Source organism: Xenopus laevis, chromosome 1S (assembly GCF_017654675.1).
Source record: "Xenopus laevis strain J_2021 chromosome 1S, Xenopus_laevis_v10.1, whole genome shotgun sequence".
NCBI lineage: Eukaryota > Metazoa > Chordata > Amphibia > Anura > Pipidae > Xenopus > Xenopus laevis.
The window spans coordinates 201201015-201261962 of record NC_054372.1 but is presented as its reverse complement, the minus strand read 5'-3'; the positions used below and the strand labels follow the sequence as shown (position 1 = coordinate 201261962).

Below are 60948 nucleotides of genomic sequence, written 5' to 3'. Positions count from 1 at the left end.
CTGTTCTTCTTCAAATCACTCCCTGCCCCTCAGGAGGTAAATGCCTGTATGGCCCCGCCTCCTTCTTCTTTTTATTCTTTGAATGGCCTCCACCCCTAAGGAGGTAAATGCCTGTATGGCTCCTCTTCCTTCTTCTTTTAATTCTTTGAATAGCCTCCGCCCCTAAGGAGGTACATGCCTGTATGGCTCCGCCCCTGGCACTGGCTGCTCCCACCTGTTCTTCTTCAAATCACTCCCTAAGGAGGTACATATCTGTATGGCCCGCCTTCTTTTCATTCTTTGAATAGCCCCACCCTTATGGAGGTACATGCCTGTATGGCTCCGCCTCTTCCTCTATCTCTTTCTTGGAATTGCCCCTGTGCCCCAAATAGCACTGACTTTTAATGCCCCTCCTGCCCCTGCACTGGCTGCTCCACCTGTTCTTCTTCAAATCACTCCCTGCCCCCAAAGAGGTAAATGTCTGTATGGCTCCTCCTCCTTCCTTTTATTCTTTGAATAGCCCCGCCCCTAAGGAGGTACATGCCTGTATGGCCCCGCCTTCTTTTCATTCTTTGAATAGCCCCACCCCTCAGGAGGTACATGCCTGTACGGCTCCGCCTCTTCCTCTATCTCTTTCTTGGAATTGCCCCTGTGCCCCAAATAGCACTGACTTCTGCTCCCACCTGTTCTTCCAATGGCCCCCACCCCAGAGGTACATGCCTGTATGGCTCCACCTCCTTCTTCCTTTTATTCTTTAAATAGCCTCCACCCCTAAGGAGGTAAATGCCTGTATGGCCCCGCCTCTTCTTCCTTTCATTCTTTGAATAGCCCCACCCCTAAGGAGGTAAATGCCTGTAAGGCTCCGCCTCCTTCTTCCTTTTAGTCTTTCAATAACCCCACCTCTAAGGAGGTACATGCCTGTATGGCTCCACCTTCTTTTCCATTCTTTGAATAGCCCCGCCCCTCATTAGGTCCATGTCTGTCTGGCTCTGCCTGTTCTTCTATGAATTGCCCCTGTACCACCCCCTGGTGCTGCTTTGTTTCCCATGGAAGGGAATGGGAGAGGATTGTCATTAATATTGTAACTGTGTATCTGTGTAATGTACAAATAAAATGTTATATTGCAAATGAATTCATGAGTTTTTATGTGTTTCTGTTATTACGTGATGTCGTCTCTCTCTCCTCTGGGATTCCAGCCCCGAATTCCCTCGCAGGGAACACTCTCTCAATCTCTTCATAAAGATCAGAATGTTATATAATGTAGTCCAGTCCCCGGCCAATGGCCAGACCCAGTGTACTTTTGTCCTCCAATATGTGTCTGTATGTTATCCACCCAATTGTAAGCTCTTGGGGCAGGGACCTCCTTCTTACTGTGTCTCTTACTACATGGCACTTAATATCTCTATATTATAAGGCTTATCCTCCCTGTGGGCACTTTTCTACACTGACAGATGGTACAGCACTGAGTATGGGAACTATGGTGTAAATAGTGTGACAATGGCAGAGTTTTACATTTAAACCATTGATATTCAAAGGGTGAAACCTGATTGGCTGTTGGTAGCTCCACCCACTTTGTATAACATTGAACTGCAGCCCCCCAGTAACTAACTCTGCACAGTGTGGGGACCCTGCAATTAATGCCGTGAGAAAGGAGCAGTTTAATATAAACCAATGACATTTACCAGGTGTAACCTGATTGGCTGTTTGTGGCTCCACCCACTTTCCCCAACCTTTACCCTTAGTCCCTCAGTGACCAACTGTGACAAATTTGGGGACACTGGCGTTAAACGTGTGAGAATGACAGCAGTTTAAATGTCCCCATTAAAATCAATGGGACAATCTGATTGGTTGTTGGTGGCTCCACCTACTTTTTAAAACAATATCTTTGAACGATTCTACAGGTATGGGACCTGTTATCCAGAATATTTGGGACCTGGGGTTTTCCAGATAACAGATCTTTCCATAATTTGGATCTTCATACCTTAAGTCGACTAGAAAATCATATAAACATTAAATAAACCCAATAGGCTAGAGCCTATGGGAGGCGGCCATTGTGTAGTTGGGAACTTCCAGGATAATGGGTTTCCAGATAAGAGATCCCATAGCTGTACTTATATAGTGTATGGATGTTGCTCCTACCTTGGCTCTGATGGGTGAATTAGACCCGTTCTGCTTCTCTGGAAATTCACTGAAACACATTGAAGTCAATGGGCGACAATATTTAGTTTGACGGGCGACAAATTGTGTAAGAGATTTTTTACCCATTACAGTCTATGGGCGACATTTTCATGGAGAAACTTGGAGAAAATTCCTCTCATCACTATTAATAAAAGAGCAGTTGTGCCAATGTCTCTGCCAATCCACAATATTATTCTACTTCCTCAGTCCTGTTGTCTCACACTCATAATCCCCTCTGTATAGAGTGCAAGCCTCTGGGACATTTATCAAGTGACAAAAACAAAATGTGCATTTTAGTGAATCCCCCAGGGGCCTTGTAATAGGAGCAACATTTGCTGCAGTTCTTTTCACTAACAGCGACTTGTGAGCAGCCAATTTATTCACCGGATTCTCTGCCAAATTCTGCACTTCGGCATCTGCAAATTTCTGTCGCAAAACTCGGGCAAAAAAAAACCCACTGCAAAAAAAATTTGCAGAGACAAAAAAGTGAACAAGAGAAAATTGCTGGTAACACTCCCTGGTTAATGGGGTCAGTGTCCATAACAAGCCCAGTAACTAATTCCCCTGTGTGGCCCCTGTTCCACCTTTAAATCTAAAATTCAGAAAAACCCTCAAAAGGCTGGATCCTAATCCCCCCAGAATTGCAACGTCTCGATTGGAGTTTTGAGCTTTAACATGAAGTTGGGGTTTGGCTTGTGATGTTATTTCCCCTCTTTCCTCGTGGTCAGAGACAGCAGAACATTTGCACCACAGAAAGGCCCAGAGCCCAAATCCCTTTTATTATCACTTTCTATTTTCTATATTTCTATTTAGAGCAAGTTGCTCATTAGTTTCCCAGTGTTCAGCTCACGTCTCTCCATTGACACCAGTCTCTGGGCTCCCTCTCTGCTGCCTCTGAACCCACAACCCAGAATCATTGTCATGAAGCAGCTTCTTCTCTGGGCTCCTCTCTGTGTGGTGGGTAAGTGATGAACTAGGGGGTCTGTAAGTATCACTTGCTGTTAGTATGAGGGGGGGCTGCTGTCTCCTCTGTATTTCCTCACGATCATTTGTGTTTGTAGCAGTCCCTCCCTCTAACCAGTTTAGTTGCACTTAGTCTCTGCACTCTCTCCAGCTCATTTATATCCCTCTTAAGGACTGGAGTCCAAAACTGCCCCCATACTCCAGATGAGGCCTCACCAGGGACCTATAAAGAGACACAATTATGTTTCATCCCTTGAGTTAATGCCCTTTTTTATACAAGAACTTTATTTGCTTTAGTAGCCACAGAATGACACTGCCCAGAATTAGACAACGTGTTATCTACAAAGACCCCAAGATCCTTCTCATTTAAGGAAACTCCCAACACACTGCCATTTAGTGTATAACTAGCATTTATATTATTTTTGCCAAAGTGCATAACCTGCATTTATCAACATTGAACCTCATTTTCCAGTTTGCTGCCCAGTTTTCCAGTTTAGACAAATCACTGTGCAAAGTGGCAGCATCCTGCATGGAACCTATAGTTCTGCACAATTTAGTCTCATCTGCACAAATAGAAACAGTACTTTCAATGGCCACCTCCAGGTCATTAATAAACAAGTTGAAAAGCAAGGGACCTAGTACAGAGCCCTGCGGTACTCCACTAACAACACTGGTCCAATTAGAAAATGTTCCATTTACCACCACTCTTTGTAGTCTATCTTTTAGCCAGTTCTCTATCCAGGTACAAATACTATGTTCCAGGCCAACATTCCTTCATTTAACCAGTAACCTTCTGTGTGGCACTGTATCAAATGCTTTAGCAAAGTCTAAGTAAATCACATCCACTGCCATCCCAGAATCCAGGTCCCAGCTCACCTTCTCATAAAAAGAAATTAAGTTAGTCTGGCAAGATCTATTACACATAAAACCATGCTGGCACACACTCATAGTATTGTTATTTGCTATGAAGTCCAGTATCTTATCCTTTATTAACCCTTCGAGAAGCTTTCCTACCACTGACGTCAGACTAACTGGCCTATAGTTTTGAGGCTGAGAACGGGATCCTTTTTTGAATAGAGGCACCACATTAGCAATTCGCCAGTCTCTCGGCACAATACCAGATCTCAATGAATCCTGAAGTAAAGAGGTTTGGCAATCACAAAACTAAGCTCGTTTAGGGATGAATATAATCCAGTCCGAGACTATTGTTTCCCTGTTCAAGTTCAAGTCTTTTCAAGTCTCTTATGAATTTCCTCATCTATCAATACTTATATTATTAGTATTGGGACTATTAAGAAGGAAACCTTCATTCATTGGTTTCTGATTAGTGTAGAGAGATGAAAAATAAGAGTTCAGAATCTCTGCTTTTTCTGTGCTAATTTGGGGGGCCAGTGCCTTGTGTATTGTCCCTTCCCTGAGGGGTCACATCTCCAGGGCTCAGAGTGGGGTTTTATTACTTCTAAGCATTAAATGTGACCCAGTAAATGCAATTTAATTGCCAAAATACCTTAAAAACAGGAATATCCTCATTGCCTTTGGAGAATAATTCAGCAGGAAATTGTAGATAACATTGGGCCTTTAGAGAGAAATTCACTTTTAACTCATTGTAACAATCAATATATCTCATATCTCTGATTTACATCCACTCTGGGGCTACATTTCTCTCTTCATTCTCCCCCTATAATTCTCTTCCTTCTGTCCAGTCCTCGTCCTCTTCTGCCTCCCACCCTGAATATGGCTGAGCAATCAGCTCACACTCTACCTTGCGGAGATGCTGAACACAAAAGTTCAATATAAAATGAATCTGAATAAAAAAAAAATCGACATTTTAAGGTCAACCACCCCTTTAACATGTGACTCTTCCCCTTATACTCAGAGCCATATTTGGGGAAGATCATAGGGCCAATGTGTAGGGCCAATGTGTAGGGCCAATGTGTAGGGCCAATGTGTAGGGCCAATGTGTAGGGCCAATGTGTAGGGCCAATGTGTAGGGCCAATGTGTAGGGTGTAAGGCCACTCACCGTCTCCAGAGGGATGTCTGTTCCTGAAAACGTTCTTGCAGGCAAGTTGTCAGTCGCCAGCGGTGACGCGCCCGTACGTTCGTGCGCGAGCGTTCGCTTTGTCGCGCGTGCGCCTAGTCGCGCGCGCGTCTTGGCGTGCGCGCGTACGTTCGTGCGCGCTGTGCGTTCTTGCGCATGCGAATTGACGCTGGGCCTATAAATTCACTGCTAACATGTGAACAAGTTGCTAGGTTATCTTAGTACATTTCCAAGAGACCCCAGCACTGTTTATTGACTTCCTGATATTGACCCGGCTATCCTTGACTCTGCTTGAACGCTACCTGCATCTGACCTCGGCCTGTTGACTCTGAACCTAAGCTGCCCGCATCTGACCTCGGCCTGCCTGACTTCGAACCTGAGCTGCCTGCATCTGACCTCGGCCCGCCTGACTTCGTCCATCTTGATCCCTACTGCTACTTATCCGGACTCTCCGGCCTCTTTTCACGGCGCATTCTACCTGTTCCACCTTCAGGTTAGTCTGCTGTCGGTGGAAGCTGCTCGTGAGTCCTCCTCTACAAAAGATCCACTTAACGTCTAAACGTAAGTCTAACAGTATAACCTAGCCATGGATCATGAAGAGGAGGAGGCTGCACTGAGCCAAGTATCTCAGCAATTGGCTGCCCTTACACAAGCTGTTCAAGAACTCCAAGGGGGCTATAATCAAATCCAGGATCAGCTACAGAATGTTTTACCCGGTGCTGGATCCCCTCCTATCATTAATATCCAACAGCCAAGCATTGCTGCCTCTTCTGCTTCCGCTGAACCCAAGTTACCCCTTCCGGAGAAATTTTCTGGGGATCGAAAGAAATTCAGACTTTTTGTTAATAACTGCAAGTTATTCTTCACGCTAAAGCCCTTGTCTTATCCAAATGAACAGGTGAAAGTGGGATTCATTATTTCTTTGCTGCAAGGCCAGCCACAGTCTTGGGCATTTCGTCTCATGGATCAGCAAAATCCAGTACTTGCTTCTGTGGAATCATTCTTTTCTGCCATGGCTTCACTTTATGATGATCCGCATCGCGAAATTGCTGCGGAGGCCGCCCTACGAGCTCTCAGCCAAGGTCGGAGGCCTGTAGAAGATTATGCTATGGAATTCCGGGAGCTTGCTGTGGAGACCGAATGGAATGATGCAGCACTCAAACATCAATTCCGCTTGGGTTTATCTATTGGCCTAAAAGACGAAGTTGCTCGTGTAGCAATACCTGGCTCTTTAGAGGAAATGATTTCTTTAGCAGTTCAGTTGGACATTAGATTGCGAGAAAGGAAGTCTGAAAGAGCTTCTGAGATTTCTCCTTTCTGGACCACTCCCAAGGCTCCTCCTCCAGTAAGGGGTACTCCTACTAACCCTGATTCCGAACCGATGCAAATTGGAGCAATTAGACCCTCTCTCTCTGTGGAGGAAAGATTAAGACGACGGAGGCTGAATCTATGTTTATATTGTGGACAAGCTGGACATCTCCTTCGAACATGCCCTATTCGACCAACATTCTCAAGTAAAGAGCCCTTCTCTCCTGTTATTAACCATTCAACAAGTTTTTCCCCCCTACTGATTGTGTCCCTTTCTTTGCAGTGGGGAGAGGAGCAGGTGGTTCTTCCAGCTCTAGTTGATTCCGGTGCAAGCGGATGCTTTATTGACTCTCAAGTGGTGGACAATCTTCATATTCCTCTTCTGCTTAAAGAGAGTCCTGTCTTCATCAGAGTGGCAGATGGTTCTGCAATTAGTTCTGGACCGGTGACTAAAGAGACTATTGCACTTCTCACATGTTTGAATAAAATTCACTTCGAGCAAATGAGTTTTGATGTAGTTGCTTCCCCATTATTTTCAGTTATTTTAGGCCTTCCGTGGCTTCGTAAACATAATCCTATTATTGATTGGGTTTCTGGAAAATTGACTTTTTATTCTGAGCTCTGTCAGTCCTCTTGTTTACAGCCTCTTGGGGAACAAGTGTGTACAGTCTCTCCAAGTAACGAACCTAATATTCTTCCTACAGTGTACCAGGAGTTTGCTGATATCTTCGACAAGAAAGGTGCGGATATATTACCTCCTCATAGAATATATGACTGTCCGATTGAACTTTTGCCTGGCAGTCAAATACCCTTTGGACGCATCTATCCATTATCTGAGCCAGAACTGAAGACTCTTAAGGATTATTTGGATGACAATTTAGCCAAAGGATTCATTAGATATTCTACTTCCCCAGCAGGAGCTGGTATTTTCTTTGTAGGAAAAAAAGATGGTTCTCTAAGACCATGTATTGACTACAGGGAATTAAACAAAATAACCGTTAAAAATCGATATCCACTCCCTCTAGTTCCGGAACTTGTCCAACAACTTCGTGGTGCAAAGGTGTTTTCCAAACTCGACCTTCGGGGAGCCTATAATCTTGTGAGGATACGTAAGGGAGACGAGTGGAAGACGGCCTTTCGTACCCGGTACGGGCATTTCGAATATCTAGTAATGCCATTCGGGCTTTGTAACGCGCCCGCAACATTTCAACACTTTGCAAATGACGTTTTACGAGATTTTCTTGATATCTTCGCAATTGTTTACTTGGACGATATTCTTGTTTTTTCACAGTCACTCCAAGAACATCGAATTCATATGAAAAAGGTCTTTAATCGCCTTAGAACCCACCGTTTATATGTAAAATTGGAGAAATGCGAGTTTGAAAAAGAATCCGTGGAATTTTTGGGTTTTATTATTTCTTCTAAAGGAATTCAGATGGATCACAAGAAGGTTTCAGCCATCCTGGACTGGCCAGTCCCTACCAGTCGTCGAGCTGTTCAAAGTTTCATCGGATTCTCTAACTTCTACAGGAAATTCATTAAAAATTTTTCCCAAATTATTCTCCCTATCACTGAACTCACACGTTCCAGTAAAAAATTTTTTTGGACTGATGAAGCACAAGTAGCCTTTACCTCTTTGAAGAAAACTTTTACTTCAGCCCCAATCTTAAGTCATCCTGATCCAGATTTACCCTTCCTACTGGAGGTTGATGCCTCTGAATCTGCAGTAGGTGCAATTTTATCTCAAAGGACTACAGTTAAAGATGAGTTACATCCTATCGCTTTTTTCTCTAGAAAATTGAATAGGGCAGAACAAAACTACGACGTCTCTGACAGAGAATTGTTGGCGATTAAACTCGCTTTTGAGGAATGGAGATATTTGCTTGAAGGTGCGAAACATCCAGTTATGGTATATACTGACCATCGAAACCTTGAGTACCTGCGTTCTGCCAAACGTCTCAGACCAAGACAAGCTCGTTGGGCAATGTTTTTTATGAGATTTTCCTTCCACATCACCTATCGTCCAGGCAAGAGGAATATTAAAGCTGATGCCCTTTCTCGCATATTTTCATCTGACTCCTCTCCAGACCTCTCTTCTGAGACAATCTTGAAGCCAACCAATTTCTTCCTTCTGCAGGAATCTCTGATTGACCGTCTAAAGAAGGCATCACTATTAGTTCCTGCCAACGTCGTGGATCGATATGTCCTGTCTCGCAGGGCTGGTCTCTTGTTTTTTGGGTCAAAAATTTTTGTGCCAAGTGATCTTCGACTTGATGTCCTTAAAACCGTCCATGACTCTAAACTTGCTGGTCATCCGGGCATAAAGAAGACTATTATTTTAGCCAAAAGGTCTTTCTGGTGGACAACTCTAGCCAAAGACTGTGCAGCATTTGTGTCCTCGTGTGAGACATGTGCTAGATTCAAGAATCCACGCTCTAAGCCAGCAGGTTTGCTCCAACCTCTCCCTATTCCATCGCGTCCATGGGGATCTGTCTCAGTGGACTTCATTTCAGAGTTACCGCCTTCTCATGGACAAACTACGATCTTTGTTTGTGTCGACAGGCTAACCAAGATGGCACACTTCTCGTCTTTATCTAAATTACCTTCAGCTGCAGTCACCGCTGAAACCTTCATCAAAGAGGTGGTTCGTTTACACGGAGTTCCAGATGAAATTGTGTCCGATCGTGGTGTCCAATTTACTTCCCAATTTTGGAAAGCGTTGTGTAAGGCTTTACAGATTAAAGTATCATTGTCCTCTGCCTTCAATCCACAGTCCAATGGACAGACGGAGAGGACTAATCAGACCCTGGAGCAGTATTTAAGATGCTTTTCTTCTTTTGCACAGGATGATTGGGTAACTTTATTACCTCTAGCGGAGTTCGCATATAATAACGCCCACCATTCTACTATACGACAATCACCATTTTTTGCCAATTTCGGCCTTGATCCTGCTATTTTTCCAGTTTTTTTACCCGAGATACCTGTTCCCGCAGTACAGGAGCGTCTTGCCTTTTTGTCCTCAAATTTCAAGACTCTACAAGAGACAATGGGCAAAGCACAACAGGATTTTAAGGATTATGCAGACCGCAGACGCTCTCATGGTCCTCAATTCAAAGTCGGGGATAAGGTCTGGTTATCTTCTGCCAATCTGAGACTAGCCTGCCCAAGTAAGAAGTTGGGTCAGAAGTACCTGGGACCTTTTTCTATTATCAAACAGATTAATTCTGTTACATTTCAACTTGAACTTCCGAACTCTTGGAAGATTCATCCCGTGTTTCATATGTCTCTTCTTAAACCTGTTATTCCTAACATCTTTCATGGTCGTGTGACGTCCCCTCCTCCAACGGTTATAGTTGATGGCCTGGAGGAGTTCGTAGTGGAGAAGATTCTGGATTCAAGATTTCGAGGCAAGCAAGTTCAGTACTTGGTCAAGTGGAAAGGGTATGGGATGGAAGAGAACTCTTGGGAACCTGCATCCAATCTTCATACTCCCAGTCTTCTTCAAAGATTTCATCGAGCCCATCCCGAAAAGCCAGGTTCGTGTCGCGTCCTGAGGCCGCGTCTTGGGGGGAGGCACTGTAAGGCCACTCACCGTCTCCAGAGGGATGTCTGTTCCTGAAAACGTTCTTGCAGGCAAGTTGTCAGTCGCCAGCGGTGACGCGCCCGTACGTTCGTGTGCGAGCGTTCGCTTTGTCGCGCGTGCGCCTAGTCGCGCGCGCGTCTTGGCGTGCGCGCGTACGTTCGTGCGCGCTGTGCGTTCTTGCGCATGCGAATTGACGCTGGGCCTATAAATTCACTGCTAACATGTGAACAAGTTGCTAGGTTATCTTAGTACATTTCCAAGAGACCCCAGCACTGTTTATTGACTTCCTGATATTGACCCGGCTATCCTTGACTCTGCTTGAACGCTACCTGCATCTGACCTCGGCCTGTTGACTCTGAACCTAAGCTGCCCGCATCTGACCTCGGCCTGCCTGACTTCGAACCTGAGCTGCCTGCATCTGACCTCGGCCCGCCTGACTTCGTCCATCTTGATCCCTACTGCTACTTATCCGGACTCTCCGGCCTCTTTTCACGGCGCATTCTACCTGTTCCACCTTCAGGTTAGTCTGCTGTCGGTGGAAGCTGCTCGTGAGTCCTCCTCTACAAAAGATCCACTTAACGTCTAAACGTAAGTCTAACAGTAGGGCCAATGTGTAGGGCCAATGTACTGCTCAGGAGACACTTTTCCAAGACCAATTTTTGGCTGGAGGTGCCAGTCTATAGTTTGAGCCGGATGGATTTATCTTGGCATTTCACTCATTTGGCCAGTAGCCCTATAGGCATTCACCCTGATTGGCTCCCCAAGACCACCCACATCTGTAGTTTCCTAAAACCCTAAACAATGGTTGTTGATGTAAGTCTCCATCGCTGCTGATATGGCAGAGGTTCCTCATCATGTTGGGGAACATATAGTGGGGCTGAAGCTTCATTCCTCTGTAGCTAAATGTTGTGGCCCCAGGGTGGAACCCAGAGACTTTCTAAAGCTTTTACTTTTTTTGGTCTTTTCTGCTCTTCTTCTTCTTTAGTGTCTATAATGGGCTTGTGTTTTATGGGTTATCCAGCTGTAATTTGGATTTAATTCTCTTTAACGCAGGAGTTTGGAGTCTAAGTGGCCCAAGCCAAGTGGATGTGCTTTATGGTGAAGCCTTAACAGTGACGTGTGGCTACTACAGGGGCTACAGCAGCTATAAGAAGTACCTGTGTAAAGGGGCAGGGAGGAAATCTTGCCACATACTCATCTCATCAGATGGGACAATGAAGGTGATTGATGGGAGATTCTCTATAGAAGACAATATGACCAGCTTCTCCATTACAATGGCCGGGATGAAGCCCCAGGATTCTGATATATATCAGTGTGGCATCGAGTTTACTGGCAATGATGCCATGCACCCTATCACTGTCACTGTTCTACCAGGTACTGGCACTCTTACCGGCAAGGATATGGTATGTTATAGCAAACTGTGTTGAGGGAAGAGAGTCATTTTGATTCATAGGCTATGATTAAGTGTCCAAGTGCATGAAATGCGTAAGGTTTTTCTGAACATCTATTGTTTTCCTAATTAAAATCTGCATTTTCTGTACTTCTCTTTGGGATCTGTGAGTGCTTGTCATTTGGTTTGATACCTCCACCTGGAGCTGTAGATCTGGGGCAAGTGCACCCAGACCCCACATATATACTGGTGAGATTTTATACCCATATGGCCATGCACCTAGAGTCTCTGTATTATATTTAATAAAGAAGGGATTGCATAAAACTCACCTTTAATAACAATAATCAGCAACTTTCCAGCAGACATAGAAGTAAATGTTTACACATTACTGTCCGGGTGGGATTGTCTTCCAGGTGTCTGTAGGGAGACTGCTCCTTGGGTGGAAATGTTGGACTTTCCAGAAAACTTTATATTTGTTAAAGAGAAGGATCTGGTGACTGTCTCGTGCCGGAAGCAGTTTGTGGAGAAGACATTCAGGCTGGAGTGCAGACAGGTATCCCATGAATTCCAGCTTTTCTCACGGTCTGAGGAGACAACTTGTGTAGGTGAGGAACATCTGGGTGACATCTACTTGTCATGTGATATGATTGGCCATTGGCATCTTCCTTATTCTTCTTTCTTCTCATTCTTACTCTTTCAAATTCCTATTCCTTCATAAGAATGAGCTATGAGGGTTGTAGGGGATTCAAGGGGTCCATCAGGTTGAGCGCATGTTGTCTTACTAAAAAGGCAGAGCACAAAATAATACAAAGCTGAGGTGGAGGAAGGTCTCAGTACCTGGAGAAGAGATGACCTTAAGGCAACCAAAGAGTTCAGCCTGAAAACCCTGCGCGAGGGAACGTTTGTATGTGATTTAATGACCAATGGATGGATAAGGCAGATGATTAACAGAAGCACCAAAACCCAAGAAGAGGTCACTGATCTGCAGCCACAGCCCCCCTAAACTTCCTCCCACCTTGTACCCCTTCTGTCACTGTCTCCATAACAAAACTACAAGGGAAAGACCCCAACTTGTTGCCTATGAGTTGCCTCCATCTACTGTTTTTTTTACTTACAGAGAAATGCAAAAAAGTTGATCAGTGGGATCCGGATCTGACGTTTAATCCAGATGAAGAATATTATGGGCCAGATGAGTTGGTGGAGCTGTCGTGTCCTGCGGGATATAAACCCAACGACTCCATCATTCAGTGTATAAGGGACAAGAACACGAGCAGCTGGAATGTCACCCAGGTGTCCTGTGAGCCCCTCGGCCCTTCCCAAAGTAAGGCTCAAACTGCTGGAGGAACGGCGGTTTATTATCAGCATGGGAAGGGGTGAACTGCGCAATGGGAAGGGGTGGGATTCCCTACTGAAGTAGGTTTTTAGCAGGGAACATCTGTGCCCCAATAGGTACATTTCTGCTGATTCACTGACGCCTAACAAGATCCATGATGGGGAGTCCTGGGTCATTACTGGGGCACTAAGTACAATATATAAAATACTCACTTAATACTCAGACTCTTTTTGAGGCTGTAGGTTTTTTAAATGAAATATATTTTTAGGTTTTTGCATTTCCTGTAAGTGGTGAGTGAATTTCAGCTGATACGGGAGTCAGTGTTGTGTCTCATGAGAGAGAAGTGGGGAAAGCTCAGCCCCCCGTCACCCACAAACCCACAGCCTCTCCTTTTAGCCCTTTGGGTTTCACACACTCCCCAGAACTGCCCAGAATCAGCCCCCCCCCCCGGGGCAGTTAGAGCTTCAGCTGAGCAAGAACCATAGACTGAGGGGCCGACACCAGTGGGCTTATAGCTGTATGGCATCTCCCGCTTTTGGGACAGTCTCTATGCTGCTCTGCTTTGGGCCAATATCACTGCTGGTACCGACTGTGTGATAGCGAGTGGGGAAACCTCCCATTTAGTGTCACGGCTCATTGGGGAAACGAGTGCAACAAACCCCCCGACATTTCTCTTGTGTTGGTGTCAGTGAATCTCTGCTGATAAAACTTATGAATCAAACACTGACCCCCCCCCCTTTCTTCTGCATTTTCTGCTGGTGACACAAATCATTTGTTTTAGGCCAAAGCCACACGGGGGCCACTTGTTGCCCCACGACTTGCTGCGGCCACAAAACTCCAGGGAATTCCCTGCCGTGGGCAACACTGAGAATTGTCTCTGCTAAAGGATTTTACACAATTGTAAAGGGGAGAAATAAAATGAACTTTGGTGTCAGGGAAGAGCCACAGACGTCACTCAGTCCAAACGTCTCCCCCGGGGGCTTCTGTTTGTGCAGCTGAATACGGGGCAATAAGAGGAGACTTGGGGGCTACTTGTCTCTATGAAGCCCCATTGTCTCCCTTATTCTATTGTAAAGGGCAAATATGAAAGAGGAAAATGAGGAGTGTCCCCAAAAAAGTCTTTACATATTGCGGGGCATTACTTTGCCTTTAGTTGTGGGTGGTATTGTGTTTGTTTTGTTAGTAGCTCCCCCCATAGCAACACAGTAACCCAACTGCATCTCCCCTCATAGCAACACAGTAATCCAACTGCATCTCTCCCCATAGCAACACAGTAATCCAACTGCATCTCTCCCCATAGCAACACAGTAACCCAACTGCATCTCCCCCCATAGCAACACAGTAACCAACTGCATCTCTCCCCATAGCAACACAGTAACCCAACTGCATCTCCCCCATAGCAACACAGTAATCCAACTGCATCTCTCCCCATAGCAACATAGTAATACAACTGCATCTCCCCCCATAGCAACACAGTAGCCCAACTGCATCTCTCCCCATAGCAACACAGTAACCCAACTGCATCTCCCCCCATAGCAACACAGTAACCAACTGCATCTCTCCCCATAGCAACACAGTAACCCAACTGCATCTCCCCCCATAGCAACACAGTAATCCAACTGCATCTCTCCCCATAGCAACATAGTAATACAACTGCATCTCCCCCCATAGCAACACAGTAGCCCAACTACATCTCCCCCCATAGCAACACAGTAACCCAACTACATCTCTCTCCACAGCCGAATTTAACCTCACGTCCATTAACTCAATTGGATGTTCTCTATGGAGGTAAGTACTAATGATTACTAGGCACTTACCTATTCAGCCTTACTGAGGGGCACAGCACCTACTAATGTTACTCTCTGGCCCCTATTTATACAGTTCAGCTCCACTTCTGCTCTCAGATCCAGTAAATGGGAGGAAGATAACTCTGCGCTTGTTGGTGTGGGGGGGACCTGTTATTTTGAGGGAACCCCTCTTCTCCCTCTAGTCTTAGGGTAAAATAAACCAATTCTCTTAATATAATCAGACAATAAATAGAACAAGTTCCAAGCTGAGGCCTAGAAGTTGGGCTAATGCTGAGCAGAGACCTATAGACCTGTGAGAAGAAGACAATCTGGATCTGTATGGGCTACTGATACACAAGGGCAGTGGTACCTTATCAGTATGAGGGGTTTTGGGCCCATGAGCTGACACTCAGTTACAATGTGCAGGAAATGATGAAGATCCCTTTCTTTGGCAGCTTCAGTTTGGCTTCTTTGACCATCGGCCTCGTGCCCGGAATATTCCTGAAGTTCCTGATATTCATTCCCATGGGTGGGAAACTCCTGTGTGACATGGGGAGATGCAGTTCCACTGAGGAGCAAGGTACCTACCTGCAGTCTGTATATCTCATGTACTGAAACATTCATGGCTGCACTAAACCCTCCCAATAGATCACTACAACTCCCAGGATCCATAGGGACTCCCTGGCACTGCCCTGCAATGTGGCCTTATCAGCAACTCTACTGAGTGCCACCAGCACATTTACTATTGGCATCTGTTTCCCCCCATGGGGCATTTAGTAGCCGGGCCCTGGGGCATTCCTTGCATGTGGGGTACAGGGGTTCCTTCCTGGCTGAGATGGGAAAGGTTTTTACCTGAGGGGATCGACCCAGTGATAAGTCTGATTATTTAAACAGAAGCGGCAGTTGTGGGTAATGATTCCTCCCTGTATATAAGATGCCTGGGACCTTCTGATCTCCAATATTCACTATAAACAGGTGTATATAAGAGATGTGACTGGGGTATATACAGTATATACAGTGTTTCTGATAATATTCACTATAAACAGGTGTATATAAGAGACGTGACTGGGGTATATACAGTATATACAGTGTTTCTGATAATATTCACTATAAACAGGTGTATATAAGAGACGTGACTGGGGTATATACAGTATATACAGTGTTTCTGATAATATTCACTATAAACAGGTGTATATAAGAGATGTGACTGGGGTATATACAGTATATACAGTGTTTCTGATAATATTCACTATAAACAGGTGTATATAAGAGACGTGACTGGGGTATATACAGTATATACAGTGTTTCTGATAATATTCACTATAAACAGGTGTATATAAGAGACGTGACTGGGGTATATACAGTATATACAGTGTTTCTGATGTACAATATTCACTATAAACAGGTGTATATAAGAGACGTGACTGGGGTATATACAGTATATACAGTGTTTCTGATAATATTCACTATAAACAGGTGTATATAAGAGATGTGACTGGGGTATATACAGTATATACAGTGTTTCTGATAATATTCACTATAAACAGGTGTATATAAGAGACGTGACTGGGGTATATACAGTATATACAGTGTTTCTGATAATATTCACTATAAACAGGTGTATATAAGAGATGTGACTGGGGTATATACAGTATATACAGTGTTTCTGATGTACAATATTCACTATAAACAGGTGTATATAAGAGACGTGACTGGGGTATATACAGTATATACAGTGTTTCTGATAATATTCACTATAAACAGGTGTATATAAGAGATGTGACTGGGGTATATACAGTATATACAGTGTTTCTGATAATATTCACTATAAACAGGTGTATATAAGAGACATGACTGGGGTATATACAGTATATACAGTGTTTCTGATAATATTCACTATAAACAGGTGTATATAAGAGACATGACTGGGGTATATACAGTATATACAGTGTTTCTGATGTACAATATTCACTATAAACAGGTGTATATAAGAGACGTGACTGGGGTATATACAGTATATACAGTGTTTCTGATAATATTCACTATAAACAGGTGTATATAAGAGACATGACTGGGGTATATACAGTATATACAGTGTTTCTGATGTTCAATATTCACTATATACAGGTGTGTGGGGAAAGGGTGAGAGAGAAGGCGCAGTCTCTAATGTGTATCGACAGGTAAGTCCTTTCCCATTTATTATTCTTATATGGCACTTACTGCCCCTCCTCACATGTTTATCACAAATGCATCTGTTAATGAAGCTTCTCCCACAGATTCCAGCACTGAAATCAGTTTCAAAAAAACAAACAGATTTTTTTATATTTAATTGAAACTTGTATTTTCTTACTTTCCCAAGTGCCCTCATTCATGTGACTTGTGCTCCAATAAGCTTCAGTCTTTCTTTACTGCTCTCTACCCCCACATGAGGTGTAGTTGAACTGTACAGTCAGAAACTGCCCTTAACTTTATAGTTCAACAAAAAATAAGGGCCTCTTAACATTTACACCGTCAAGAAAAAGGAGAGAACAATTCCCAATTCTTACAAATTTTTACCTAAATTCATCAGCAAATAAAGACAGTTGGTGCCTCAATCTAAACTGCTAGTTCTTTTTTTCACATTTAGGCAAAAATCGAATTCATTACCCGATTCACAATTTCCTTTATGAGATTAAGGTGATTAAATCATTCAGCAACAAAAATAAAGCGCTAATAAATTGATTAAAAAATATTAGTGAATAAAAAATATACTGCTCTAGAGTTGATGTTTTGTAGTTTCACCTCGATTCAAATGTGAGATTGGAAATATCAAAGCCGGGGGGAGTTACATATAGTGATAGGAGGCCCGAGGGGAGGGGCTCTACCTCACCTGAGTCACATGGTCTCATCAGCTCCTCCCCTGAGTTGCCTTCTCTCCACCCCTGCTTAGCTGTGCCAGCCAATCACCTCTCCACTCTCCTATATAAGCTCCTCCCAGCACTGCCCCCTATAATGAGAGTGTATAATGTCAGGGCAAATGTATTTCTGTTGTATTTCAGGGATGGGAAGAGAAGTCAGAGGCAGAGGCTGATGCCCCAGAGGAGTGTATCTATGAGGTTGGAGACCCAGTGTAATGGAGAAAATCTCAAGTCCAGGAGCTTTAGGATCAGCTGTAAATGTCTCAGCCACACACAGAGAACCAGTTAAAGGGCCAGTAACCCCTTTAATAAGCACCATTCCCATACGATTAGCTCAGTAAGACCAATAAATGAAGATACACAGGTACAGTATTTAACAGCATTTGCAGAATGGAAGGAGACTTTGCTGCATTTTAATGGCTCCCTTATGTTTCTCTGCCGTGTTTCCACTCCATGATAATCTCTTACACAAATGAATGGTGGGAAAATGACCAGCAGGTGGCGCTGTTGTAACAAAATTCATTCATATTAACAGTACATGTATCCCTTAATATCTTGGAATAAAAACAAAATAAATAATGAATGTAAAAGACAAAACTGCTTTATATTCACTTATTTTAAAGGTTTGCTTCCCCTTTAATCTTGCTTCTCTACAGGGGGTATTGCAAGTGCAGTCTAAGACTCAATATAACATATTCTCTAACTTAATGTCCCAATTTACTGCTGCCACTAATGTCTGTAAAAGACTCTGTATCCCTGTGAAATCTCCGTTGGAAAGAGCAATTAGGGTTAAACAGTAGGACCCCGTTGAAAACACGTTTCTTGGTCTTTCCCTGAGCCGAGTCCAAGTGCAAATCTCAAGTGTTTGGTTTGTTCCACATATAAATTCATCTGTAATGGTTGAACCGAATCAGTTTGATAAAGATAATCAGCAATATTTTTATTATCCACCCAGAGATGTAACGTGTCTTGTTATTGCTTCATGATTCCTTCTCACTGTGTATTTGTACTGAGCTGAGCCGACAATAAAACTAAACCTTCCACTTATTGTTCCTTTATCTGACTTTCCTCTATCACTTGTAATGAAACAGAGGGGGATAGGATCACTATATATAAATATATAAGGGGATATGATCACTATATATAAATATATAAGAGGGATATGATCACTATATATAAATATATAAGGGGATATGATCACTATATATAAATATATAAGGGGATATGATCACTATATATAAATATATAAGGGAATATGATCACTATATATAAATATATAAGGGGATATGATCACTATATATAAATATATAAGGGGGATATGATCACTATATATAAATATATAAGGGGATATGATCACTATATATAAATATATAAGGGGATATGATCACTATATATAAATATATAAGGGGGGATATGATCACTATATATAAATATATAAGGGGGATATGATCACTATATATAAATATATAAGGGGTATATGATCACTATATATAAATATATAAGGGGATATGATCACTATATATAAATATATAAGGGGATATGATCACTATATATAAATATATAAGGGGGATATGATCACTATATATAAATATATAAGGGGATATGATCACTATATATAAATATATTAGGGGGATATGATAACTATGTATAAATATATAAGGGGATATGATCACTATATATTAATGTATAAGGGGATATGATCACTATATATAAATATATAAGGGGGATATGATCACTATATATAAATATATAAGGGAATATGATCACTATATATAAATATATAAGGGGGATATGATCACTATATATAAATATATAAGGGGATATGATCACTATATATAAATATATAAGGGGATATGATCACTATATATAAATATATAAGGGGGATATGATCACTATATATAAATATATAAGGGGGATATGATCACTATATATAAATATATAAGGGGATATGATCACTATATATAAATATATAAGGGGGATATGATCACTATATATAAATATATAAGGGGATATGATCACTATATATAAATATATAAGGGGATATGATCACTATATATAAATATATAAGGGAATATGATCACTATATATTAATGTATAAGGGGATATGATCACTATATATAAATATATAAGGGGGATATGATCACTATATATAAATATATAAGGGGATATGATAACTATGTATAAATATATAAGGGGATATGATCACTATCTATAAATATATAAGGGGATATGATAACTATGTATAAATATATAAGGGGATATGATCACTATATATAAATATATAAGGGGGATATGATCACTATATATAAATATATAAGGGGATATGATCACTATATATAAATATATAAGGGGATATGATCACTATATATAAATATATAAGGGGGATATGATCACTATATATAAATATATAAGGGGGATATGATCACTATATATAAATATATAAGGGGGATATGATCACTATATATAAATATATAAGGGGATATGATCACTATATATAAATATAGGAGGATATGATCACTATATATAAATATATAAGGGGGATATGATCACTATATATAAATATATAAGGGGGATATGATCACTATATATAAATATATAAGGGGATATGATCACTATATATAAATATATAAGGGGATATGATCACTATATATAAATATATAAGGGGATATGATCACTATATATAAATATATAAGGGGGATATGATCACTATATATAAATATATAAGGGGGATATGATCACTATATATAAATATATAAGGGGATATGATCACTATATATAAATATATAAGGGGATATGATCACTATATATAAATATATAAGGGGGATATGATCACTATATATAAATATATAAGGGGGATATGATCACTATATATAAATATATAAGGGGGATATGATCACTATATATAAATATAGGAGGATATGATCACTATATATAAATATATAAGGGGGATATGATCACTATATATAAATATATAAGGGGATATGATCACTATATATAAATATATAAAGGGGATATGATCACTATATATAAATATATAAGGGGATATGATCACTATATATAAATATATAAGGGGATATGATCACTATATATAAATATATAAGGGGATATGATCACTATATATAAATATATAAGGGGATATGATCACTATATGTAAATATAGGAGGATATGATCACTATATATAAATATAGGAGGATATGATCACTATATATAAATATATAAGGGGATATGATCACTATATATAAATATATAAGGGGGATATGATCACTATATATAAATATATAAGGGGATATGATCACTATATATAAATATATAAGGGGATATGATCACTATATATAAATATATAAGGGGGATATGATCACTATATATAAATATATAAGGGGATATGATCACTATATATAAATATATAAGGGGATATGATCACTATATATAAATATATAAGGGGATATGATCACTATATATAAATATATAAGGGGATATGATCACTATATATAAATATATAAGGGGGATATGATCACTATATATAAATATAGGAGGATATGATCACTATATATAAATATATAAGGGGGATATGATCACTATATATAAATATATAAGGGGATATGATCACTATATATAAATATATAAGGGGATATGATCACTATATATAAATATATAAGGGGGATATGATCACTATATATAAATATAGGAGGATATGATCACTATATATAAATATATAAGGGGATATGATCACTATATATAAATATATAAGGGGGATATGATCACTATATATAAATATATAAGGGGGATATGATCACTATATATAAATATATAAGGGGATATGATCACTATATATAAATATATAAGGGGATATGATCACTATATATAAATATATAAGGGGATATGATCACTATATATAAATATATAAGGGGATATGATCACTATATGTAAATATAGGAGGATATGATCACTATATATAAATATAGGAGGATATGATCACTATATATAAATATATAAGGGGATATGATCACTATATATAAATATATAAGGGGGATATGATCACTATATATAAATATATAAGGGGATATGATCACTATATATAAATATATAAGGGGATATGATCACTATATATAAATATATAAGGGGATATGATCACTATATATAAATATATAAGGGGATATGATCACTATATATAAATATATAAGGGGATATGATCACTATATATAAATATATAAGGGGGATATGATCACTATATATAAATATATAAGGGGGATATGATCACTATATATAAATATATAAGGGGGATATGATCACTATAGATAAATATATAAGGGGATATGATCACTATATATAAATATATAATGGGATATGATCACTATATATAAATATATAAGGGGGATTCATAGAATTCATATGGAAGAACTGCAGCCATTGGATCTGGTTCTGTTCATTTAATCAAAGGTTCATGTAACAGAATTAATGAGACAATTACACTGATTAGTTAAAGGCTTTAACAACATCTTATAATTAAATCCATAAAATAACTTTATTATAATTTAATGTCTTTATTTTCTACAATATTATTTGTTATTGGTTAGAAATATATAGAACATTTTAGATATACAGAACTAAATGTCAGCAGTGCGGCTCAGGTCAGACTGACCGGCAGTTCCTGGTCCTCTCCCATGTCCAACAGCTCCGGAATTCTACTGGAAATTCCCATAGGTCTCAAAGGAGTCCAAATAAGTCTTAGCCAGTGAGTAACAGAACGAGTACTGATCCTGCAGAACATTATACATTCACTGTGTGTACTGACCTGCACTTATATACACTGTTCTATTTATAAATTATACTATCACTCATGTATTATAAGGGATCATGTACCCCCTACTGTAAATGATAAGGATATTAGAAGTCACTGAGGGGTTGTTCTGTGACCATATAAAGGCACAAGGCTGCAGGCTGAGTTATACAGGGAACTCTGAGTATCACTCATGTATTATAAGGGACAATACATACCCCCTACTGTAAATGATAAGGATATTAGAAGTCACTGAGGGGTTGTTCTGTGACCATATAAAGGCACAAGGCTGCAGGCTGAGTTATACAGGGAACTCTGAGTATCACTCATGTATTATAAGGGATAATGTACCCCCTACTGTAAATGATAAGGATATTAGAAGTCACTGAGGGGTTGTTCTGTGACCATATAAGGGCACAAGGCTGCAGGCTGAGTTATACAGGGAACTCTGAGTATCACTCATGTATTATAAGGGATAATGTACCCCCTACTGTAAATGATAAGGATATTAGAAGTCACTGAGGGGTTGTTCTGTGACCATATAAAGGCACAAGGCTGCAGGCTGAGTTATACAGGGAACTCTGAGTATCACTCATGTATTATAAGGGATAATGTACCCCCTACTGTAAATGATAAGGATATTAGAAGTCACTGAGGGGTTGTTCTGTGACCATATAAAGGCACAAGGCTGCAGGCTGAGTGATACAGGGAACTCTGAGTATCACTCATGTATTATAAGGGATAATGTACCCCCTACTGTAAATGATAAGGATATTAGAAGTCACTGAGGGGTTGTTCTGTGACCATATAAAGGCACAAGGCTGCAGGCTGAGTTATACAGGGAACTCTGAGTATCACTCATGTATTATAAGGGATAATGTACCCCCTACTGTAAATGATAAGGATATTAGAAGTCACTGAGGGGTTGTTCTGTGACCATATAAAGGCACAAGGCTGCAGGCTGAGTTATACAGGGAACTCTGAGTATCACTCATGTATTATAAGGGATAATGTACCCCCTACTGTAAATGATAAGGATATTAGAAGTCACTGAGGGGTTGTTCTGTGACCATATAAAGGCACAAGGCTGCAGGCTGAGTTATACAGGGAACTCTGAGTATCACTCATGTATTATAAGGGATAATGTACCCCCTACTGTAAATGATAAGGATATAGGGGTTGTTCTGTGACCATATAAAGGCACAAGGCTGCAGGGTGGGTTATACAGGGGACACATATATACAGTATGTACTTACTACATTAGGAATAAGTTGTCTTCTCCGTTTCTTGAGGGATCTCACTGATTGGGAAACATCCAGGAATCCATCGCTGCGGATCTGGTCACATATTAAACTTCCAGCACAGAAAATGCCCGACCGGGTTGCCCCATCACTGGGAATATATAGAGATGGGATGTTATTCGCCTCCATGACAATCCTCATTAGTTACTAAATACTTTCACATAATGACCAGAATATATGGGGCATTTAGAATATATAGTGAGTATTGCAGGTCATTTTCTATTGGCTGCAGTAGGAGGGGCCATCAGTGGCTCTGGCTTATGGTTGCCATCCAAAAATGTGATTCAGCTCTCTATTCCCTGTGGTACTTGCAGATCACTAGAATAAACCTCTCTTGCCCCCTGCTGGGGTACTTACCTACAGATCACAAGTACATGACTCTCTTTGTCCTGCTGCTGCAGCCGCTCCACTTTGCCAATGAGGCTAATGATGGCCCCCGGGTTCTGTGGAACAGGTTTGTCTTTAGGCCAAGAGTCCAGATGCCACAGCTGCACCTCAAGGATGGGCTGACAGAGAGCAGGAGTGACAGTTTTAGGTGGCACAGGTTATCCCTCTCCCTCAATGTTGCCTACTGTTCACTAGAATAGGAAACCCCACCATGATATGGTACCGGGTCCCCAGCATAATAAACTTATTCCCAGCATAATAAACTTATTCCCAGCATGCAACGCTCTTACACAAAGACTGTACTTACAGTATGGGAGCTGCAGTTCTGCAGTTCAGTTGAACAAACTACCCTACACTACATGGCACCGCCGCACTTACATTGTGAGACACACTAACTTTACATTTTCCTGCTGAAATAAACTAAAGTGCGCAAAACCTACAGCAACTCCCTGTAATGTCTCTGCTGAGTGGCTTGTAATGTATTTTTATTGTTAGCCCATATAGGTGCAGGGATGTGACAATTTAGACACCCTCACATAATATTGGCAGGCACATCCTTAAGGTTTTAGACACCTAAATGGGTCCTGATGGGGACTTGTGCCCTTGCTCTGCTTATGTAAGCCCCTGTAGTTCTCACAGTGTACTGTAGATGGCACTGTGCTACAGTATAAAGGTCTAGGAAACCATGTGCTCTGGGTCCATTGCTTTAGCCCTTACCCAGCAGGCAGGTAGGGAATGGGCAGTGGAACCTAGGAGCTTAGGCCCTAGTAAAGTGGATAGCTATACTCCGACAAGGGATTCAGATCCCGCATACTGATAACCCAGAAGTAGGAACGAAGTGCATAGACTTAGGGATGATAGAATTTCTCCTGGGTTCCACTTAGGGTACAGGCTGAAAGCTGGGAGTAGCTTCTCAATTGCTGCTTTACTACTGCTGTAACTTTCCCCTTGCCTGCAGGGATCTAGCTGTTCTTTCGTGCTGTGAGTATATGTGCTATCCTTTGTACTATATGTACTATATGTCCTATGAACTCCATTGTGGATTGTGTTGTAAATAAACTGAGTTCTGTGGTTAAGCATAAAAGAACCACTGGCGCCCATTTCTTGTGCATTAGCACATTGTTACAGTTGCACTACACCCTGCCTCCACACTGTTGCGAGGGCTTGCACCTGAGAAAATCCGTCTCAACCGTGGCACAAATATATTTGAAAGTAAGCTGATTACAGAGACGGTTCCACTCAATGTATTACAGCGCTACATAGGTATCATTTTTGTATTTATTTGTTATTTGTGCTATTGGCTAACAAGGTCCCACAGTTTTTGTTTTGTACTCGGCACAGAGACATTGATGGCAATTTGACTTCCTCACCCTGGTGCTGTGTATATAAGTACTGCTGTATACTGTATATATACCCGTTACCCCATATACCCCCATCCCCATTCTTTGTTTGCACCGCTCACCTCTTTCTTATGCTGCAAGTGAAGTGTCGCCCCAGAGAAGCCGCTGTCTCTTAGGCTGGAAATCTTCTTGACCTGGAAGTTGCTGTAAGTTGATTCCCCAGACACCGGCCAGAAGTGCGGACAAAGCTGTGGGGAAAGAGATGTCAGAGATACATGTGTGTGACCAATAATAACTGGGGACAGAAGAGTTGAATTGATGCATCTGGCGCTCACAGACACACCTGTATCCCAGTGTAATGAGGCATCTGTTGTTTTCTGTCTCCTTCCTCTGGATCCACTACAGTTACACACATCTCACTTGTGTCTTTCTTCAACCTAAACTACTGTGTAACTATGTGTTGTATAATAGAAACTCTGTATTAACTGTATAATAGAAACTCTGTATTAACTGTATAATAGAAACTCTGTATTAACTGTATAATAGAAACTCTGTATTAACTGTATAATATAAACTCTGTATTAACTGTATAGAAACTCTGTATAAACTGTATATAAACTCTGTATAAACTGTATAGAAACTCTGTATAAACTGTATAATATAAACTCTGTATAAACTGTATAGAAACTCTGTATAAACTGTATAGAAACTCTGTATAAACTGTATAGAAACTCTGTATAAACTGTATAGAAACTCTGTATAAACTGTATAGAAACTCTGTATAAACTGTATAGAAACTCTGTATAAACTGTATAGAAACTCTGTATAAACTGTATAGAAACTCTGTATAAACTGTATAGAAACTCTGTATAAACTGTATATAAACTCTGTATAAACTGTATAGAAACTCTGTATAAACTGTATAGAAACTCTGTATAAACGGTATAGAAACTCTGTATAAACTGTATATAAACTCTGTATAAACTGTATAGAAACTCTGTATAAACTGTATAGAAACTCTGTATAAACTGTATAATAAACTCTGTATAAACTGTATAGAAACTCTGTATAAACTGTATAGAAACTCTGTATAAACTGTATAGAAACTCTGTATAAACGGTATAGAAACTCTGTATAAACTGTATATAAACTCTGTATAAACTGTATAGAAACTCTGTATAAACTGTATAGAAACTCTGTATAAACTCTATAATATAAACTCTGTATAAACTGTATAGAAACTCTGTATAAACTGTATAGAAACTCTGTATAAACTGTATATAAACTCTGTATAAACTGTACATAAACTCTGTATAAACTGTATATAAACTCTGTATAAACTGTATATAAACTCTGTATAAACTGTATAATATAAACTCTGTATAAACTGTATATAAACTCTTCTGTATAAACTGTATATAAACTCTGTATAAACTGTATAGAAACTCTGTATAAACTGTATATAAACTCTTCTGTATAAACTGAAGGTGCCACTGACCCGCCGTATGTCCTGCGCCGGGTGCATCACAATGATGGAGGTGCATCTGTAATCCCACACCAGGGACCAGAGATCCGGCAGTGTCTCCAATTTGGGGAGCTGAGTGACAATGAACTGATCCTCTTGGCTGTTGGACTGGGGGAAAATGGGGAGCATGAAAGGAACACGCAAGGAACACGGGGTTTCAAGGGAAAGACAGAACATTGGTAGAGATGCCCCCAGGGTCCATCCAGAGATGGTTGTGCATTAGGTTCTGGGGTGCCCACCTAAAACACATATATGGGCACCAGGGGTTCTTAAACATGTGACTTAAAGACTGTAAGCTCTATGGGGTAGGGACCTCCTTGCTACTGTGTCCCTTACCCCATAGCACTTAAGCTCTGTGTCCTTATATGAGTTCTGTGTACTGTGTATATTTATTGTATTTATTGTGTACTTTTATATATTCTACTGTTATAGTATATTGTACTGTCATTTGCAGTATATTGTACTTTTATGCATTTTATGTGACTCCTTAACAGCACTTTATACATCCGTGTGATCAGTATTATGTACCAGACAAACAATATAATATATAACTTATAAATACAGCACAGTGTCACATGACTGGTCACCAGAACCAATGGACAGGCCCATGAGAAGTGAAGGCCGCAGTATAGAAGGTTATAGGGACATAAATATATATATTATAGCAGAGTCGCCCTATTATCTACCCACAATACAGAATATTTCCATTCTTCCAGATGGTCGTTAGTGACCCTAAACTTATTTCTGGGAATACTCGTTATTACTGTTAAATGGGGCGAGTAACTATAAGGCTGAGCAAGGGGTGTGATCAGTGAGTAATGGAGCGGAGTCTTGGCCAATGGGGCATGAGTTGGTCATAACAGGACATGATGTGGGAGCCTGGAGGTCAGTGGCCAGTGTTGGACTAGGCTACCTGGGCCCCTGTGGGCCACTATAAGCCCAGACATACCAGTAAGATGACTGCAGTACATGGATTGTGAGCACATTAGCCACAGACATACCAGTAAGATTACTACTATAATGGGGTCCAGTAGAACTGGAGGCCACTGGGAATATTTCCCTGAAGAAAATAACTCCTATTGTGTCTGGTTTAACTTTCTCTTTCACTAGATAACAAGTTATTTGGTTTATTGGAGGCTGTGTCTGGTTTATCCCACCCCAGGGGCACTTCTTGTCTGTCCCAGAGGCTATTGGCAGGGGGACAAATGAATACGTGGGTATTTAGGGTCCCTCTGGGGCGGGACATTATATAGAATATAATAACTGTACAATATACTTACATTTATAAACACAGCATTGATGTAACCAGGGGCGCCATGTTGGTCCATCACAGACATTAGGATTGGACGACAGTGATCACCTGAGGGTGCAGAAGTTATTGTTATATACGTGACAGCCAATCAGGAACTGATACAAACAGGCCACACCCAGAATGGTACAGGGAGAGGGAGGAGATTATCCTGTACATGGAACATTCCTTCCTTCAGTATCTATAGACATAGATTTGGGTTGGAGCTGCCATATGGTTTCCCTTATGCAGCACAGTATAATGGGATTTTTTATTTAGGTGAAATACAGTCACACCCCAATTTTATAGGGCTGTTTATAAATTTTGAACTACCCATTAACCTACCTATTGACCTACCCATTTACCTACCCATTAAAGGGAAGATAAACACTGCTGTTCCCCCATACTTTACCCATTATTCTTGCACTGCCAAAACCACAATATATTTAACATTTTACCAAGGTTAAGGAATGTTGGGAGCTGTAGTTCAGCACCATTCATGTTGTAAATATTGATTAAAGGGGTGGTTCACCTTCAAGTTAACTTTTAGTATGTTATAGAATGGCCAATTCTAATCAACTTTTTAATTTGTCTTCATTATTTATTTTTAATAGTTGTTTTAATTATTTGGCTTCTTATTCTGACTCTGTCCAGCTTTCAAATGGGGTTCACTGACCCCATCTATAAACAAATGCTCTGTAAGGCTACAAATATATTGTTATTGCTAAATTGTATTGCTCATCTTTCTATTCAGGCATCTCCTATTCATATTCCGGTCTCTTAATAAATCAGTGTATGGTTGCTAGGGGAATTTGCACCCTAGCAACCAGATTGATGGAATTGATGGAACTGGAGAGCTGCTGAATAAAAATCTAAACAACTCAAAATGCACAAATAATAAAAAATGAAAACCAATTACAAATTGTCTCAGAATATCCCTCTCTACATCATACTAACAGTTAACTCAAAGGTGAACAACCCCTTTAATAAAACGTTTCCCCGTCTCTCCAGGGTCAGTGTCGCTATTAATATGGAAAGGAACCCTCCAATTAGAATTCCAGCTGATCTGTGTGAATCTGTTCTTTGTTCCTGCAACTGGAAGGGTTAAACGTGGCTTCTTTATCCCAGAACAAGTAAACAGCAGAGTGTCGTCCCTTCTGATGCCTCATTCCAATGTCATATCTTGGGGCCACATCTCCCCATGTAGCATAAGAGCAAGATGGCCGCTGGGAAGCAGCATTCTCATTGGTCAGTTGCATCAGTAATGATTTGTTTGGGGCATTTACATTAGAGAACTAGGGGCGCAGTGGGGCAGCTGTACTGAGGGTTTCTACATAAAGTGCTGCATTTCAGTGCCTACAAGAGAAAGACAAAGTTGGGGTACCACTGTAAGGATTATAGGGATCAAGACTAATGGAATGACCTGGAATGATGTCGGGATGAAGATTCTTGCAGTGATTCTCATGGGCTTCTCTGTACGAGCAGATTCTATACAGTTCTGTTAGTTTCTCCACAGCCTGAAAGGGTTAACATGTGATGAACAAAACAGTGGGGAGCCAGGAAGTAGGTACAACCCCCCCAAATTACAGATGTTGTCCAGGTGCCCCTCACATGGAAAGTCACAATGATGGGAAATGGGCACAAGGCCACTGATGCACCCGGCACAAAATGTGTGAGGCTTCTGAAATGTTGTTATAATATAAATATATATATTATTAAATTAGTGCCCATTTCTGACTCTAATACCCCCCCTGTATATCTCATGCCCCTGCCTACATGTAATACACAGCAATGATACTAATACCCCCTGTATATACCATACACCAGACTATGTCCCCCGCTATGTAATGCAACCCCACCTTTACATTCCACCCCCAAAACGGCCCAAATGCACCTGCCCCCTTTCTGTTAAATCCCTCCCATTTTGTGTCCCAAAATCTGAGCTTGTCCCTCTAAATAAAAAAGTTGTCAGTTTCCATCTTCTAGAAACCACTCCTGCTTTATTATAAATCTACTTACTAGAGAGTGTTGGGTGGGTATCTAGAGGTACCTCCCAGGTATGTGTCTGTGGATGGGTATCTAGAGGTGCTTATGTAGTAGATGCACAGGCATATAGAAACACCACCGTAGTCGTTGTGTGGGTATTAGAGGTCCCATAGAATATGTGGGGTGGGTATCAAGAGGATCTTTCATAGTATGTGTTGGGTGGGTATCTAGAGGTATCTCCCAGGTATGTGTGGGTATCTAGAGGTACTTCAATAGTCTATATTGGGTGGGTATCTAGGGGTACTTCAATAGTATATGTTGGGTGGGTATCTAGGGGTACTTCAATAGTATATGTTGGGTGGGTATCTAGAGGTACTTCCATAGTATATGTTGGGTGGGTATCTAGAGTTACTTCCATAGTATATGTTGGGTGGGTATCTAGAGGTACTTCCATAGTATATGTTGGGTGGGTATCTAGAGGTACTTCCATAGTATATGTTGGGTGGGTATCTAGAGGTACTTCCATAGTATATGTTGGGTGGGTATCTAGAGGTACTTCCATAGTATATGTTGGGTGGGTATCTAGAGGTACTTCCATAGTATATGTTGGGTGGGTATCTAGAGGTACTTCCATAGTATATGTTGAGTGGGTGTCTAGAGGTACTTCCATAGTATATGTTGGGTGAGTATAAGGGATGCACCGAATGCACTATTTTGTATTTGCCCGAACCCCCGAATCCTTCGTGAAATATTCGGCTGAATACCGAACCAGAATCCCAATTCCTTGTTTTGTGACAAATATGTGACAATTTCCCTCCCCACCCCTAATTTGTTTATGCAAATTTGGATTCGGATTCGGTTTGGCCTGGCAGAAGGATTTCGGCCGAATCCAAATCCTGCTGAAAAACGCAGAATCCTGGCCGAATCCTGAACCGAATCCTGGATTCGGTGCATTCCTAGTGAGTATCTAGAAGTACTTCCATATTATGTGTTCGGTGGGTATCTAGAGGTACTTCCATACTATATGTTGGGTGGGTATCAGAGGTACTTCCATAGTATATGTTGGGTGGGTATCTAGAGGTACTTCCATAGTATATGTTGGGTGGGGGTCTTGAGGTACCGCCCAGGTATGTGTGTGTATCTCGAGGTACCTCTCAAGCATGTATTAGGTTTCTAGCTACAGTTGGAACAAGTGAAAAAGAAAAACAGAGGTATCTCTGCACAGCGCCCCCATCTGACACAGTAAGTATAGGGGGTGGGGCACAGGGGCCAATGAGAAATAGCAAATGAAGGATCTACCAACCTGGAATTCCCTGGTGAAGCCGGATGTGTTGGTTCCAGGATCCAGGGTCTGCATGTGGCGCATGTGAGTCAGGACTCCCTCTACTGGCAGACTGGTGGAACTGCACACAAGTGTCTCCAGCAACACGTCATACAGGAACATGTACTGACCCTGCAATGTGTAACCAAAGAGACTCTCAACTCATTGGCCTTTGCCTAAATACACAACTCAACCTGAAACCTAATTTGCATTTTCAAATGTGGGAAAAAGAAAATAAACGATGATACAGCTGAATGCGACTCCTGCAAGAAGTACAAGAGTTGTTCCCATGCACTTGGCTGGCCAGTCCTACAGGCTCAACTAAAAGGTTTATTTTTGGAACCACAATGATTTAATTTACTGAATGAAACGTCTCAGTCACTGCACAGAGTAATGGGGAAGAGGTTTGGGGACATCATGTGACAAGGAGATTCATTTAAACTGGGAAGAAAAGAAGAGGAATAAGTGACACTGGCAGATAAAAGGGGCAGAGGAGCTTCCAGTTTGGTTACATGGGGTTAATTGTTATAGTTTCTCTCTTCTCACAAGGTACAAAGCTGTCAGTTTACCTGGTTCTGTATCATATTGGGTCGTCTCCTGCGCATCTGGAGGGCACAGTCATAGACATTCACCTTGCCCTCGGCCCGTGCCCTCTTCAGCAATATGTCCAGCGCCAGCAGCGTCCCCGTCCGACCAATCCCTGCACTGCAAATTTAACCCAAAACACTTTCACTATGCACAGAACATACAGAATGCTCAGTGTGTAGAGACAGCAGAAGGAGCACATTCTTGCCCCGGAGAGCTTACAATCCATATAATGTCCAATAACATCACTAGGTAACATTTAAAGGGTATTTATAAAGGGGTTTCCTATTTGTCAGCTTCACATCATCCAGAGTAGAACCCTGTCTATAGCCCCAATGAACATGTGATCTTACCTGCAATGCACTATAACTGGGCCTGACCCGGGAAGCTTGCACTTATTCATCTGGTCCATCAGCTGCAGAAGCCCAGATGGCTTACTGGGAACTCCATGGTCCGGCCATTGCAGGTAATGCAGATGCTCTACTGTCCTTTGGGCTGAGTCTCCCACCTGCCGAATGTGGGAGATTTAAGTTAAAGAGACAGTGTACCTCATTCTACCTGTGCCAGTCAGTGATTAGAGGTGGGACCAGAGTTGCATCTTTTCCTAATGTTGGTAATGTCAGAGAGCAGGGCTGGGACATATTACTCACTATCACTTGCTAATGTTTCATTGGTTTTTAACACTTTAAAACCAAGCAGGAGGTTTTGAACCCCTTAAAAATGTCCATTTGGCAACCCTACGTGGGACAGATAAGCATGGGCATCGACAAATGAAATGATTAATTATTTTTTCTAGTAATTATACTGGCATGTCTGGGGTTAATGGACTTGTTACTCATTTTCTGTAGTAAATATACTGGCACATCTGAGGTTAATGGGCTTGTTATACATTTCCTATAGTAATGATACTGGCACATCTGAGGTTAATGGGCTTGTTATACATTTTCTGTAGTAAATATACTGGCACGTCTGGGAATATTTTGGGATAAATATATGGTGTGGTATAAAGGGTTATTTCCACAAAGTGGATGTGGCCAATAAATCTTTGCTGTACTTCCCGCCACAGAAAATGTTCAAATTTTGGGAGGTAAAATCCTGTCGTCAAACAGGTGACCCCACTCACTGGCTCCTATACTGGACTGTTGATGCTCCCTCATCTCTCTTGGTTCTGTTGGGCCCTGCTGGCTGCTCACTGCCCAAAAACTCTCTCCTTAGGATGAAATAGTTTAAAGATGGCCGTGTGTTCCACTGTGGAACTCACGTCCATCTTGAATCATTTAGGGAGTTTGAGCTCTGCAGGAGGCAGGAGCCAGCAAGCAGTATGGCAGCACTAAGAAAGAAGGCTCTTATATTCTGCCAGCAAATGCTTTCTCTCCTTTTTCTGCAATCATCTAACTGACATATTTGGGGTTGATTTGTTTTTTGTCCATTATTGCAGTGATCTTACTGCCATGTCTGGATTTAGTTAAAGGGGTGGTTCACCTTTAGGGTTAAGGAAACACGAGCAGATTTGGTGAGATTAGTCGCCCCGAAGAAGAGGTGATTTGTCGGCGGGGGCGGCTAATCTCCCCGAATCTGCCCGTCTGTCCTTATTTAAGGACTGCCTTCCCCTACCTTCCCCCGGCTATAATGAATAATCGCCAGCGGGATGGCACTCGCGGTGCTTCGTTTTGTGAGGTCGCCCGAAGTGTGAGGCAACATTGGGCCGCGAGTGCCATCCTAGTGGTGATGTTTCATTATAGCCGGCGGGAAGGTAGGGGAAGGTATTTCTGGGAAATTGTTCCCCCGAAGAAGAGGCGATTTATTGCTGGGGCGACTAATCTCCCCGAATCTGCCCATGTGTTCTTACCCTTTTCGTTTGTTATAGAATGGCTAAATCTGAACAACTTTTTAATCGACGTACATTTTTTTTCTTTTTAATAGTATTGTATTTGTTTTTTTGTTTGCTTTTTCTTCTGACTCTTTCCTGCTTTCAATTGGGGGTCACTGACCCCATCTAAAAAAACAAATGTATTGTTATTGCTACTTTTTATTACTCCTCTTTCTATTCAAGCCTCTCCTATTCATATTCCAGTCTCTTATTTACATTGCTAGGGGAATTTAGACCCTAGCAACCAGACTTCCGAACTTGCAACCTGGAGAGCTGCTGAATAAAGAGCAAAATAAGTCAAAAACCAAAAATAATTAAAAATGGTCCAATTGCAAATTGTCTCAGAATATCCCTCTCTACATCATACTAACAGTTAATTTAAAGGTGAAGAACTACTTTAATGCTCATAATGCATTTCTGCAGTGATCTTACTGGCATTTAGGGTAATTATTGCTAAAGGCAGTGGTAAAGCTCAGTGTCTGTCCATGTCTGTCCATATGTACTAACCCAGAATACTGTACCTTCTGTAGGGTGAAGCTGCGGCTAATGAAAGCTCCTGTCTGGCTCGTACTTTCTACTGAAACTCTGATGTCTCCATATGTCTGGATCTCTTCTGGCCAATAACGCTCACATTTTACCTGGAACCCCCAAAAAAGTAACAGTTACACAGAGTGATATTGGGGTGCACAAGTGGCCCCTGGCTGGAGCTGACTCTTGTCTTTATCTAGGAAGCCCCCCAGAAAGTAACAGTTATACAGACACATACTGGGGGAGCACCAGTGGCCCCTGGCTAGGGCTGACTCTTGGCTTTATCTATTGGCCTGAATTCCCAGCCAGCACCATGACTCTCCTTGTATTTCCTATGGGAAGGAACTTTACACTGACTGGTCACAATATGGAAAAATACCTTTTAGGAAACATTTGAAGAAGTCAAAAATGTATGGATTCTCCTCCCCACTTTTCCCATCTAGTGAGAAGATTATTCAATATACATGTTCCCAGAATTCCTATTGAGATTATGATGTGACCCAAGCAAGTCACTGGACTCCTGGATCAGGCTACGGGCCACTAAATCCCTTTCAGGGCCACATCCTTCCGACACTTCCACTCTGGGTGATCCAATAGGAAGAAACAGATTTTCTGATGATGAGACATATTTGCCCTTGTGTCTATTGTTGAGCCAAACATCCACAATTGGCCAAAGGAAAATCCCATAAAACTGGTACCAACCACACAGAAAGTCCAGGATCTCCTCACCTTGTTCTGCTCCTCTAAAGCCGTCAGCATCACAATGACTGAGCTCTTCTCCTGCCAAACCATGTGCCAGAAATCTGCCAACGTCTCTGGGAGGGGACCTGGGACCAACACATGCACCCCTCATGTTACTGAACCCCACATTATTTGCAGATAAACCTGTGCCAGGATTAATAAACCCCTCTCCTTCACCCCAACTCCTACTGGTCAGATGAACCTCATCACTAAGCTCAGGAGGAAGTTTATTGTACTCATGGTGTCCCTACACAATAACTAATGGGCTCATTAATAACCCATTGTCATGTTTTTTACCCACAATAACTGTTCCCATAATGTGTGACCATAATGTGTGACCACAACTAAAACGTGTGGTTTATAAAGATATAATGTATCAGAGACTCAGGCTGTAGCGTTGGCCAAATCATTATAAAAGTCTAAGTTCAAGGCTCAGGTTGGGAAGAGACTTACCTTGGGTAGCTATGAAGAATTTGGGCTCTTTGTATCCCTGAAATGAATAGAATGTGGCATGAGGGAAATGTATTTGCTGTGGATATACAACAATGGAAACAATACAAATAATAAAGACTATATAGAGGAATTAGATGTTTAGTTGCACCAATTGGAGATCCAATTCCTTGTCTGACAATGAGTTTGGCACTAAAGGTGGAGAGAGAAAAAACAAGTTCAGTTCCCAGGGGTGTTTGTCAATGAGTTTGGACAGTCTGTGGCCTACACTCCAAGATCAACAACAGTTCAGCGGCAGAGCTGAGTCCCGACTCACTAGTGGAAGCAACTCCCAGCAGCAACTCCCAGCAAAAACATCTAGTGGGATCTTCCCAGAAGAGTAGGGTCAATTGTAGCAGTAAACAGAGGAGCAACTTTATATCCACCCCCTTGGGTTAGGAACATTGGGCAGGCAGGGTGATCTATACTCATAACTTTATATTGGGAATAAGACACGGGCAGGTGTGTGGGACAAGACTCTGTTGCTGAAGTAACATTCTTAATAGAACAAATACTGTACAAAACAACATTGGGCTGAGCAGAGTGTTGTTACTATGAGTAGAGCGAGGGGACAGTCTGGTACTGAGGTTGTGTATCAAGGGATCACTGTACTCACATCTATGTACGAGGCATTGATATAATCCGACCCTGAGGGGTTTGAGCGCAGAATCACACGGCAGTTATCATCTGAGGAGCAAACACAGAGCGTGAGAGCTGCTGAGCATTCTGGGTACCACAGAGTTACAGATCTATGATAATTACCCTACTATTTCACATTACACATAGTTGTACTTACAAGGGATAACATTTTTGTATCGGTCCTTAGTTTTGTTCTGCTCAGATGAGGCAGCGGCACAGGGGTACAAGGGGCCCGAGGGCAGTTCCTGGAAATGTAGGCAAATATCCAATAAAGCTGAGAGTACAAATCCCAGACAACACTTAAGGAGACCATATACAGGCTGAGAGAAGCTGCCTATAGACAAAGTCAGCCCAGTGTATGGGGCCCCAGATGGGCTTCCACGATCAATATCTGGCCAGAAATCGGGCAGATGTTGATTGGGTAGGATTAGAATTCCCGTTGGATGGAGGACCGTATCAGCGTTGAGATGTGATCTCTGGGCCCTAGGGAAGAGATCTGCTCATTTGACCCCTTTATACCAAGTCACTATTCCCTTTTTATATAAGGTCAGTATGAAGAGTAACTTTAGGGAAACACCTAGGAAAAGCTTGTCCTACACACCTTGTATTCCTTGGGACGCCCCACAGGTAACATGTTGGAATTCTCCTCATCACCCTCTTTATTGACCAACAGCTCCTCATTCCGAAACCTTTTTACAACCTCAAGTAGATCATCGACTGGAATGTCTCTCTTCTTCTTACCTGTACAGATCAGAGACACAGGCAAGAACTCCACAAATAAGTTTCCATGGAGGAGAAGAAATGGATCACAGCTGTAAGATGTGACAGTTTTACTCACCCTTTATTTAATTAGTCTCTGGAAGGGTTTATACAGCAACAAAGATATGATGGGAGTACTGCTACTAGCAGGTTACAGTATAGCTAAAAACACATAACAGTATACATACTAGCAGATGAGATTATGGGTACAAACAGATGGGAGTATGGGTACTAGCAGGTTAGGGTTAGTTAAGAGAGTATGGCTATTAGCAGGTTATAGTATGGGTACAACTAGATGAGAGTATGGATACAACTAGATGAGAGTATGGATACAACTAGATGAGAGTATGGATACAACTAGATGAGAGTATGGCCACAACTAGATGAGAGTATGGGTATAACTAGATGAGAGTATGGATACAACTAGATGAGAGTATGGGCACAATTAGATGAGGATATGGGTACAACTAGATGAGAGTATGGGTACAACTAGATGAGAGTATGGATACAACTAGATGAGAGTATGGGTACAACTAGATGAGAGTATGGGCACAACTAGATGAGATTATGGGTACAATTAGATGAGGGTATGGGTACAACTAGATGAGAGTATGGGCACAACTAGATGAGAGTATGGGTACAACTAGATGAGAGTATGGGTACAACTAGATGAGAGTATGGGTACAATTAGATGAGAGTATGGGTACAACTAGATGAGAGTATAGGTATAACTAGATGAGAGTATGGATACAACTAGATGAGAGTATGGGCACAACTAGATGAGAGTATGGATACAACTAGATGAGAGTATGGGCACAACTAGATGAGAGTATGGATACAACTAGATGAGAGTATGGGTACAACTAGATGAGAGTATGGGCACAACTAGATGAGAGTATTGGTATAACTAGATGAGAGTATGGATACAACTAGATGAGAGTATGGGTACAACTAGATGAGAGTATGGGTACAACTAGATGAGAGTATGGGCACAACTAGATGAGAGTATGGGCACAACTAGATGAGAGTATGGATACAACTAGATGAGAGTATTGGTATAACTAGATGAGAGTATGGGCACAACTAGATGAGAGTATTGGTATAACTAGATGAGAGTATGGATACAACTAGATGAGAGTATGGGCACAACTAGATGAGAGTATGGGTACAACTAGATGAGAGTATGGGCACAACTAGATGAGAGTATTGGTATAACTAGATGAGAGTATGGGCACAACTAGATGAGAGTATTGGTATAACTAGATGAGAGTATGGATACAACTAGATGAGAGTATGGGCACAACTAGATGAGAGTATGGGTACAACTAGATGAGAGTATGGGCACAACTAGATGAGAGTATGGGCACAACTAGATGAGAGTATGGGTACAACTAGATGAGGGTATGGGTACAACTAGATGAGGGTATGGGTACAACTAGATGAGAGTATGGGTACAACTAGATGAGGGTATGGGTACAATTAGACGAGGTTATGGGTACAATTAGATGAGGGTATGGGTACAGAGTATGGCTATTAGTAGGATACAGTATGGATACTTATAGCAGATGTAAGTGCTGTTTGAACTCACTCACCATGAGCATTTCTGTTGCCCATTGGGATCCAATTGGACATGCCAAAAGAAGACTGACACATTGCAGATCTGAATTATCAATGACATACATAATTAGTATAAATATAAAGGGAAGACCCAGTGTAAGCTCTTGGGAGAAGGGGCTGAGAGTATCAAATTGACAGACAGTTCTTATTTAAATAACAAGATATGGCCCAAGGGGCCCCAACAGAACTAGAGAAGGTACAGGATACTCATATACAGGGAGTAATGGCTGAATTATAAGTACAATTTAACTGCTAATAAAAGTGCCAGCCGCCTGTTTATCTAAGGGTTAATACCATTTTACAGGTACACCTACCACAGGGGGCAGTGTAGGGACTAGAACATCATCTGGGGATATTTTATAGTGAAGGTCCATGTACTGCTCTTCTTCTGCATTGTCTGGGTGGGTGTCACATTGGAGTACAGTATTATACAGTATTATATAGTATTATATAGTATTATATAGTATTATACAGTATTATATAGTATTATACAGTATTATATAGTATTATACAGTATTATACAGTATTATATAGTATTATACAGTATTATACAGTATTATACAGTATACCATACTGTATATTATATAGTATTATACAGTATTATATAGTATTATACAGTATTATACAGTATACATATATTATATAGTATTATATAGTATTATATAGTATTATACAGTATTATATGGTATTATACAGTATTATACAGTATTATACAGTATTAATATAGTATTATACAGTATTATACAGTATTATACAGTATTATACAGTATTATATAGTATTATACAGTATTATATAGTATTATACAGTATATATATAGTATACATATATTATATAGTATTATATAGTATTATATAGTATTATACAGTATTATATAGTATTATATAGTATTATACAGTATACATATATTATATAGTATTATATAGTATTATATAGTATTATAGCAGTATACATATATTATATAGTATTATACAGTGTTATATTAGTATTATACAGTATTATACAGTATACATATATTATATAGTATTATACAGTATTATATAGTATTATATAGTATTATACAGTATACCAGTATTATTATAGTATTATACAGTATTATACAGTATACATATATTATATAGTATTATACAGTATTATATAGTATTATACAGTATTATACAGTATACATATATTATATAGTATTATATAGTATTATATAGTATTATACAGTATTATACAGTATACATATATTATATAGTATTATATAGTATTATATAGTATTATACAGTATACATATATTATATAGTATTATACAGTATTATATAGTATTATACAGTATTATACAGTATACATATATTATATAGTATTATACAGTATTATATAGTATTATACAGTATACATATATTATATAGTATTATACAGTGTTATATAGTATTATACAGTATTATACAGTATACATGTATTATATTGTATTATATAGTATTATATAGTATTATACAGTATTATATAGTATTATACAATATTATACAGTATTATACAGTATACATATATTATATAGTATTATACAGTATTATATAGTATAATACAGTATTATATAGTATTATATAGTATTATATAGTATTATATAGTATTATACAGTATACATATATTATATAGTATTATACAGTATACATATATTATATAGTATTATATAGTATTATATAGTATTATATAGTATTATATAGTATTATATAGTATTATTCAGTATACATATATTATATAGGTTCTGATCCAATGACTGAGTTGCTTTTGGGGACAGACATTAGACATTAGAGCAGGTGCTGCCCCCTATAGGCACTGAGTTTGCAAGAGAAGACATTGAGCCTGACATGAGTGGGTTATTGGGGTGCCCCAACTACAGAACCAGAAATGAGAGGAACTCTCAGGTTACATTCATTGTTATTGACCCCCCCCACAGGAATATTGATTAGTGGGAAAGTATTTATTGATAAAATCTGTCAGGGACACAATCATTGGTCAGTGAGTCTATTCATGGTGTGGATTCATCTCACACAGGTGATCCAAAAATCCTCACACCAGGTACAACACCCCAAGTCTTACTCAGTATTTCGCCAGTTCTACGGATCTGAATAACAGAATTACCTGGGTATTTATACTTTGGTACCTCCATAGCAGCACCAAGGCTGCCCAATACAGTGGCCCTACAGACTGCCCCCTCCCTTGCTTTGCCTTTATATACAGGAGGGGTCCCCAGTATTGACAGTAAAGACCCTACTCAAGTGCTATGTTCACCCTGTTTTGGGGGTGCTATAACAATAGTTACACAATACTATAATAAACTGTTCTTACCTCCCCCCAGTACCTGTCACTTCCCTCTATCCCTGGGCAGGTCACTCAGCAACAGAACTGGCTGATCCCCCTAATTCTGACCTTGTCTGATAGCAGAAACATTATTGGGGTCCTGAGGAAGGTGGTAGAGTTTGTTGCTCAGAGCACATAGGGTACCTGGGGGCAACACACAGTTCTCTCCTTGTTTGTTACTAATTATCTCTTCAATCATCATCTGTGATATTATTATTATTCACTGTTAGAACAAAACTCTACCAACCTGACAATCCCAGCTTGCAGAAGGCCAGCAGGACCACCAGGAGCAGCAGTAGGGCCCCGCCCCTGGCAAGTCCTCCAATCAGTGTAGGTGGGAGGGGCTGGTTTCCTGCGACTAAAGACAAGACAGAGGCCGTCATGATACAGGTCATGTAAATAAATAAATTGTGCTGGTGAAGGAATGTGTTCACTAAGGTCTGGAATCAGCCGTGTATAAAGGGGTCTCAGCCTTTCATGCCCTGCTCTAAGCTCAGCTAATGAAGCCCATGGAGGGGGACATAGTTCACTGCAAGACCCTTTATAGGTGATGTCATAATATAACGGAACTCAACACTTTTATCATCCCAGACCCCCATACCTGTTTGTACCGACTGTATTACAAACTGCTCATGGGTTCAGTACAATATTAGCTTCCAAAGGAGTCCAAACATGACTGGGTTTGATACTGGGGGTGTCAGGAATATGTGGGCAGTGGGGCAAGTCACACAGATATTGGTCTGTAGGGAACTAGTACCAAAAACAATGACCGGTCAATATATATTATATAATTTCTCTCTATGTTCCATATATCGTCATTATATTCTTACTCCTGATCATACTCACAAGAGGTTATAAAAATACTCAAACTGCTCTGCCACTACCTATCCAGTTACTTGATGCCCTTTATCTGTAATAGATAGTCAGCTCTTCTGCCCAAAAACTAAATTTGTTTTGGAGGACCAGTTTTTGTTCAGAGTTCATCCCATTGGTTTCCCCTTGCCCCCAGAACCAGGAAAGTCTATATTTAGTATACTGTAGGTATAAGTACAGGTTTTCTATGTTTTTCTCTTTTTATTTTATATTGTGATGATTTTAATGTACAGTGTCTCATGCACTAATATAACTTTTATAATATTAACTATAAATTGTAATATCCTTACTGCTATTAAACAACTTATAGCCTTAAAGTGTGTAATTGTAAGCATTAAAGGGTAAGTAAACCTTTAAAATAAGTGAATGTAAAACGGATGAGGGGGCTATTCTAAGCACTTTTGTAATTTACCTTCATTATTTATTTTGTTTTTATTCCAAGATATTAAGGGATACATGTACTGTTAATATGAATGAATTTTGTCTGACCACCAAGTAGTCAAGGAAGTTGTCAGGAGAAAGAAAGAGGCTGATGTTCTTCTGCTTAGGAAAGATGTGAGAAAGGTTTCTAATTTTATTCCTAAGCAGAAGAACATCAGCCTCTTTCTTTCTCCTGAAGCTTTTACACTGCTTCCGAAGAAGTCTCTAATATTAGCCTAATAATATCCTCCCGTATAATCTATTTTACATATTGTCCGCTGTGGATATTCATCTCTGTTGCTGCATATTAAAGACTGTTGCTGAACTGCAACTCAGCACATTATAGGTGTGTGGGCCTCATATAGATTGATGGGGACATATATGAGCTGCTGACATTGCACTTTAGTCTCATGAATTATAAGAATGGCTTGTTTACTGATGAATTATGTATTAATGAATTATTTCATTAAATTAAGGGTCAAACCAGTACAGATTCTTATTTTTTAAGATTTGTATTGTTTTTCCATATGAATATTTTGGCCTGTGAGTAGACTGGGAGAATGTAGAGGAGCAACTTACTGAGGAAGGGATCAAATCTGGTGCAGGAGGATTTATTCACCTGTCAAAGAACAAGGAAACATCAATTCATAGAGAACATTATGATCTCCGTTTTTCTCCATTTCACACACGCTGATAAAAACTGATATTTCCCAAATCATTTTAAATCAACAAATTATCTAATGGAAGTTCAGTTGCCCTTTAAAGCCCAACAGAAGTGGAGTTGTAATTCTAATTGCTGCCCCTTACTCCAGGGAGGAGCGAGTTACAAGAGGATTCACAGAGACTAGGGATGCGCCGAATACTGGATTTGATTCGGGATTCGCTCAGGATTCGTCCTTTTTCAGCAGAATTCGCATGCGGCCGAATCCTTGTGTCTGGCCGAACTGAATCCTAATTTGGATATGTAAATTAGGGACGGGGGAGGGAAATCATGTGACTTTTTATCACAAAACAAGGAAGTGAAAAAAATGTTTACACTTTTTCCTTCCCTGCCCCTAATTTGCATATGCAAATTAGTATTCAGATTCGGTTCGGTATGCGGTCAAATCTTTCACAAAGGATTTGGCCAAATCCCAAATAGTGGATTCCCTAACAGAGACACACAGGGGCACATTTACTTAGCTCGAGTGAAGGGTTAGAATAAAAAATACTTCGAATTTCAAAGTATTTTTTGGCTACTTAGACCATCGAATTGGCTACTTCGACTACGAATCGAATGATTCAAACTAAAAATCGTTCGACTATTCGACCATTCGATAGTCGAAGTACTGTCTCTTTAAAAAAAACTTCGACCCCCTACTTCTCCACCTAAAACCTACCGAGCACCAATGTTAGTCTATGGGGAAGGTTCCTATAGGGTTTCTTGCCAATTTCTGATCGAAGGAAAATCGTTCGATCGATGGATTAAAACCTTCGTATCGTTCGATTCGAAGGATTTATCGTTCGATCGAATGGTTTTCCTTCGATCGTTTGATTGAATGAATTGCGCTAAATCTTCGACTTCGATATTCAAAGTTGAAGGATTTAACTCTGAAGGTCGAATATCAAGGGTTAATTAACCCTCGATATCGACCAATAGTAAATGTGCCCCACAGTGTAATGTTTCTCTCTGATGTTTATTGGGGATTTTTACGTTTGGGACATTATTATTGACACTACTCCATGGTTACTCATAGTTTTATATCTTTATAAAGAAGAAAAAGATGAAGAGAGATCAGAGAGACCCCAGTCCTCAATCCTCTCAGCTCAGATCAGATGTAGATTTGGTGACAAACATTTCCTAATGAGAATATTGTCTAATTCAGTCAAATCTAATTCTAATCACCTTCTAAATTTCGTTTCCATCCTCACTGGGTTTATAGTGTAAAGGTGCCATACACGTTACAATTACAATGTTTCCATAAAAGATCATTCATTTCAATACACACGTGTAGAGCTGAATAAATACATATAAAAACATATAAAAAACAATAGAATTCTATCTGTATCTGATGATTCAGCAGTAACAATGGCCGATGTTCAGGTCCCTTCAAGGCCCCAATCAGAATGTTACAAGGAGCCCAACTGATGGAGCCGAGCGATATCCAAATCTTCTGCCAATATTGATCAGCTCATTCTCCCGCTTTACACGTATGGCCACCTTAACCGCCATTGTATCTGTCCCTTTCTCTATTCTGTACTGCTGGTTCTGACTACATGTACCATCGAGTCAGTGTTGCAGTAATGGGGTCACTTGTCTCCAGTCTCCAGAGGAGATAGACCCTGTGGACTATGGGGAGGGCTGTGAATATATTGGTGACCCCTGGTTTTCATTGGGGGGGGCTGAAAGTTCCAAAATGAGCTGTTTCATGAAGTACAGAGCTGGGCAGTTGATGCTCCCTCTATGGTCACTTCCATTCCCAGCTTTGCCTGAGTGATCAGCGAGTGTCGGTTCTGACCCAGTGAACTTGCTCCTAGTCACTGGACCAAGGCTGGGAATAAAATGAAGGCAGAACAATCAGCCAATGCAGCTCTTGGAATAAACTCAGTGTAGTAGAGATCTACCTGCTTCCATGTGCTGGTGACTCTCAGTACACCGTGTAGTTCTGATGTGGGCTCAGGGGAGCATTGTAGAAGCTGCCATAGTGCAGCCCATCCCCGAGGGTCAGACTCCTACTCCCTGTAACCATTCTCAGCTGGGAGTAGCAGTGCCGTGTACAGACTCGGGGTATGGCTGCAGTTGTATCTTGTGCTGCTGTAACTGCTGCAGAAAGGACTCAAGCTCCCGTTCCATCCCCTGCTGATGATTATCTCATAGGAACTGGGAGGGAATGAGATATAATGAGTAGGAACAACAGGACAGAGTGCCAAACAGAAGCACCCACACCCCAAACACATAAAGGAAGGTTAATTGGCTCTTCACAACACTAACCAAGTCTGCCAGCCTTGTGTAATATATTTTATCAAGACCTTTTCAATAGAAACACAGTACTAACAATTGATAAATAAGGGGTGTTCTTTTGCTTTCTTTATTAAATTGTACATACTGATGTAAGTCAGACCCCCCTTTTCAATCAATTCTATTTGTATCCTTGTAGATAGATCTTTTCCTCTACCAGACAAAGTAATGTAGATTGTAAGATCATTGGGGCAGGGAGTGATGTGATTGTGATATGCACCTTAGATTGTAAGCTCACTGGGGCAGGGACTGATGGGAATATGAAAGGGACCTTAGATTGTGAGCTCACTGGGGCAGGGACTGATGGGAATATGAAAGGGACCTTAGATTGTGAGCTCACTGGGGCAGGGACTGATGGGAATGTGATAAGGACCTTAGATTGTAAGCTCACTGGGGCAGGGACTGATGGGAATGTAATATGCACCTTAGATTGTAAGCTCACTGTGGCAGGGACTGATGGGAATATGAAAGGGACCTTAGATTGTGAGCTCACTGGGGCAGGGACTGATGGGAATATGAAAGGGACCTTAGATTGTAAGCTCACTGGGGCAGGGACTGATGGGAATATGATAGGAACCTTAGATTGTAAACTCACTGCGTCAGGGACTGATGGGAATGTGATAAGGACCTTAGATTGTAAGCTCACTGGGGCAGGGACTGATGGGAATGTGATAGGGACCTTAGATTATAAGCTCACTGGGACAGAGACTGATGGGAATGTGATAGGGACCTTAGATTGTAAGCTCACTGGGGCAGGAACTGATGGGTATGTGATAGGGACCTTAGATTGCAAGCTTACTGGGACAGGCACTGATGAGAATGTGATAGGGACCTTAGATTGAAAGCTCACTGGGGAAGGGACTGATGGGAATGTGATAGGGACCTTAGATTGTAAACTCACTGGGACAGAGACTGATGGGAATGTGATAGGGACCTTAGATTGTAAGCTCACTGGGACAGAGACTGATGGGAATGTGATAGGGCCATTAGATTGTAAGCTCACTGGGACAGAGACTGATGGGAATGTGATAGGGACCTTAGATTGTAAGCTCACTGGGACAGAGACTGATGGGAATGGAAAAGGAACCAGGTTTGGATTGGGAGTCAAAATCGGCCCCTGGCATTTCAAGTAGACAGAGGCCCAATCAGGCCCCACCAGCCCAATAAACAGTGAATGTCTATGGCATCTTACAGCAGCACCTCTGTCATTTACCAGAACCCACAGATTGTCAGTCTGGGCCTGATAGGGATCCATTGGGGCAGGGACTGATCAATAATTTGGGTAGTGTGATGTGTGACTTTTTGGCAATATAAAATAACAGGAGCCAAAGCAACACACAACACCTTTGGAATTACCATATAAACCATTTTTCTATATTTATATTTAAAGTTGCTGATTGGATGGGGTGAGTAGCACTTATGACCTCAGCTTTGCACCCCTTAACAACACTTGTTCCTGGGGGATAGAGCATTTATACATAGGGTATAATTCAATAGCCCCCCAAAACAAAGGATTTTACACAGTGTTGTCCTGTGGTTACCCCAAAGGATTCTTTATTATATGTAGTGTTTAACCTGTGGCAGTAGTTACTTTATGACTTTTTCGGGTCTATCCAATAGGGATGTAGCTAACGTCGGAAAAAAATGTTCACGAACCCCATAGACTTCAATGGGAAGGCGAATTTTAAAAGCTAGAAAAGACATTTCTGGCCAGAAAAATGATTTTAAAGTTGTTTAAAGGGTGCAACGACCTGGACAGTGGCATGCCAGAGGGGGATCAAGGGCAAAAATGTATCTGAAAAATCCATTGTTGACACAGCGCTGCGTTTTGTGCTGTAAAGGGCAGAAATCACACTACGTCACTCAGGTGATGTTTCTGGACACGGAATGTGAAAAAGCTCACACAGCTAGGTGGCACTTGCATACCTCCCAAGTGTCCCTCTTTTGACCACTCAACCCCCTGTCCCTCTTTTGTACTGGAAAGTCCCTCTTTTCTCTGCACTGAACAGCCAGAAAAAATCCAGTTTCTAACTTAATTAGCTTTTGGCAGAGAGCTCAGAACAGCTAACAGGTGCAAATAAGATACTTTGTAACAATTTTTATGAATGATACCGTCAAGTGAGCAAATACTAGTTGTTAATTACTAGTTGCTTCTCACCTCCAGGATGTTCGTCCTGTTGGTGGCAATATTTCTGTAGTGGTGTGTTTAGCAGTCACCGTGCTTGTGCGCACGTGCACGGTCAGGCAGAGGTAATTCAATGTACAGTGAAGTGAACCAAAAAACACTGATTCTGCAGTGTGGGCCCAGTTTTGGTCTACTTTATTGATCACCTGCGGTGACCATAAAAGATGCGATTTTGCCACTGTTGCAGAACCCTGAAAAATTAGGCATGTGTACTTTCCTGAAAAATTATGTTTTTTTTGTCGCAGCCACTGAAGCACAGAGGCCAGAAAAAATATGCCATATAAATTCTGAAAAATAAAAAAATTTGTCGCAGCCACTGAAGCACAGAGGCCAGAAAAACTCAGGATTTACCTGGATTCAAATGAAACCAGTAGGGTTTGCACCCTAGTTTGTAACGGTGGTGGAGGGAGGAGGACGCTAAAGGACAGCTGTATGTGGAGTCATGAGGCGTGCAGAGAAGGACAGCTGCATGGGGAGTCAGAAACTCAGAACAAGTCTTCCGGCGTGCAGTAACCCTCCGAGATCCACCCCTCATTCATTTTAATAAAGGTCAGGTAATCGACACTTTTGTGACCTAGGCGAGTTCTCTTCTCAGTTACAATCCCTCCTGCTGCACTGAAGGTCCTTTCTGAGAGCACACTTGAGGCTGGGCAAGACAAGAGGTTCATGGCAAATTGTGACAGCTCTGGCCACAGATCAAGCCTGCGCACCCAGTAGTCCAGGGTTCATCGCTCCTCAGAGTGTCGATATCTGCAGTTAATGCCAGGTAGTCCGCTACCTGCCGGTCGAGGCGTTCTTTGAGGGTGGATCCAGAAGGGTTGTGGCGCTGCCTTGGACAGAAAAACATTTGCATGTCTGACGTTACAGACTGGCCAAAGGGCTTTGTCCTTGCAGGTGTGCTCGTGGCAGGATTACTGGCACCTCTGCCCCTGGAATGTTGATGAGTTCCTGAAGTGACTCATCAACTTCCTTAAAAGCATTGTACAACATGTTTTGCAGGCTGGTTTGTAAATGCCGCATCTTTTCGGACTTGTGGTATGTTGGTAACATTTCTGACACTTTATGCTTGTACCGAGGGTCTAGTAGCGTTGCGACCCAGTACAGGTCCTTCTCCTTAAGCCTCTTGATACGGGGGTCCTTCAACAGGCATGACAGCATGAAAGACCCCATTCTCACAAGGTTGGATGCAGAGGTATCCATCTCCGCTTCCTCGTTATCAAGGACTGCATCATCCACGGTCTCCTCCCCCCAGCCACGTACAAGACCAGGGGTCCCCAAAAGGTCACCACCAGCCCCCTGGGAAGCCTGCTCCTGTTGGTCCTCCTCCTCCACAAAGCCACCTTCCTCCTCTGACTCCACTTCTGACACCTCTCCCTGCGTTGCAGCAGGTGCCTGGGTTCGTTCTGGTGATTCCGACCAGAAATCGTGCGCTTCCAGCTCCTCGTCACGCTGGTCTACAGCCTCATCTGTCACTCGTCGCACGGCACGCTCCAGGAAGAAAGCAAAGGGTATTAGGTCGCTGATGGTGCCTTCGGTGCGACTGACCATGTTTGTAACCTCTTCAAAAGGGCGCATGAGCCTGCAGGCATCGTGCATAAGCACCCAGTAACGGGGGAAAAAAATCCCCAGCTCTGCAGATCCAGTCCTACCACCCAGTTCAAACAGGTATTCATTGACGGCTCTTTGTTGTTGCAGCAGACGTTCCAACATGAGGAGCGTTGAATTCCAGCGAGTCTGGCTGTCGCAAATTAAACGCCTGACTGGCATGTTGTACCGCTGCTGAATGTCAGCAAGGCGTGCCATGGCTGTGTAGGAACGTCTGAAATGGGCCGACACCTTCCTGGACTGCCTGAGAACGTCCTGGAATCCTGGGTACTTCGAGACAAAACGTTGGACTATTAAATTCAGAACATGTGCCATGCAGGGCACATGTGTTAAATTGCCCAGTCTCAGTGCTGCCAACAGATTGCTTCCATTGTCACACACCACTTTTCCGATCTTCAGTTGGTGTGGGGTCAGCCACCGATCGGCCTGTGACTGCAGAGATGACAGGAGTACAGATCCGGTATGGTTTTTGCTTTCCAGGCACGTCATCCCCAAGACAGCATGACAACGGCGTACCTGGCACGTCGAATAGCCTAGGGGGAGCTGGGGGTGCACAGGTGTGGAGGAGGAGGACCCAGCAGCAGAGGACGAAGAAGAGGAAGAAGACGAGGTAGAGAGCGAAGGAGGAGTAGAGGTGGTGGCAGAACCGCGTGCAATCCGTGGCGGTGACACCAACTCCACTGTTGTTGTTGAGCCACGCATTCCCTGCTTCCCAGCCATAAGCAAGTTCACCCAGTGGGCAGTGTAGGTGACATACCTGCCCTGACCATGCTTGGAGGACCATGCGTCAGTAGTCATATGGACCTTTGGCCCAACACTAAGTGACAGAGATGCGGTGACTTGGCTCTGCACATGGTGGTACAGGTGTGGTATTCCATTTTTTGAAAAAAAAATTGCGGCTGGGTACCTTCCACTGCGGTGTCCCAATTGCTACAAATTTGCGGAAGGCCTCAGAGTCCACCAGCTGGTATGGTAAAAGCTGGCGGGCTAAGAGTGCAGACAAGCCAGCTGTCAGACGCCGGGCAAGGGGGTGACAGTCAGACATTAGCTTCTTACGCTCAAACATGGCCCTCACAGAAACTTGGCTGGGGGCAGATGACTGGGAACTGGTGGTCAAGGTGGAAGGCGGAGTGGAGGGTGGTTCAGACGGGTCAAGGACAGCAGAGGTAGAGCAGTAAGATGCTGGACCAGAAGGAGGGTGGCTTTTAGTTTGCCTGTTGCCTTTGAGGTGTTGCTCCCATAGTGCTTTGTGCTTGCCGCTCATGTGCCTTCGCATAGAAGTTGTACCTATGTGGCTGTTGGGCTTCCCAAGACTCAGTTTCTGACTGCACTCATTGCAAATTACAACGCTTTTGTCAGAGGCACACACATTAAAAAAATCCCACCCTGCTGACCTATTTGAAGCTGGCAATCTGGCGGTAACAGTAGAAGTTGGCGGCAATGGCGGGTGCGTTGGCCGGCTGAACACAGGTGCCGATACATGTTGTTGCCCTACTGTTCCCTGCGAGCTGTCCTCCCTGCTTCTTCTAAGTCTTATTCTCCTCCTGCCTCTCTGACTCTCCGTCTCTCCATCTGAACTATCCTCCTCTTGCTCTCTTCTACTGGGCACCCACAAAACATCAATCTCCTCATCATCATTCTCCTCAGATGCATCAATTTCTTCTAACAGCTCACAGAAGGAAGCAGCAGCGGGGACCTCCTCATCACTCATTATGTCCATCTCTGTTGTGTTCTCTGCCAGAATTAAATCTGGTGTAATGTCCTCATCTCCTTCATCTTCTTCTGCCAATAATGGTTGCGCATCACTCAGTTCAAGAAACTCATGTGAAAATAACTCCTCTGACTCCAGTGAAGAAGGGGCGCCGGTGGTGGAGGAAGTGTTACGTGGGGTGCCCATAGCAGTGGAGGATGAGGATGTTGTTAGAAACGGTAGAGGATGGGGTGTGCTGTGTAAGCCAGTCAACTACCTCTTCAGCATTTTGGGAGTTCAGGGTCATTGCCTTTTTAAAACTGGGCAATTTCCTAGGGCCACAGGATAGCATAGCAGCACGGCCCCTAGTGCCTCTGCGTGGCGGCCTGCCTTTGCCTGGCATTATTTTTAAAACAAAACAACAACAACTCAGGTGGTGTTTCTGGAGACGGTATTATTATTGATATTTAGACAGAATGTGAACAAGCTCACAGAGCTAGATGGGAGTTGTTTGAAAATGAAGAAGAAGAAGAACACACTGGGCAAACAAGGCCTACAAGGTCAACGTATACACTACTACAGCAGTGGATACGGAATATATTATTGCTGCCTGAAAAACGTCACTCGGGTGGTGTTTCTAGAGACGGTATTATTATTGATATTTAGACAGAATGTGAACAAGCTCACACAGCTAGGTGGTCGTTGTTTGAAGAATACACTGGGCAAATAATGCCTGCAAGTGCACTACTATTGGTGCACTACTATGAAGAACAGCAAACAGCACTGGACACGTTAAAGAACAGTAAGATAAGTAAAATAAAAAAATATATATATGTATATTAAAAAAAAATTACTCTGGTTGGTGCTGAACTACTAGGAGCAGCACACCAGTCCCACTCCCCAACACAGCTAGACTAATAGCACTGGGCTCTTACAGTAGCAAAGTAAAAAAACAAAAAAGAAAATAAAAGCAGTCCTTACAAGGACTATTGGGTTATTACAGCAGTCAGCAGATGAGAGATCAGAAGAGATCAGTGCCCACAGCAGCTACATACAGAGCACTGCAGTAGAAGGTAGATTACTAGCCAGCAAAGCTAACTAACCTAAACTCACTGTCCCTCAAATCCCTGCAGAGTTCTGTCCCTCCAATACAGAGCAGTATCAAGTAGATTACTAGCCAGCAAACTTACTATCAACTGTCCCTCAAATCACTAACAGCTCTCTCCCTACACTAGCTCTTCCAAGCACACACAGGCAGAATGAAAAAACGCTGCAGGGCTTCAGTTTATATATGGAAGGGGAGTGGTCCAGGGGGTGTGGGGGTGGTCCAGGAGGGAGAGCTTCCTGATTGGCTGCCATGTATCTGCTGGTCTGGGGTGAGAGGTCAAAAATAAGCGCCAGCTAAGGCGAACCCAAATTGGCGAACGTTGCGCAACGTTCGCGAACATTCGGCGGACGCGAACAGTTGATGTTCGCGCGAATTAGTTCGTGGGCGAACAGTCCGCGACATCCCTAGTGGCTGTTCTATAAACACATTCATGTGCATTTGGGTCAAGTTCATGGAGAAACCAAGGGCCACAAACTCTGTGAGGAGAAACATTGGGGGGAATTCACAAAAGTGTCGGTAAAATAAGTCACCCCAGAAGTGGCGGTCAACAAATTCGTAAAATGTCGTACGAACGGCAAATTCACAAAGGCAGATGTTACCGTCTCTGAATGTCTCGTAAGTCCGACAATTTTCTAAAATGTCGTATATCTTTTCATCGTACAAACGACATTTACCAAGACTTTTCAAAAGACAATTTGACCGTCATTTTCATTTTGGAGAGTCTAAAGTGTCTGAAAAATTGTCGGTAAAAAAAAATGAGTTTACGAGTAATTCATAAAAATGTCGGGAAAAGATGCGCCGAAAAACCACGCCCACTTTTAACTACACTAATTCAAAAGTGTCGTACATGTCGGAAAATTGGCGGAGAAATGCTCTGTGAATTTGTCGGCTGTGTCTACAACACTTTCTACGACATTTTAAAGAAATTTTTTCGTTCCCGACACGTTTGTGAATTCCCCCTATAGATTCTCAATAGCCCAACACAGCACCCAAACTTTTCCCCATGGGTGTCCCTGTATAGTCAATCTGACTCTATATCAAGATAGAGCACCCAAACTTCTCCCCATGGGTGTTCCTGTATAGTGACTCTGCCTCAATATTAAGATAGAGCACCCAAACTTCTCCCCATGGGTGTCCCTGTATAATGACTCTGTCTCAATATTAAGATAGAGCACCCAAACTTCTCCCCATGGGTGTCCCTGTATAGTGACTCTGACTCTATATTAAGATAGAGCACCCAAACTTCTCCCCATGGGTGTCCCTGTATAGTTACTCTGACTCTATATTAAGATAGAGCACCCAAACTTCTCCCCATGGGTGTCCCTGTATAATGACTCTGTCTCAATATTAAGATAGAGCACCCAAACTTCTCCCCATGGGTGTCCCTGTATAGTGACTCTGCCTCAATATTAAGATAGAGCACCCAAACTTCTCCCCATGGGTGTCCCTGTATAGTGACTCTGCCTCAATATTAAGATAGAGCACCCAAACTTCTCCCCATGGGTGTCCCTGTATAGTGACTCTGCCTCAATATTAAGATAGAGCACCCAAACTTCTCCCCATGGGTGTCCCTGTATAGTTACTCTGACTCTATATTAAGATAGATCACCCAAACTTCTCCCCATGGGTGTTCCTGTATAGTCACTCTGTCTCTATATTATGATAGAGCACCCAAACTTCTCCCCATGGGTGTCCCTGTATAGTGACTCTGCGTCAATATTAAGATAGAGCACCCAAACTTCTCCCCATGTGTGTCCCTGTATAGTTACTCTGACTCTATATTAAGATAGAGCACCCAAACTTCTCCCCATGGGTGTCCCTGTATAATGACTCTGTCTCAATATTAAGATAGAGCACCCAAACTTCTCCCCATGGGTGTCCCTGTATAGTGACTCTGCCTCTATATTAAGATAGAGCACCCAAACTTCTCCCCATGGGTGTCCCTGTATAGTGACTCTGACTCTATATCAAGATAGAGCACCCAAACTTCTCCCCATGGGTGTCCCTGTATAGTGACTCTGCCTCTATATTAAGATAGAGCACCCAAACTTCTCCCCATGGGTGTCCCTGTATAATGACTCTGTCTCAATATTAAGATAGAGCACCCAAACTTCTCCCCATGGGTGTCCCTGTATAGTGACTCTGCCTCAATATTAAGATAGAGCACCCAAACTTCTCCCCATGGGTGTCCCTGTATAGTGACTCTGCCTCTATATTAAGATAGATCACCCAAACTTCTCCCCATGGGTGTCCCTGTATAGTGACTCTGTCTCAATATTAACATAGAGCACCCAAACTTCTCCCCATGGGTGTCCCTGTATAGTGACTCTGTCTCAATATTAAGATAGAGCACCCAAACTTCTCCCCATGGGTGTCCCTGTATAGTGACTCTGACTCTATATCAAGATAGAGCACCCAAACTTCTCCCCATGGGTGTCCCTGTATAGTCACTCTGTCTCTATATTAAGATAGAGCACCCAAACTTCTCCCCATGGGTGTCCCTGTATAGTCACTCTGTCTCTATATTAAGATAGAGCACCCAAACTTCTCCCCATGGGTGTCCCTGTATAGTCACTCTGTCTCTATATTAAGATAGAGCACCCAAACTTCTCCCCATGGGTGTTCCTGTATAGTGAATCTGTCTCAATATTAAGATAGAGCACCCAAACTTCTCCCCATGGGTGTCCCTGTATAGTCACTCTGTCTCTATATTAAGATAGATCACCCAAACTTCTCCCCATGGGTGTCCCTGTATAGTTACTCTGACTCTATATCAAGATAGAGCACCCAAACTTCTCCCCATGGGTGTCCCTGGATAGTGACTCTGTCTCAATATTAAGATAGAGCACCCAAACTTCTCCCCATGGGTGTTCCTGTATAGTGAATCTGTCTCAATATTAAGATAGAGCACCCAAACTTCTCCCCATGGGTGTCCCTGTATAGTCACTCTGTCTCTATATTAAGATAGATCACCCAAACTTCTCCCCATGGGTGTCCCTGTATAGTTACTCTGACTCTATATCAAGATAGAGCACCCAAACTTCTCCCCATGGGTGTCCCTGGATAGTGACTCTGTCTCAATATTAAGATAGATCACCCAAACTTCTCCCCATGGGTGTTCCTGTATAGTTACTCTGACTCTATATTAAGATAGAGCACCCAAACTTCTCCCCATGGGTGTTCCTGTATAGTGAATCTGTCTCAATATTAAGATAGAGCACCCAAACTTCTCCCCATGGGTGTCCCTGTATAGTGACTCTGTTTCTATATTAAGATAGAGCACCCAAACTTCTCCCCATGGGTGTCCCTGTATAGTGACTCTGACTCTATATTAAGATAGAGCACCCAAACACGGGTGTCCCAGCTATGGGCTATGGGAACAAGGTAGCACTTACCTGTCCTGTTTATTGTGCAGAAGGGCCACATTGTGATTTGTCTGTTCTCTCCCAGCAGCTCTGGGTCTGCTAAGAAACAGCAAAATATTATTTTGGGTCCCTGATATTCAGCATGAGGACAAGTCTTGTGATTGGGATAATACAGGCCCAGATGTCACTAGAGAAGCCAAAGTTCTCAGCCAGTGACAGAACATTTCACAGGTGCATCACATTGTGAGCTGAATTCTGCGCCACTGCTATACAGCGATACTCAATGTTTAGTCTGTGAGTCTTTATTCTCCCCATTATTCCTAGTCCCCTGTTAGACCCGTGTAAGGTTTAGCACAGGCCCATGGTGGCCATAACAGATACTTACTGGTCATTGTGAGTCGCAGGCCAATACTCAGCAGCTGCAGGAGGACACAGATGAGAAGCAGGAGGACTAACAACATGGTGGTCACACGCTCCACCCTATCATGTTTGATTTCTGATGGAGAAGGAGACATGGAGCTGAGTTAATATCAACACATGGCACCGTACAACTACATTCTCTCAATAATTCTCTCAATATCAATTGTCAGTACTAATTCTCCTCTCCTCACTGTCATCTTCTAACTGTCAGCTTTTTACTGTCATTGCCAAACCTTGTAGAGATTCTGTAATATTCAAAATAAAACAATAAAAACCTCCCGAGAGCTTGTCGTGCTTCTTTACACAGTGTTTATTATACAGGAGAGATGTTTCCCTATTCAATAATCCTTCCCCAGGTGAATCAACCGAAGACAAACAATTTAATCCCCAAAACCTCCATAGAGTTCAGCAGTTCACAGTGTGGCCAGTTGTATACAGTAACATGTGTTCAATTCCATCAAGTGCAGCACATGTTACTGAATATACCTGGTCACACTGTGGAACTGCTGAACTCTATGAGGGTTTTGGGATTGAATTACTGAATGGAAAACTCACAGTGAGACATTTCTCATGCACAACAATAGTGCTCTAAAGAAGCACAACAAGCTGAACGTCTCCCCTATCTTAATGTCTCATGGACTCCAACCCTCTTCCTTCTCATGTGATCAGCCCCTCTGATATTGTTTTACTGTATCCCTTGTTTGTTACATTATTGGAAGACCCTGTTCCTTATAAATCAAAGTAAAGTTCAGAGTAACTTTCTGACACTTTATAAATAAATAAATCATGATTATCACGGAGTTCATAATGCTCCTCAGTTCATAACAAGGTTACAGATATATAGAAACATTGGGGTGTCACCCTGCTATAGTTCCAGGGGTACCCAGGGTACAAATAAACACTCACCCCAAATCTCCCCCTAACTGACCTTTCAGACTGGGCCCCCTTAGCTCATAACAAGGTTACAGATATATAGAAACATTGGGGTGTCACCCTGCTATAGTTCCAGTGGTACCCAGGGTATAAATAAACACTCACCCCAAATCTCCCCCTAACTGACCTTCAGACTGGGCCCCCTTAGCTCATAACAAGGTTACAGATATATAGAAACATTGGGGTATCACCCTGCTATAGTTCCAGGGGTACCCAGGGTACAAATAAGCACTCACCCCAAATCTCCCCCTATCTGACCTTCAGACTGGGCCCCCTTAGCTCATAACAAGGTTACAGATATATAAAACATTGGGGTGTCACCCTGCTATAGTTCCAGGGGTACCCAGGGTACAAATAAACACTCACCCCAAATCTCCCCCTAACTGACCTTCAGACTGGGCCCCTTAGCTCATAACAAGGTTACAGATATATAGAAACATTGGGGTGTCACCCTGCTATAGTTCCAGGGGTACCCAGGGTACAAATAAACACTCACCCCAAATCTCCCCCTAACTGACCTTTCAGACTGGGCCCCCTTAGCTCATAACAAGGTTACAGATATATAGAAACATTGGGGTAACAGTCACCCTGCTATAGTTCTAGGGGTACCCAGGGTACAAATAATCACTCACCCCAAATCTCCCCCTAACTGACCTTCAGACTGGGCCCCCTTAGCTCATAACAAGGTTACAGATATATAGAAACATTGGGGTGTCACCCTGCTATAGTTCCAGTGGTACCCAGGGTATAAATAAACACTCACCCCAAATCTCCCCCTAACTGACCTTCAGACTGGGCCCCCTTAGCTCATAACAAGGTTACAGATATATAGAAACATTGGGGTATCACCCTGCTATAGTTCCAGGGGTACCCAGGGTACAAATAAGCACTCACCCCAATCTCCCCCTAACTGACCTTCAGACTGGCCCCTTAGCTCATAACAAGGTTACAGATATATAAAACATTGGGTGTCACCCTGCTATAGTTCCAGGGTACCCAGGGTACAAATAAACACTCACCCCAAATCTCCCCCTAACTGACCTTCAGACTGGGCCCCCTTAGCTCATAACAAGGTTACAGATATATAGAACATTGGGGTGTCACCCTGCTATAGTTCCAGGGTACCCAGGGTACAAATAAACACTCACCCCAAATCTCCCCCTAACTGACCTTCAGACTGGGCCCCTTAGCTCATAACAAGGTTACAGATATATAGAAACATTGGGGTGTCACCCTGCTATAGTTCCAGGGGTACCCAGGGTATAAATAAGCACTCACCCCAAATCTCCCCCTAACTGGCCTTCAGACTAGGCCCCCTTAGCTCATAACAAGGTTACAGATATATAGAAACATTGGGGTAACAGTCACCCTGCTATAGTTCCAGGGGTACCCAGGGTACAAATAAACACTTACCCCAAATCTCCCCCTAACTGACCTTCAGACTGGGCCCCCTTAGCTCATAACAAGGTTACAGATATATAGAAACATTGGGGTAACAGTCACCCTGCTATAGTTCCAGGGGTACCCTGGGTACAAATAAGCACTCACCCCAAATCTCCCCCTAACTGACCTTCAGACTGGACCCCCTTAGCTCATAACAAGGTTACAGATATATAGAAACATTGGGGTAACACTCACCCTGCTATAGAGAAAGTACAGTGAAGAGCAACAAAGCTGATAAAGGGAATGGAAGGGATCAATTATCGGGAAAGGCAAGTTGGGATTGGTTATACTGGAGAAGAGACACTTAATATAAATATAGACAGACAGACAGGAAGCAGCCAATGAGATTAGAGGAGGGAAAGGGGTGTTACAGGGAGAGCTGAGAAATGAATTAGGGGTACAGGCTGATACATTAGATAGGTACAAGGAAGGGTCGGATGCTTTATTCACCAGTAGCTCCTCCCAGCAGACAGGAGGGAGCCAATGAGATTAGAGGAGGGAAAGGGGAGTTACAGGGAGAGCTGGGAAGCGAATCAGGGGTACAGGCTGATACATTAGATAGGTACAAGGAAGGGTCGGATGCTTTATTCACCAGTAGCTCCTCCCAGCAGACAGGAGGGAGCCAATGAGATTAGAAGAGGGAAAGGGGTGTTACAGGGAGAGCTGGGAAGTGAATCAGGGGTACAGGCTGATACATTAGATAGGTACAAGGAAGGGTCGGATGCTTTATTCACCAGTAGCTCCTCCCAGCAGACAGGAGGGAGCCAATGAGATTAAAGGAGGGAAAGGGGTGTTACAGGGAGAGCTAGGAAGTGAATCAGTGCTACGGGCTGATACATTAGATAGGTACAAGGAAGGGTCGGATGCTTTATTCACCAGTAGCTCCTCCCAGCAGACAGGAGGGAGCCAATGAGATTAGAGGAGGGAAAGGGGAGTTACAGGGAGAGCTGGGAAGCGAATCAGGGGTACAGGCTGATACATTAGATAGGTACAAGGAAGGGTCGGATGCTTTATTCACCAGTAGCTCCTCCCAGCAAACAGGAGGGAGCCAATGAGATTAGAGGAGGGAAAGGGGTGTTACAGGGAGAGCTGGGAAGTGAATCAGGGTACAGGCTGATACATTAGGTACAAGGAAGGGTCGGATGCTTTTTTTTAGCAAGTGAGTAAAGATGTGACTATGAGGTGCATTATGTGTATAAATAGTCCCATAGTGACAAGGTGTGAAAAAGACTAAGAGGAAGGAGGGAGGGGGAGTGTCTATTAATAGTAATTATATATAACACTCAATACCTGTCCCTGAGCATTAGGATCAGTCAGTATCACATGGTGTGAAGAGGAACAAACTGGCCAATCATGTAGTGACTTGTAGGTGCAGAGGGTGTGGCTTGTGTCAGTGCACTGCTGGGAGTGGGTGTGGCACCAGCTTGTACCAATTCTTTGGCTCTGGATTTAAAGGCAAAGAAGAAGCCGCTGTATATTGGGCCTCAACTGTTTCACTAAGAGTTTGGTGTAAAATCAGCACAATTGCCATCTATTTACCCACAATTCTCTCAATATAAACCAGAAGAGTTGTAGCTTGTGCCACTAGAGTTTACCTCCAACATTTTGGAAATAGAAAAAGGGGAAAAAAGATTTGCCACAACCATTTTTGTGGCCACACCCACCTAATTACCATGTTCATTTTACAAAAAAAGTTTGAGCACATTTCTGTGGTTTTTATGTGTTATTACAGTTTTGCTAATGAAGGTGAATTGCTCTTTAAGCTGCAAGTCACAGTTTCTCCAAGAGACCGGCTTATCTTAAATTGTTACAATTGTTTCTTTTCCTTATCTTTAATTGTTACAATGGTTTCTTTTGCTTATCTTAAATTGTTACAATTGTTTCTTTTGCTTATCTTAAATTATTACAAATGTATCTAAGTGCAGCTGCCACATATTCTGGGCTCTCTGCCAAAAGCCAATTAAGTTTTAGAAACTTTGTATCTATTTCTGGCTGTTCGGTGCAGGAGATCAAAGAGAAAGTCGAGACATTTCAGTAACAACCTGGGACTGGGGGATGAACTGTCAATATTGGGACTGTCCCCTGAAAACCAGGCCAGTTGGCAGGTCTGATAGAGAAAGTCATGGCCAGTATAGTTGCAGTTCTTGTAGCCGTTCCTATGTTGCTCCTGGGTATGACATGGGCCCTTCTCTTACACAAGCCCAGGGGACAAACACCCTAATGAGTGAACTGTCAGCCCTCACCCACCCACCAGAGTCCAACGTGAGGCCCCCCAGCCCTTCCAAGGAATGTACCTGAATGTACCTGATATGGGGAGAGGCCGGATCTCCTTCTCCAAGTCACACGGATCAGACATGTTTTGGTGCAGAGAGACAAAAGTACTGGTGTCAGTGCTGAGAGGAAGTGGAGCTGCTATTTCTATACTTGTGGCTCTGAGCTACAAATATTCAGTAGTCGTTTCCTCATTGCACCGAGCAGCCAATCAGCTTCATTTCTGCATGAGGAGCAGGGGGGCTGCATTAGCATGTGTAGAACTGTCCCCCGAAAACACAGCTCCCCCATTTACATAGGGTGACACAATCCTTCCACATGGGGGCGCTACACACAGTGACTGTATGGGGGCACTGCCCTATGGTGCCAACATGGTGCCCAATGATACAGCATCTTCACTATTATTTATTGGTTTTATCGCTATTATCTGTTGGTTTTGTTACTATTATCAGTTGGTATTGTCACTATTATTTGTTGGTATTGTCACTATTATTTGTTGGTATTGTCGCTATTATTTGTTGGTATTGTCACTATTATTTGTTGGTATTGTCACTATTATGTTGTATTGTCACTATTATTTGTTGGTATTGTCGCTATTATTTGTTGGTATTGTCACTATTATTGTTGGTATTGTCACTATTATTTGGGTATTGTCGCTATTATTTGGTATTGTCACTATTATTTGTTA

At 41.9% G+C, this 60948-nt stretch overlaps 1 protein-coding gene and 1 long non-coding RNA gene across 2 annotated transcripts; both read right to left on the bottom strand.

Annotated features, from left to right (window-relative positions):
- Positions 1–21883: 21883 nt before the first annotated feature.
- LOC121399564 (receptor-type tyrosine-protein phosphatase mu-like) lies at positions 21884–38675 on the bottom strand. The gene is made up of 17 exons (XM_041580723.1): positions 38587–38675; positions 36837–36976; positions 36393–36480; positions 36213–36283; positions 35561–35597; positions 35096–35193; positions 34360–34476; positions 32322–32476; positions 31953–32088; positions 31366–31515; positions 29500–29593; positions 28069–28148; positions 26762–26896; positions 25386–25511; positions 23894–24042; positions 23492–23627; positions 21884–22215 (listed from the first exon to the last, which is right to left on the bottom strand). Exons 1-17 carry the CDS (start codon positions 38645–38647, stop codon positions 22141–22143), a joined length of 1848 nt encoding a protein of 615 aa, XP_041436657.1. The 5' UTR covers positions 38648–38675; the 3' UTR covers positions 21884–22140.
- Positions 38676–41255: 2580 nt separating this feature from the next.
- LOC121398739 lies at positions 41256–44873 on the bottom strand. The gene is made up of 3 exons (XR_005964476.1): positions 44847–44873; positions 42822–42861; positions 41256–41307 (listed from the first exon to the last, which is right to left on the bottom strand). It is a non-coding gene; the product is annotated as an uncharacterized LOC121398739 (long non-coding RNA).
- Between the last annotated feature and the right edge of the window lie 16075 nt (positions 44874–60948).

Bases quoted from the DNA above. Each gene is read 5' to 3' on its own strand.
- LOC121399564 (XM_041580723.1), bottom strand. From the start codon at position 38,647: ATGTGTCAGTCTTCTTTTGGCATGTCCAATTGGATCCCAATGGGCAAC. The intron at 36,481-36,836 runs GTGTGTAGGACA...CTACATTTCCAG, and splicing joins GGCGTCCCAAGGAATACAAG to GAACTGCCCTCGGGCCCCTT. The intron at 28,149-29,499 runs GTCATTCCATTA...CTGCACCCTCAG, and splicing joins TCATCCCGACATCATTCCAG to GTGATCACTGTCGTCCAATC.